Raw genomic sequence first — 72089 nt, forward strand, 5'->3', positions numbered from 1 at the left:
ATGAAACATGAGATCAGCCACAGAAAAACATCTGGAATACCTCCAAAAGCATGGAGGTTAAAGAACATCCTACTAAAGAATGAATGGGTCAACCAGGCAATTAGAGAAGAAATTAAAAAATATATGGAAACAAAATGAAAATACAACAATCCAAATGCTTTGGGATGCAGTGAAGGCAGTCCTGAGAGGAAAATACATTGCAATCCAGGCCTATCTCAAGAAACAAGAAAAATCCCAAATACAAAATGTAACAGCACACCTAAAGGAAATAGAAGCAGAACAGCAAAGACACCCCAAATCCAGCAGAAGAAGAGAAATAATAAAGATCAGAGCAGAAATAAACAATATAGAATCTAAAAAACTGTAGAGCAGATCAATGAAACCAAGAGTTGGTTTTTTGAAAAAATAAACAAAATTGATAAACCTCTAGCCAGCCTTCTCAAAAAGAAAAGGGAGATGACCCAAATAGATAAAATCATGAATGAAAGTGGAATTATTACAACCAATCCCTCAGAAATACAAGCAATTATCAGAGAATACTATGAAAAATTATATGCCAACAAACTGGATAACCTGGAAGAAATGGACAAATTCCTAAGTACCCACACACTTCTAAAACTCAAACTGGAAGAAATAGAAAACTTGAACAAACCAATAACCAGTGGAGAAATTGAATCAGTTATCAAAAATCTCCCAAGAAATAAGAGTCCAGGACCAGATGGCTTCCCTGGGGAATTCTACCAGGCATTTAAAGCAGAGATAATACCTATCCTTCTCAAGCTGTTCCAAGAAATAGAAAGGGAAGGAAAACTTCCAGACTCATTCTATGAAGCCAACATTACTTTGATTCCTAAACGAGACAGAGGCCCAGCAAGAAAAGAGAACTATGGGCAATATCCCTGATGAATATGGATGCAAAAATTCTCAATCAGATACTAGCAAATCGAATTCAACAGCATATAAAAAGAATTATTCACCATGATCAAGTGGGATTCATTCCTGGGCTGCAGGGCTGGTTCAACTTTCACAAATCAATCAATGTGATACATCACATTAATAAAAGAAAAGATAAGAACCATATGATCCTGTCAATCAATGCAGAAAAAGCATTTGACAAAATTTAGCATTCTTTCTTAATAAAAACCCTCAAGAAAGTTGGGATAGAAGGAACACATTTAAATATCATAAAAGCCATTTATGAAAAGCCCACAGCTAATATCATCCTCAATGGGGAAAAACTGAGAGCTTTCCCCCTGAGATCAGGAACATGACAGGGATGTCCACTCTCACCGCTGTTGTTTAACATAGTGCTGGAAGTTCTAGCATCAGCAATCAGACAACAAAAGGAAATCAAAGGCATCAAAATTGGCAAAGATGAAGTCAGGCTTTCACTTTCTGCAGATGACATGATATTATACATGGAAAACCCGATAGACTCCACCAAAAATCTGCTGGAACTGATATATGAATTCAGCAAAGTCGCAGGATACAAAATCAATGTACAAAAATCAGTTGCATTCTTATACACTAATAATGAAGCAACAGAAAGACAAAAAAGAAACTGATCCCATTCACAGTTGCACCAAGAATCATAGAATACCTAGGAATAAACCTAACCAAAGATGTAAAAGATCTGTATGCTGAAAACTATAGAAAGCTTATGAAGGAAATTGAAGAAGATATAAAGAAATGGAAAAACATTCCATGCTCATGGATTGGAAGAATAAATATTGTTAAAATGTCAATACTACCCAAAGCAAGCTACACATTCAATGCAATCCCAATCAAAATTGCACCAGCATTCTTCTTGAAGCTAGAACAAGCAATCCTAAAATTTGTATGGAACCACAAAAGACCCCGAATAGCCAAAGTTAATATTGAAGAGGAAGACCAAAGTGGGAGGCATCACAATCCCAGACTTTAGCCTCTACTACAAAGCTGTAGTCATCAAGACAACATGGTATTGGCACAAAAACAGACACATAGACCAATGGAATAGAGTAGAGACTCCAGAATTGGACCCACAAAAGTATGACCAACTAATCTTTGACAAAGCAGGAAAGAATATCCAATGGAAAAAAAGGCAGTCTCTTCAATTTAACAAATGGTGCTAGGAGAACTGGACAGCAACATGCAGAAGAATGAAACTAGACCACTTTCTTAAACCATTCACAAAAATAAACCCAAAATGGATGAAGGATCTGAATGTGAGACAGGAAACCATCAAAACCCTAGAGGAGAAAGCAGGAAAAGACCTCTCTGACCTCAGCTGCAGCAATTTCTTACTTGACACATCTCCAAAAGCAAGGGAATTAAAAACAAAAATGAGCTATTGGGACCTCGTCAAGATAAAAAGCTTCTGCACTGCAAAGGGAACAACAAAACTAAAAGGAAACCAATGGGATGGGAAAAGATATTTGTAAATGACATATTTGACAAAGGGCTAGTATCCAAAATCTATAAAGAACTCACCAAATTCCACACCCAAAAAATAATCCAGTGAAGAAATGGGCAGAAAACTTGAATAGACACTTCTCTAAAGAAGACATCCAGATGGCCAACAGGCACATGAAAAGATGCTCAACGTCACTCCTCATCAGGGAAATATAGATCAAAACCACACTGAGATACCACCTCATGTCAGTCAGAGTGGCTAAAATGAACAAATCAGGAGACTGTAGATGCCAGAGAGGATGTGGAGAAACGGGAACCCTCTTGCACTGTTGGTGGAAATGCAAACTGGTGCAGCCACTCTGGAAAACAGTGTGGAGTTTCCTCAAAAAATTAAAAACAGATCTACTCTATGACCCAGCAAAAGCACTGCTAGGAATTTACCCAAGGGATACAGGAGTACTGATGCATAGGGGCACTTGTACCCCAATGTTTATAGCAGTGCTTTCAGCAATAGCCAAATTATGGAAAGAGCCTAAATGTCCATCAACTGATGAATGGATAAAGAAATTGTGGTTTATATACACAATGGAGTACTACTTGGCAACGAGAAAGAATGAAATATGGCCTTTTGTAGCAATGTGGATGGAACTGGAGAGTGGTATGCTAAGTGAAATGAGTCATACAGAGAAAGACAGATACCATATGTTTTCACTCTTATTTGGATTCTGAGAAACTTAACAGAAGACCGTGTGGGGGGGGGGGGAGGAAAAAAAAAGTTAGAGAGGGAGGGAGCCAAAGCATAAGAGACTCTTAAAAACAGAATAAACCGAGGGTTGATGGGGGGTGGGAGGGAGGGGAGGGGAGGTGATGGGTATTGAAGAGGGCATCTTTTGGGATGAGCATTGGGTGTTGTATGGAAACCAATTTGACAATAAATTTCATATTAAAAAAAAAAAGAAAATCACGTCCCTTATATTTGTAGAGCCTCGTCCATTTAACCGCTCAACTGGATCATTTAAAAATGCAAAATCTGGGGCGCCTGGGTGGCTCAGTCGGTTAAGCGTCTGACTTCAGCTCAGGTCATGATCTCGCAGTCCGTGAGTTTGAGCCCCACGTCGGGCTCTGTGCTGACAGCTCAGAGCCTGGAGCCTGCTTCGGATTCTGTGTCTCCCTCTCTCTCTGCCCCTCCCCCGTTCATGCTCTCTCTCTCTCTCTCTCTCTCTCTCTGTCTCAAAAATAAATAAACTTAAAAAAAAATTTAAAAATGCAAAACCTGACCACGTCTCTCTCCCTACCTGGAACCATTTAACAGCCTCTCATTCCCATCATTTCTGGGTCCTTCATCTCCAATGTCATCTGCTTATTCTTTCTGTCAGGCCTGGAGCTCAAGACTCACTGACTTTCTTTCAGGTCCTTTTCTGTCCTGCCATAGAGAATTTGCTCCTGATAACCCCTCTTTTTATAATATTATTTCATTTCCTTCTCACCCAGCTAATGTTCATTTCTCCATCAGATCTCCACCCCATCATCATCTCCCCAGGGATGTCTTTCCCAGCCGCTCTCTGACCTGGCTAGATTCCCTTTTTTGTTCTTACGTTAATCATTCTTGATAGCCCTGCTTCCCAAGAGTTAGTACAGGCTTTATGACTTGCTAGATGGGTCCAGCACTCCATTTCTCCCTTTGGTATGTGTTTCTAGAAATTTCTTGGTAGACAGAACAATCAGCCACAAAAAGTTTCCTCACTGCTTCCTGGAACAGGTCTTCACCGCTCTTTTGTGTTTTGGTAGGCTCTGTTCTCTCCCATTTCAAACAGTGACTGTAAGGCCCATTCCAGCATCCTCAACCCCTTCTCAGTCTTTCTTTGTAAGCTTCTTCCTTTCATGTTCCTTCCATGTAGCTATTCCTCAGGCTTCTGTCCTTATTCCTGTTCTTTTCTTCCCATATAAACTTCCCGTAGGTTATCACATCTACCCTCATGACCTCTGCTGCTACTGAGGCCCTAGTGAGTCTCAGACCTTTTGTCACCTCTCTCTAGCATCCACCTATTATTAACTTGAGCTCAGTAGCACTTTTCTTTAAAATGACTGAATATTTAACGTTGAGGTGTTGAAGGTACCTTATAGTCTATATCTAATGTCAACCTCTACCTTTCTTCTCCCATTAGCACTGCTCCTTCTCCTGTATTCCCTAAGCTAGATAGGTATCTTGGAACTGGTTTTTACTCTTCCCTCTTTTTTAATTCTTTCCACCTTTACCTCTACACTCATCTGATCACCAAGTGCTGTGAAGGCCACCTGTTATATGTCTCTAGAATCAGGCTTTCTATTCTTACATTTCCCCAAGAGAATGTCTCCCTAGTCTCCCCCATTTAAGCCTTATGTCCAGTATACCCATCTATAGTTTATCCATAATATTGTCATCAGAGTTAGCTTTCCAAAACAAATACAAATTTGATCATTCAACAACTTTGGCTAAAAATCTTTGTTCATTATGCATTTTCTTCAGAATTAAAAAAATATTTTTATTTATTTATTTGAAAGAGAGAGAGAGAGAGAGAGAGAGAGAGAAGAGAACAAGTCGGGAAGGGGCAGAGAGAGAGGGAGAGGGAAATCCCAAGCAGGCTCTGTGCTGTCAGCGTAGAGCCCAATGCAGGGCTCACACTCACAAATTGTGAGATCATGACCTGAGCCAAAACCAAAAGTCGTATGCTTAACTGATTGGGCCAGGAGGCACCACTTCTTCAGGGTGTTTTTAAAGATCCTGGCATGACATTCAGTGTCCAGATCATCTCTTGTTACTTTGCCCATGAATCGTTCACACTGCTCATGCTGGTCTTGCCATTCTCTACATACTTGCTACCCTCTGTAGTTTTGTTCATGTTGCTTCCTGTACCATCAGTTCCTTCTCTGGGTAACTTCTTCAATCTTCAAGTGTCATCTTCCTTGTGAAATTTTCCTGGAACTCCCTAGTAAGAATTAGTCCCTTCTTACTGTCCCTTCCTTGGTATCACCACAATATTTACTGCATGCCTCTGTACCACTTATAATAAACACGTAATATTAAATGTGTGCATAGTTTGTTATTTTTACTTATGAGCACACTCCCCTCAGTAAATAGAAACATTGTAAAAATAGGGACAATATCTTAGCATGGTCTTCATCTTTATATCTCCAGAGCTTAGTACAATGTTTGGATCTAGACAGCATGGTAGGAATTTGAAACTTTTTGTCAAATTGAACTGAGCAAATGGTACTATGCACTGGTTGAACATTATTCTATTTAGAAAGTGGGCACAAATTGTTGGGAAAAGGATAAATATCAAGAAACAGACAATGGGCTTTTTTTTTTTTAGTCTGTGGTGAGTGAAATATTTGCTAAAATATTAAAAGGTGAAGATAGAGTTGGCACGTATTTGACTCAATGAGTACTGCAGGCATTAATAATAACCCTTTTAGAGAAGAATAACTAGAGCCTCAGAATGGTAAGACACCAAGAAATCAAGCCCTTTGTGTTTGTTTTCCTCTCATGTCGTCCAGAGGTAAGGAGATGCGGCAGACCTATGAATGCTGTGTTGTTAGGCTGAGGCAGAGACGAGTGCCATGGAGATTAAGGCAGGTGCATTGAGAAACATGCTGATTTTAGGGAAGACAAATTAATCCACAGTAAAGTCAGTAGTCATTTCAGAGGGTACTCTGCAGTTGGAAAAAAATGCATTTACTTATAATTTCAATTCATGGTATTTTCTGCTGGGTGGTGAAATTAGTATTCAGGGATAAATACATTTTTTGGGGGGGGGGGTAAACTTGGCCTGTGCTTGGCTCATTGGTAGTCTGATGAGAAATTTTACTGCACTCCATGTCAAGGGTTAGGCATAAAAGCATTCCATTCTGAAGTTAAAATCCATTTCAGTCGAGTAGATTGGAAATAATTATATTGTAGGACCAACTCACAATTTTCTAGTTTTAGAAAAGGGAAGGTTCTAAATGAAATTTAGGTTAGAATAGGAATTTAAAATAATGATATACATGGAATGTTACGGTTGAAAAAGACTTTACATGCATCTAATTTACCCAGAGAAAACTGGGGCTGTGAAAAGTTAAGTGATTTGTCTAAAGTCAAGTGAGTCAATGGCCAGGCTTTGGCTGAGCCTGAGTGAACTGACTCCTGGTCCCATTCTCTTTCCATCACCACAGCCCTGATTTCTCATAAGAATGAAAATACACTTCTAAAATTTTCTTGTGTTGGTAGTGTCTTTAATTTTTAGCTTCTTTGAAAGTTTTTGATAGCTTTTATTCAGTTAACACTCTTGGATTGAAGAGTATTTATGTATGTTAAGAATTATATCCTTAATATTCAAGCACCCTTATAAAATAATAAGTCACCTTGGTAAAATGTATTTATTTTCCAGAAAGTTTATAGGTATATGCCCCATCAGTTTAAGAAATACTTCATAATAAATAATTTTTTGACTTTTTAAAAAATTCCTAGAGCAAGATGGTCTTTGCAACCTGCCAGAGAAAAGGAGTTCCTTGTTTAAGCAGTTGAATTAGGATATTTAGGTTTGTTTTTTGTTCTTTCCAAAGTCATGTTTGATGTGGTAGGGTCAGGTCTACCTCTCCTGTTGTAGCCTGTAGGAATGCTGCTTTCTTGAATATTAGCCCAAGGCTTCAAAAGTTTTGTTTTGAAAGGAGATAGAAACTAGGAAGGAAAAGGAAGGGTATAGGTAGTAGGAGTGGGTAGCCAAACTTCCTTCAACTCCTCCTGCCTAATGTTTGCAGAGTGCTGAATTATTGACAAAGACTTTCACATATTTCAGCTATTTTATTTTTACAAGAGCCCTCAGTGGTATCATTGTGGACATCATTGTATAATGAAAGCTGAGGCTCAGAGATGCCAGATAATGTTTCCCATGTAATATACCAGCACATTGCAGAACTGGGATCTGGCCAAGGTCCGAAGACTCCTAGCCTATACTTCTTTCCTCTCTCCCAGTTGTCACATTTCCAGTATGGAGACCCTCCAAAATTAACAGCATTTTAACCTCTCATGGGGTTCCTCTGCACCATTTCATCAAACATTTGCTTGAGCCTTGGAACTGAAAAGTCAATAACTTAGTCTTTCAAAGATTTCACATAACCTTTTTGTTTGGTTATTACAGGATTCTAATAATCTTCCAATAGGAAAGTTTTAAAGATGTTTATGGAAATGAAAATCATAGCTTTTGCAGAAGCAGTGTGTCCTGTCTTTCCAAAAAGAATCCAAGTTTCTCAAGAGTATGGATTAAGCTGTTCTGTTTCTTTGAATTTATCTCATCCCCATCCCCACAATAGTTACTAGCATGATATTCTACCTAGAGAGAGTGAGCTTTTGGATGTTAATTCCTTAAGTGACACTAATTCCTAGTGATACTAGATTTTCATCTAGCTCCAAGACTTTAGAACTCTATGGATCTATACAATCAATTAAAAGAAATTGATAATATTGGGGTGCCTGTGTGGCTCAGTCAGTTAAGCATCTGACTTTGGCTCAGGTCATGATCTCACGGTTGGTGGGTTTGAGTCCCGCATCAGGCTCTGTGCTGACAGATCAGAGCCTGGAGCCTGCTTTAGATTCTGTGTCTCCCTCTCTCTCTGCCCCTTCCCCTGCTCACACTCTCTCTCTTTCTCTCTCTCTCTGTCAAAAATAAGTAAACATTAAAAAACATTTATAATATTATACATACTGTCTTCCCATTTCAGAAACTCAATTATATTTACATGCAATAATAGATACAATCATCTTTCCAAAATTCCCACATTTTTTTCTACATTAAATCCAATCTTCATGGTATGTTACATACATATACATGACAGGTGTGTGTGTATGTGTATGTGTATGTGTGTGATGTTTTGTGTGTGTACATATGTCCCAAATCTACATATCAACTCCTCACTGTATCACATCCATCCTTCTCAATATTCGCGATGCTGGGCTAGATCACTTGGTGAAGGCAGTGAGTACCAGAGTTTTCCACTATGGAAGCACATTACCCTTTGTAATCTATGAGTAGTGTTTTGAGGTCATGTGCATATCTAAATAACTTTTTTATCCATCTCTGGAAAAAATGGGCCCATGCTGTCTTTCTCCTTGATCTGTCTTCTATTAACTCCACTGCAAGCAGTATCTTTTTGTTAACTCTACCCCATGCAATATTCTTTTCAAAGTTACTGTGCTGGGGGTCCCCAACTTTCAGTTTTGATGCTTCAGTGGGGCTCACAGAACTTAGAAAAGCTGTTTTACTCATGGTTATGTTTTGTTAAAGGAAAAGAACACAGGTTAAAATCATCAAATGGAACAGGTACAGAGGGCAGAGTCTAGGAGAAGTCAAGAGTAAGCTTTTGGTGGAATCACATTAATAGTTCTTACTTCTCCCATCAAACAAGCATGACAACATATATGATGTATTACCCACCAGGCAAGCCCACCTGAGCCTTGGTGTTTAGGCTTTTCACTGGGTGTCAATCCTGTAGCCATGGAGCACAGTTTCTATCTATCTTCTCCCCACCCAGTAGGTCAAGCTAATATAGCATGGCCTAGGAGACCAGGAAAACAAAAACGGTCATTCACCGTAAATCTCATTGTTGGCATCAACTATCTGGTATGGTCCAACGTCTCAGGTAGGACATTCCAAAGGCTTAGAGGTGACTCCTGGAAACCAGTTAAGGGCCAGTCCTTTTTTTGGAATGTGCAGGGTTTGAGCACCCCAAGCCCACTGAGTTACCCTTTATTGCACATTTACACAGATATCTTCATTCTTCTTTTAACAGTTTCTTAAGAAAAATTTATTGTCTTGCTTCTTTGGCCTTCCCTTCTCTATTGTACTTATGAGTTCTCAAAATGTCACTAATTATGACTGAAAAGCTGTGCATAATATCAGTGGTACATGTATTTCTTAGAAAAGGGATGCCATAATTTTTTGAAGAAAAATTAGACATAAAAATGAATTAGTATTATGACTTCCAGTGTTCCTTTGAGAAGCTCAATAACAATTATGAGTTTTCTTCATCTAATGAAACTCATCTGTCCCCTCAAGAACCAGCATTCATGTGGAATTACATTCTTCTTATTTAATTTGTTTCTATTTTGTATAATCACTAGTTTCATAACGTGACAGTTTTTTATTTCTTTTTTATGGCAATTTTGTGATATTTCTGCTGCAGTAAAGCTTATGTAATGTTTTTGACATGATTTAGGAACTCATTCACTATTTAGAACACTGATGTTCTATACAAATATAATCAAGGTCACAACTACTCCCCTGAAAATTAATTTAGGAATATAATTTGCTCATAATTTTAAGATTGCTTGTATTTTCTTGGCATCTGAGGCAAAGTCTCTCTCTTTTGTCTGATTTAGAAACATTTTTACATAGCTATGTAAACCACTTGTTAAAAAGAAGGCTTAATTCTTAACCCACTGTTAATTTTCAGAGTGATAGTGAACTATTTCACCCAGTGATTGGTTTCTGTTTAATGCTAGAATATTTCAGAGATTTATAAGATGTTAGTCGTCAGAGTTCTTATATACATATAACAGAATCCACTGTGGGTTCTTTAGTTAGATGAGTATTTATTCAGAGAAATAAATAAAGAACTCACAGGTTCATTGAGAAGCCTGCACAAACTGTCTCTGACTGCACTCCTACAGAGCCCCAGCGTAGGACCAGGCTGCCGTGGGAAGGGGATTGGAGCTGTTACAGGCAGCTACAGTAGTGACTGACACCAAGCACTCACCTGCTCTGCCAGCCTCACCACCAGGAAGATAGGTGTACCGAATCTTGCTTTGCTTGCTCTGTGTAAATCCACCCCAGGTCCTGAAAGTCTGACGTGCATGCTATCCTCTCTAAGTGACTCGGTTTTGAATCAAGGTCTCGCAAAGGGATATCTGATTGCTGGCAGTTGAATAACATGTAGAATGCTAGCTACAGAGAGTTTGGGAAATATAATTTTCTAGCCTACTTGCTTTGGCATGCTTCCATAGCAGGGGGTTGGAACAGGTACTGAACCAGTGAACCTACCATCCGTCATAAGAAGGACAGATTCCTCTCAGATTTACCATCTATCAAATTGGATGCTATGTTGAAAGGATAACCTATACTTGGCAGAGCACGTTTATGCCTAATAGCAAATGTTTTCTTTTTGTCCTATCAGTTAGGCCTGAACAGAGGGTAGTTATCCAAAATGTATCCAATTTCATGTAAACTGGTGTGGGATTTTCTGTTTTTTCTAAACAATAGTTGGAGCTCCGTAGGATCATCACTGATGAAGTTGCTTTAGACATGGAGGGGGAGGGGGAGGTATAAATGGTGGAGATTCTGAAATAAATACACTGGAAACTATGGAATGAGGTTTTAAAAAATTATCTCAGGAGTATGGAATGAGTTATCCTGAACCACACGCCTTTGGAATTAAGACCTTAGTTCTTGGGGAGCCTGGGTGGCTCAGCTGGTTGAGCATTGGTTTCAGCTCAGGTCATGATCTTGCGGTTCATGAGTTTGAGCCCTGAGTCAGGCTGCTGCTGTCAGCATGGATCCTGCTCGGATCCTCTGTCCTCCTTTCTCTCTGCCTCTCCCCTGCTTGTGCGTGTGCACTCTCTCTCTCTCTCTCTCTCTCTCTCTCTCTCTCTCTCTCTCAATGAATGAATGAATGAATGAATAAACATTAAAAAAAAAGACCTCAGTTCTCTCTGCCACAATTTTGCATTCTTACTTCATCCTTTAAATGGAGATAAATATTATTTGAATATTTTCCAGATGTTTATCCTAATATGTCTACCTCCCTATGTGTCAAGCCATCACGGTAGTCTGCCTAATTTATAGCTTGCTAACTCTTGAACTACACCCTTCCTCAAATGTGTGAAAACATTAGAAAAGAATTTCCTGTGTTTCCAAGTGTGTTTAAGTCTTGATCCCTTGAGAAAAGGCCTTACCATGTCTTATTTGTTGTCTTTAATATTGAAGAGTTTTGGCAACTTTTAAATTCCCTTGTTACCAATTTCTACTCAGTAGCAGCTGAAATGCCCTGGAAGTAAGTTGGTCATTGGGGGACAGTTCAGAGAAATGAGTATAATTTCTGCACTACCAAGAGGCCAATAGTAAATGTATGTATTAAACATTATAATGTCGTCAATAAAATATCCAGGAAATTTTCAGGCCTAAAATAACATATTTTTCTCAGATTCCACTTCTGGGTTTTAAAAGTTTTACATGACTAAAAATACAAATCACCACACCAGTTTTGGCAGATTTATCTCCAGCCGTTGTTTATGTAAGAAACACGTATCCAACTGAGTTTCACAAATAGACTTAAAGTAATTTAGTTTAGAGCACAACATTCCATTTAACCAAGAGGCTGCTGTGAAGGGAAGATGTTACCCGTTTCCAAGTGTTCTCCTGCTGACATTTACGGGCTTATAGCTGCAAGCCCAGTAATGCCTTCACAGCCCAGCTGCAGACATTAGAACTGACTTCCCAAATGAGCTTGATTATTCAAGTAGAATTATGTGTTCAGTTATAATTCCTTTCATTGTGTAATCTTTAGAAAAAATGTGGCACATAAATGAGCGGAGGGGCATATTATTTGAAAAAAATTTCACATTGGAAGGACTGAAAGAGTATGACATGTATATTACAGTAAGCCAGAACCTGTTTCAAGGTTTTCTTCTCAGATTATATCCTTCATACATTTCCATGTAAATGACACGATTAAAAGAAACTCAGACATGTTTGCATCTTTAGCCACTCATTCTGTGTGGTGTCCTTAGACAGTTTTTTTTAATAGAATTATTTTTGAGATGTCAATTATTTAAACATTTTCTCACCACCTGTTGAACTCATCACTTTATGAAAAGGTCAAATAAAGACTTTTCTCGCCTCCAAAGGCAGTACATTTCATCCTGGTTATGAGTTATTATTTGGAATGTCTCTCATGTAGGTGGCTGAGATGTCTCAAGGTAATCTGGCATTTGCTTTTTTCTTTCCATTATGTGGGTGGCTAAGGCATTCTCAGAATAGGAGCCCAGAGATGCACTAAAATCAATATCCAGTTATTCATAACTGATTATATGTTTAAGTTAAGTACAGTAAACCCTCAGTTTGCAAGCATAATTTGTTCTGGAAACATGCTTATAATCCAAAGCGAATTTGTACATCAAAGCAAATTTCCCCCTAAGAAATAATGGAAATTCAGATGATTTGTTCCACAACCCAAAAATATTCATATAAAAATGATTACAATACTGTAATCTAATACAAAATAATAAAGAAAATACAAAATATAAAGAAAAATAAACAAATTAACCTGCACTCACCTCTGAAAACCTTTGTGGCTGGTGTGAGGGAGACAAGAGAGAGGAGGGTTATCGTGTAGGGTGACTTTCACTATCACTAACGGAATTCCTGCTATCTATTGGCTCAATGGAATCTTTTTATTTTCACTCAACTTTAACAAGGAACCTATCCAATGACATTTGCTTTTGCCTCCTTTTGAGGATTTCGTGGAAATGTGACATTGCATTGTTGTTAAATAGATTGATCGCTCGCACTGCTACACCCTTATTTGGGTGGTGCTTTTCTACAAAATTTTGCACCATTTCCCACATTTTATACATTTCCCTAATCTCATTTGAAGTGAGGGATTCCTCCACCTTTTTCTTCTCCTCTGCTGTAGACGAGATGCAGATGTAGACTTCTTATAAAATCTTGCAATTTTGGCCACTCACGTACATCATTCATACTTCTCAGTGATTTCTTTCTTAACTTCCATTGTAATCATCTTCTTCTTACTACCTTTTTTTTCAACCCTTTTCTGCATGGGGGCCACTGTATATACTCTCATGGATGTTGACTACAGTACAGTATTAATAAACTCTTGTCATATACCGTATTTAATGTAACTGGCAATAAGGCAGCAGAGGAAAGGGTCTATATCTGCAGGCAGCCTGACCTAGAATGAAGCAAAGCATTCCTAAGCTTACTCTTGTATGGAAAAGCAAAGGCCTGTCCACAGGTTTTTTGAAGGAACAAAAACTATACTAGTGCCAGTTGTGGGCACCTTCCAGTGTTCTGAAAAAATCACTGACTTCTGCCAAACACCGTGGCCTGAGACAGAGCATTCAAACATGGGAGGTGATCACCCATAGTCCTGCAGCAAGAGAGGGAGGGAGACAGAGACAGAGAGAAGAACGATTGGCTGAGTTGTGATCATGTGACATTTGGTGTCATGTACTACTCATATTGCAAGACATTGCTCATTTATCAAGTTAAAATTTATTGGAAGTGTTTGCTCGTTTCGTGGAACACTGGCAGAACAAGTTACTCGCAATCCAGGGTTTTAGTGTAATTTGGTTCATCTTCCCCTGGCCCACCCTCAACAAAATCTTTAAGAGAGAGGGTGATGTGTTTATTGGTGAAGTGAATGTTATCCGAACATTTGTTCACTTTGAATTGCATTTAATGGAACTTGATGATGTCGAGGGATTTGCCCTAGCAGATATCAAGTTTTATTATAAAGCTTTGGTGATTAAAACATTGTGGCAGTGGGGCGCCTGGGTGGCTCAGTTGTTTAAGCGTCTGGTGGGGAGAAGATGGATTATTAAAAAATTGTGTAGGATAATCATCGATGTGGAAAATCAACTTTTATACCCATCCTGTACTACAACAAACATGTATCAGGTGGACTGAAATATGAAAGGAAATAAAATATTTAAAAAAATTTTTTTAATGTTTACTTATTTTTTAGAGAAAGAGAGAGACAGAGACGGAGTGCAAGCAGGGGAGGGGAGAGAGAGAGGGAGACACAGAATCCGAAGCAGGCTCCAGACTCTGAGCTGTCAGCACAGAGCCTGATGTGGGGCTCGAACTCACGAACTGTGAGATCATGACCTGAGCTGAAGTTGGACACATAACTGACTGAGCCACCCAGGGGCCCCAGTAATAAAATATTTAATAGAAAACATAGAATGCCTTTATGACCTTGGGATAAGAAAGGATTACATAAGAAAATACAAAAAATACAAACTATAAAGGAAACGAATGGATAAATTTAAGTCCATTAAAATGAAGAATTTCTCTTCATTTTAAGAGCATTATAAAGAAAGTAATATGAAAACATTTGAAAAGGAGAAAACATTTGAAAAGGAAAAAATTGAAAAGGATTTTGTATACACAAAATATATATTTTGATATATACAAAGTATCCCTCAAGTCAATCATAAAGGTTGCACAATAGAGAAATGAGCAAAAGATGTGAATAGGCATTTCATAAAAGAAGGCTTAAAAAGACCTATAAATACACGAAAGAATTCATAATCTCATCATTAATTAGGGAAATGCAAATTAAAAATATGTGATAAGCATTATATCCATCAAAGCTTTTAAAAATGAACATGGGGAAAGGAAGGAAAAATAAGAAAAACAGAGAAAGAGGCAAATCATAAGAGACTCTTAAATACAGAGAATAAACTGAAGGTTGCTGGAGGGGTGTTGGGTGGGGGGATGGGCTAAATGTGTGTTGGGAATTAAGGAGGGCACTTGTTGGGATGAGCACTGGGTGTTATATGTAAGTGATGAATCACTAAATTCTAGACCTGAAGCCATTATTGCACTGTATGTTAACTAACTTGTATTTAAATAAAATTAAAAAAAGAAAAAATGAATATGTCATTGGTATTGTGGACAATAGAGTAGAAATATATCAAAAAAACATTGTTAAATTTATAATAGCTTTTTTATATATTTCATAATGTTGAAAAATACAGTTATGATCATTCAAATAATTTAATTAGTTTATTTTTTTTACTCTAAAAAGTGTTTTTTATATTCAACAGGACTGGGAAACAATGCCTTAGACCAATTTCTAGTCCATCTTTTCTTAATGTAGATGAGGAAAGTATGATTGAATGAATAGGTTCAAGTTCCAGTGAATGCATAGGGACTTACCTTCTCCTAGCCTGGCTGATAGTTTTACTGCTGTATAACAGAACAAAGTCCTAACTCCTATATGTACTTGGAAGGACTACATAATCTCTCTCCAACTGGTGTTTCCAGTTTTAGCATCCATTAATTTAATATTCCATCTCTGGCTTTGGCACAACCAGCCTTTTCCTTTAGTTGTTTAATGCAACTTGCATATTTCTTCTCGGTTCTCTTGTATTTCTATTTAAATTCCATCCACCCTTTAGAATCCAAGTTTAACCCGTCCTTTCCTAGTATCACCTGCCTGAACCTCCCCAACTCAAAGTAGTTTTTCCCACATCTGAACTCTCATAGACATTTCTAATTCTTTCTAAAGACAGTTGTCATGTGACGTTGTTCATGGTGTATTACTTAACTTTCATTAATTTGGCAATTATTTATTGAGTCCTTATTATGTTTTTATGGATTGAGGAATCATTGGTACTCAAGAAACACATGGTCTCCTGTTTTGGAGATTTGACAGCCCAATACATTTTTTTTTCCCTGAGATTATCCTGTTTTCTCTAAGTTTTTGCAAACGCCTCATGGGGAGAGACTTTATCTCTATCCTAAAATAGTGTCTGGTGTTGCATAGGCTCAAGAAATATGTGTCAAATTTTATTTTCAAGCAAAGAAAGAGGCTGAATTAACTAATTAATTATTACCCAGTACGTACTCTATTTTTCCCTGAAGATTTCTTGACCTTATTGGACTAATATGGCTTCTATGAATGGAAACTTTTGCGTGATTCATCTGAAACTGTCACACGGATTTAGTACCTTGATGCTATTTTTAAAGTTTATTTTTTTTAGTAATCTACACTCAATGTGGGGCTCAAACTCAGGATCCTGAGATCAAGAGTTGCATGCTCTACCGAATGAGCCAATCCAGCACCCCAAAGCTAGTTTTAATTATACAAGAGTCCTAACCTTTGTCATTGCAAGGGAAGAGAGAGGAGAAAACATTAAAAAATGAGCGATGAATGGTGCTTTATATTAAACACAAAGTCTGATAGTAGGAAGAGGGAAGTGATGTGTCCTTGCCCTCCAATGACCCTAAAATTGAAACAAACTAGTAGGAGCAGAGTAATCTTAATAGAAGTATTTATTGGAATGGCTTTTTGAATCACATGCAATCATTTTAGTGACCACTGAATAATATGCTCAGTGGTATGTACAATCGTACTGGCGATGAAAATAATCAATAGTCTTAATTTTAAAAGTTGTGGTAATGTAGACAAAAGCTTTCTTTTGATTGCTGTATATTCTGAGGTTTCTTGTATCTTTTGTGGTGCAAACGTATTTAAAGTTTTTCCAGGGAGTGGTATTTGTTCATTTCTACCTCAAAAGTGCTGGAAAATACTTATTGCTAATAGTCTCTGGTACCTGATAATGGAATTATTGCAAGAATAGGAATGTGGTTTCTTCCTTTTTACCATGTTATAGTCAGAGGAAAGAAAGTTACTGACTTTGCATGCAGTCCAGTAAAAGTGACATTACCTTAGGTGGTACAAGGGCGGGTATCTGGACGATATCATTTCATGGAACATCAGAAAGCCTATTCGTCACTGCAAATTTCCCCCTCACTTTTTTGCTGACACCTGCAGGATTTATTTATTTATTTATTTACTAAATAGATTCAAGCCTGTCATTTAACATTTATGTAGGAAAGGCTTAAAGTATGGGTTCATTCAAAGAGGGCACCATATATTTAAAAATAGGAGAGACAATGAAACTTGACTTTACAGAATTTTGTCCTCTGTGTTAATCAGGGATCTTTTGAATGCAAAACACACACATTTCTCTAAATAGTTTTATAAATGAGAATATATCAGAAAGAAATGTCAGTCTCTTATAAAACTCAATACTGGGAAGTGAATTTAGTATTTACTTACTATGGCAGTTTCAGGAAGAACATTTATAATCGTGCAGAGGTAAGATAATGAGGTTGTTCTGGCCTTGGGGCCAGAAGTTCATCTCTAGCTCATGTATGGACTCAAGGAAGAACACATCCGCAGTTCGCCTGAGACAGAGCTGGATTTTGTCTTTTATCCTTTCATAGTTATGTAATGGTCCCTCCTTTTGACTCTCAAAGATGCCCTGGTGTGGTAGGTTCCCCCCAAAATGTCAGGTAGGTCCGGGGCACCCAGCTGGCTCAGTCAGAAGAGCATGCGACTCTCGGTCTCAGGGTTGTGGGTTTGAGCCCTACACTGGGTGTGAAAATTACTTAAATAAGTAAACTTGAAATATCTAGCTATCTAGCTAGCTAGCTAGCTAGCTAGCTAGCTATCTGTCCTGAAACTGCCATAGTAAGTAAAGCTATCTAGCTAGCTAGCTATCTGTCTATCTGTCTATCTCAGGTAGGTCCTAACCTGGAATCTGTAAACGTTGCCTTATAAGGAAAAGGGGTCTTTGCAGTTGGAATTATTCTAGAACTCAATATGGAGAGGCTATCCTGGATTATCTCAGTGGGCTCTAAATGCAATCACAAGTCTCCTTATAAAAGAGAGGTAGAGGGAGTCTTGGCATACAGAGATTGGGGTTGTGTGGCCACAGCCAAGGAATGCTGGCAGCCACTGGAAGCTGGGAGAGGCAAGGAACTGATTCTCCTCTAGAGCCTCCAGAAGGAATATGGTCCTGCTGCTGCCATGATTTTGGCTCAGTGATACTGATTTCAGACTTCTGACTTCCAGGACTGTGAGAAAATAAACTTCTGTTGTTTTAAACTTCAAGTATGTGGTAATTTGGCAGCCCAAAGAAACCAATACACCTGGCTTAGAAGACAAATTGTGTGGTTACTGTACTTACAAAGGAGTAGTCCCAGAACTTGGAAGGTTACCTGATCTGATGCAATACTGTTCCCATCTCTCCTTCCAGGCTGGCAGTTACCCCTTCTTGTATCTCTGCTTCACTCTTTTCTCTCTTGGCAGAACATACTTCACTTAATTTGCCAGACCTTTCTGACAAGGCTACCTGACTCCAAATACACATGAATCTGGAAAGTCCAGTGTCTCAAACTGACCCATTTTCTCAATGTACTAATTCTAATTCCCTAGGGAAGAAAATGAGATGGACTCAGATCTATCTCCAGACTAGTTCCTTATTTGTTAGCTGTTTCTTTATCTAATCAGCTGTGAAGAGTAAGTGGGAAGATCATATACTAGAAATACACTTGAGAGGCTGATTTCTGTAAAGACGTGTATGTTCAAGAGAAGGAATCCTGTACAAAGAAAACACCAAAAGTGTCCCATTTGTTAAAAAAAAATTAACCCAATAAATATTAGGCTTTCTAATGTTGATAAATATTTATTGCTACTTGTCCAGAAATTTTTAAGCCAAAAATAAAGATTTAAATTTGAAATTGCTTGGTGGTACTTTTCCTTATATATTTCATGTCTGAAGCTTTCTGCGTTGAAGTTTAGAAAATTCTAATTCCCGGGGCGCCTGGATGGCTCAGTTAAGTGTCCGACTTTGGCTCAGATCATGATTTCACAGTTCATGAGTTTGAACCCCGCATTGGGCTCTGTGCTGTCAGCACAGAGTCTACTTCACATCCTCTGTCCCCCTCTCTCTCTGCCCCTCACCCACTTGCTCTCTGTCTCAAAAACAAATAAACATTAAAAAAGAGAAAATAGTAATTCTCTTGATATCTTCTTTGAATATCAACTATATAATCTTCCTCTTACAAAATCAAAAAGTATTTCTTTGAGATTTTTATTGGTCTGGTTGCTTTCCATTATGTCATCATCATTAACTCACTGAATATTATAATCTATTGAGAAATATATTGGAAAGAACAGTGAACTTCGGAAGTTCCTGAACTGTATTTCCTTTGAGATGGTATAGATATTAACTTGTTTTATTAGTAAGTGTTCAATAAGTGAAACTTATTTCTGTTCAGATCTTCCTTGTACCCTTCAAGAGAAGTCCCATGTGGTGAGGTTTATCTATTTGTGTCTCTTCTTGTTTTGCTATGAAATATACAGCCAGCATGATAACGCATTGCATCCCTCAGTATCTTCCCTTGTCTTCCTTCTCTTTTCTCTTTACTCTCACCAGTTTGGGTTTATGGCTTCCAAATAAAATGTTAACATATTCGTTCTTGCCTCACAGGAAGTTTTAGAGGACCCAGGCCAGGAAAATACCCAATACCTTTCTCATAATTAAAGAGAATTCTGCTTTTGACTTTCAGTTGCAGTTTCATTTTTTTTTTCTTCCAAGATTTCATTTAAATTCAAGTTAGTTAACATATAGTATAGTACTGGTTTCAGGAGTAGAATTTAGTGATTCATCACATATAACACCCAGTGCTCATCTCAACAAATGCCCTCCTTAATGCCCATTTAGTCCATCATCCGCCCACCTCCCCTTCAGCAAACCTGTTTGTTCTCTATAGTTAAGAGTCACTTATGGTTTGCCTCCCTCTCTGTTTTTCTTATTTTGTTTTTCCTCCCATTCCTCTATGTTCATCTGTTTTGTTCCTTAAATTCCAATATGAGTGAAATTGTATGGTATTTATCTTTCTCTGACTGATTTAGGTTCCTCAGAAAGTTAAAGATAGTGCTACCCTATGACCCAGAAATTGCACTACTAGGTCTGTATCCAAAGGATATAAAAATACTGATTTGAAAGGGCACATGCACCCCAATGTTTATAGCGGCCCTATAAACAATAGCCAAATTATGGAAAGAGCCCAAATGTCCATTGCTTGATGAGTGGATAAAGAAGATGTGGTATATATACACACACAATGGAATATTACTCTTCATCAAAAAGAATGAAATCTTGCCATTTGCAATGACGTGGATGGAACTAGAGCGTATTATGCTAAGCAAAATCAGTTACAGTTTTGTTATGTATACCTTTCTGATATGCATAAGAATCCAATGGCAGATTTTCATGCTACGTATTCGTGATCAGAAAAATCAAAGACATAATCTAAATCACCTAGGTATTCCACTTAATTGGATTCTACACCATCTGCTAGCAGACCATAGACAAAAAAACAAAACAAAACAAAACAAAAACAAAAACAAAAACAGTGGGGAAGAAAGAAAATGACAATAATAAGAGCAAAAAATGCTAGCCTAGATTAGTAGAGGTTTGAATTTTAACGGATAAGAGGCTCATGAGCCAAGAATAAATACATGCCAAGAGGTACCTAGAGTTATTTATGAAAATAGGATAAGCTCATTATATTTCCATACAAAAAACCTTTGTAGGATTCTTAGAGCCATTTTGTTTGTTTGTTTGGAACCACATGTACTTTTGAGCTTATTTTGTAAAAATCTCTTAAGATATTTCAAAGTATAAGGCACATTTATAAGTAGAATAAAATTTTGGCTTTAAAGTAACAGGTGGTTAAACTAAATATAGAAGACTCACAATATTTTCAGAAAACAGCTCTGTCCTCAGAATTTGGAGATCTAAATTGTACTTTTGATTCTGCTTCTATCTGGCTGTGTGACCTTGAGCAAGTCACAGAATTCTCTCTGAGCCTCAGTTTCCTTGTCTGATGAATGAAGAAATGGTAATAGATTTTCTATTTTTAACATTCCTTGTTTCCTTTGGGCTATAATTAGTTCAGGGTTGATGCACTCCTGAATAACTAGCAACTCTACCATTTGAGGTTAAGGTGGAATGCTCCATCCAAGGGAGCTTTGTCAAAGCAGGAAAAGAAAAAAGCTAATGGAACAGAATAGAGCACTGAGAAATACACCACAGATATATGGCCAGTTGATTTCCAACAAAGCTTTTAAAGCAATCCAATGAGAAAGGAAGTCTTTTCAATAAATGTTTCTGGAACAATGGGACAGATGTCAATACTTGAAAAATTAATCTGAATTCTTAACTTACACTATATACAAAATTAAGTTGAGATGAATTATAGAAATGTACATCTAAAACTTTAGGACTTCTAAGAGAAATATTTCTGACTTTAGAGTAGTTTTTTTTTTTTTTAAACAGAATCCACAGTCACAAACCATTAAAAATTGTCAAATTCAAATTCATCAAAATTGAAAATTTCTGTAAGGGCCAGATAGCAAATATTTTAGGCTTTGTGAGCCATATGGTCTCTGCAGCTACTCAGCTTTGCCTTCATAATGCAATTGAAGCTATAGATATGTGATGAATGGGCATAGTTGTATTCCAATAAACCTTTATTTACAAAAACATGTAGTGGACAAGGTTTGACTCATGGTCAAGGTAGGCTGTCACTTGCTTAGTTTGACACAAACTCTATCTTGAGGCCCAATGAGACGAATGATTTCCCCAAAATAATAAAGTGACTTACTGACAGAAGCAGGACCAAATCCCAGTTTCTTCCCAGTTCACCATGTTATCCTTTTTATTAATAAATTTGAATACAAGATTCTTTTCAGCGTATAACTATGCAGTCATGCAACAGTAGGTACTCAAGAATTGATTCATAGAGTTCCCTTTTTCTTGTGTTTAATACTTTGATTAATGCCTTTTTCTTGTTAGAGGAATGAAGGAATTAAAGCTAAGTAATTTTGTGTTCATTTCCCTGTTGTATTATTTGAAAGCTTATCCTCACTGCAGTGTCATTCACAAGAAGATATGAAAAGTGATTTTATATTCATGTGACATTTTATTTAAATCTGTCAACAAACAGAATCATAGCAATTATCCATTCATATTTTGACATGATTACTGCTGAGAAAATCACCCATCTAAGTTATTACATGAAAGGGAACATGACAGGCATACATCACAGGATCTTTTCTCATCAAGTGAAGATTTCAAAGAGAAAAACAGAAATAGAGAACCAATATGCTTTCACTTTGTGTTGCTTTAAAAACTGCCATGTTCAAATGAAGCAGAAATTCTGGGATGAACCACTGCGCTATAGTTTTCGGAAGTGAAAAAATTTTAAAATTCTTAAAAATATACCACATACTATGCAAGGTATTTTACTTATACTTTCTCATTTTATCTGCAGAGCATTATTTACAGGTAAGGATAATTGTTGTCATTAACATGGATGGAGAAATTGATATTGCAGGAAGTTTAGTAACTTTATAGAGTTGGTTTCAAACCTAGGTCTGCTACACTGTGAAATCTGTGCTTTGAAGTTTGTGCATCTGGGAAAGAAAAAAAAAAAACAACTGGGAAAGTCTTAGATCCAATTAGTAAATATGGTCACAACATTAAGCAATGAATCTAGAATATGTAATTATACTGAGATGCTTGCAATTCCTTTTATTTCTTATTACAGAGAATTACAGAGAGGATATACTCTGAATTCTTTTATGTCTATATTCAAGGAAAGAGGAGAAAAAATAATTAAGATACTGAGTGTAATTCTAAGACATGTGCATTGAACCATTCTTTATTTAAATAAAACATAGACCCACACAATCATTAGGACCCTGCAAAGGTTGAGAGAAATGGTTTGAAGTAACCTGTGTCCCCTATTAGTTTTCCTTATTTTAACTTATAGTGGATAGCCTTGTAACCTTGTTAACAATTAAATTGTTCCACTGGAGTCATGTGGATTTCTAAGAGATTTTGGTGGCTTTTATTATTAAGTTAGAAAACCTCACGAGATCTCTGCTGGGGCTGAGAGAATGAAATTATGTGATTATTAGTGTGAGGCCGACCCTGACTTAAAGTCCCCATTGATGTCTCTGCAAAAAGCAGTTTGCTTTCTAGAGCTCAGCTTCTCTTTGGGACTATTATAAGATGGTATAACTCAAATTAAAAGAGAAAACTTTTACATTTTGTGAGTGTGGTGTGTAGGTTTGTAAATAAAGATGGTCTAGAAATGGAATTTTTAATTATGCTTCTGCAGGAAGTTTGTCAGTAAGGCTTTTTGCTGGGAAGTTTAGGGCAAAGGGAAGATGAAATCGATAATGCCTTGAACCCGTCAGTGGGTTTTCCCTGAAGAAATGATTCAAAGCCATCAAACGAATGAGTTTCTGAAGTCTGCACGGCCTACTGTAACCGAGTCTTGACAGGCAGAGCACCGCAGCGGCCACGTGGCACGGGAATTCCCACATTTCCACTCTAATTTCATTTCCTTTTTAGAAACGTTGGCAGCTGAAGCTGCAACAGCTGACCTCTCGCTGCCGCCCTGGACATGCACGGGCTCTGACTCACAGCAGGCAGTGTCACAGGCTCTTGGTGAAGAGGGGCTGCAAGTGGCATTGGAGGTCACAGGCTCCCCCATGTGGATGTGGAGAAGGTCCTGTGCCGGCTTCTACCAAGGTCCTTGGTGTATGTTTTCAAAGAAGCAGCCTGATGTAGATGGAAGGACATCTGTGGCTCTGGGGGCTGTTTTTCCCGACAGCTGCGTGACTATGCTTTTCACCTTCTCCAAGCCTATTTCCTCCTCCGTCAAAAACCCCAACGTTTCGAGTTGTTGTGGAGATGAAGGCATATATATAAAATCTTCAGTACAGTGCTCAGCACAGATCGGGCCCCAGTAAAGACCCTAAGTACTTAACCAAAGGAAATTCTTCTCATGTTTTTTTATTTCCAGAAGATTAGTTTTCCCATTGTTTAACTAAGAGGCACCTGGCGTGCTGCTAGCACAGTGCTAGGAATTAGAAGACACAGAGGTGAATAAACCTCTCTGCATTCGATTCATGCACAGTCTAGTGGGGACAGAGACAGGTAGCTGGAACTCCAGCTAATGTAAAACAAATACGGGAATGAGGGGAGACTTTCGGTATTTGAGATGACTAAAGTCGACACGTAAACTTAGAGGAACAACATGTAAACTATTCCCATGTATTAGCTGGGCAGGAGTGTGTTCTCCCCCTCCTTGTTTGAACACCCTCTCATAGGTTTTGGTTCTTTTATATTCCTATCAACTAATGAATTTTGGTGCAGCCCTGTACATCCTGAATGCTGATGATCGGCAACTGAGCTTGACACATTGTTTCATTTTCCATTGACCTTAATTCAGTGCTGTTGTTTGGTTCTAATTGAGGATGCCTAGTAAGCAAATTTGTGAATATCGACCTATTAAACTTTCTTGGACAAGAACATTTTTTTTTATAAGAAAATCTTTATTAGGTGAGTACCATGAGCCAAGGAACCAGATGAGATGTTCTTGGATCCACCAGGTTATCATGGACATGTTCATTTAAAACATAGGGCTCTAGGCCTAGTCAATACTTCTTTGTGTTGAGCTGAAAAAATAAGGCATATGATTTTGACTTACCCTTTAATTAGAAGAGTTATATAGGACATTACTTTTTCTAAGTTTATTTTCACTTAGAGAACGTTAAGGTGTAATAATTCAGAAGCCATATGAATGAGTATCCCTGGTTTTTATCAGGACCCCCAGGGATCCAGACCCACAAATAGCAGAGAGCTATAGCAATGCATAGTTTGCCACTATTGGTTAGTACCAGTGGAAGCTAGCAGGTCTCACTAATATGAATCCTCTACAGTTTTTGTATATTAGGGGCAAATTTAATCGCATCTGTGACTTGATGGAGATTTTAGAGCCGAGCAGATCATATTCACTGCATGAATCCATTTCACCATGTTGGAGGGCAAGTGAGTACGTCAGTATAAACAAACTTTATATATTGTATAACTGCTCTGCTCATCTGGCAGCGGCAGCAACAGCATTTCCGGGTCACAGGGGCTTGGAGCGGCAGTGTGGTTGGAAGGGGGTGATGGTGCCTGCGAGCTGCCCGCAAGTGGCAGTTGCACAGCCTACACGGTGCTCTTACTTATATTGTGTGCGTGGAGACTGTGGACAGGGAGCGTGTGATCAAGCTCCTTTGCCACTCATCCTGCTATGGCACTGATCAGTGAGGGTACAGTTCTGGAGTGCTTTGCCCCAAGCGATAGCAAATGACCAATCTGTATTTCGTGAATTCCTGCCCACTGCCTCTGTGTCCCTACGTACACATAAAGCCATGGTGTTTGGAGACAGATTCAGGTTGAACTTTAGCTTTTCCGCTTAAATCCTCTAATGTTTTGTGAGTGAAACGAAATATTTTGGAGGCACCAGTCACTAGGCAGCAAGGAGGGGATGTGTGTGGACAGTGGTGTAGTAGGTCCACTGGATCCATAGAGCTTGTGCTTTCAGAGCAACCAAATTGTGTTAATGTCTCACTTCCCTCAATGACAATGAAATAAAGGAATAGTGATTGTCTTACAGGGTTCTTCTGGAGATGAGGTGAAATAATATTTGCAAAATAACATGTACAGAACATAGCCTGTAGTGGATTTTCAGTGAATGTTAATTGTGGGCCCATCAGGATGGCAGGAATTCAGAGAAAGGTGAGATTCATGTGGCCCAGAAAGGCCAAGGAAGGCTTAAAGGTGGGCTAGGACTTGTGTGGGCGTTGAGAATAGCTTCTGATGCTTAGAGTGGAGGGGACCAGCACAGAGAGAGGCCAGATGCTGGGGTGAGGTGGAAAGTGTCTGCAGGACAAAGAGGTGCCATCCCAGGGGTGAGGAAGGTGTGTTGGAGCCACTGGTGGGCTGGGCACGGTTAGGCTGGATTTGGGAGGTTCCTGAGTGCTGGGCCGAGGAATCCAGACTTGTTTCACGGATGTGCAAAAGCTATTACGGTTATCTGAGCAAAGGGCTAGCATGATGAAAGTAGCCTTATAAAAATTGGTTCAACAGCAGTGAACTCAACAGATTAGTTTCAGGGAGACTCTGAAGTCAGGGAGGCCAGTTCAGATGCCGAAGGACACAGCTGAGGATCCTGAATTTAAAGAGCTATTTAGGACATCAAGTTTGATATTTTTTTCTTAATTTAATCTTCATTTTGAACCATAAATCTAGCACTAATAAAGAGAATCGAACATTTTTGCTCTCTCCGGGGCATTATATGGAATCCCAGCAAATGGAATTTAATTTCTACCTAACCTGCTGCCTAATACCTTTTGAGACTCCCAAGTCATATTTCTGCTCCTCTCCACTTGATCTGACACAGTGACAACAACATTTTTTAAAGCTCCTTCAGCCGCCCAGGGAAGAGTGTAATTGACCTGGCTCTCAAATGCTCTCCAGTTTGACAGACTGGGGAGGACAAAGGTCGCCTGAATGTCCATCCTGGTAAACACAAAGAAAGAGTCTTCATCATTTAAATATTCACTTCTCTGTCAGGGTGTAGGACTCTATGATTATCAAAACTGACTTGGATTATAAATTTGGAGAGTTTCCTTGAACTTTACAGACTCACAGAATTTGTAAGCTTATAGCTTTGATTTTTCTTTTTTTCTTGTTGAAAGTTAAGCTGATGCTGCCAATCTAAGTGCCAGATCATAGACCCACAGAGAGTGTTTGATCCTCAGGATACTTTGGGTTAGGAAATTATAAGGCCAGTTATAAATGTCCACTAGACCTGGCTGGGGCCTGACCTGGGCCTGTGCCTTCACTGCTGCTGGTCTAAAAGTGGTTCTCTTGATCTGGTTCTGTGATTAGGGGTTTGGGAAGGGTAGGACTATAGTGGCTCCTACCAGTAAAGGAAAGCAGCTGAATATTTTTTTTTGTTTCAGTAGGGAAATAGCGAGCAGAGAAAGGCTATGTTATATCGATCCACAGAGGAGAAGCTGGGATGTCTGTGTGGCAGGCACGGGTTCACAGTGTGTCTGTGAAGTAAGAATGGCTGTATGTGGGGCTTGGGGTGGGTGCTTGAAGCACTGAAGTCTGAAAACTTCCCTCTTTGCTTCAGCCTTCTCTTCATCCCCAACAACTTAGTGCGTTTTCTGGAAAATCTTCTCTGGGTTCACTAACAAGCTAACCATCACTAGTAACCAGGAGAACAGCAGGATTCCTGAACCTTAGCTCCCTAGGTGCAAATGGAGCAACCCACCTTTTAGTGACCCATATCTACCATGTTAACGAGCCCTTTACGAAGCTTTTTAACTGTTTAACTTTCTGATTATAAAATAATATAATTTTCAGTAGGAAAAATTCAGAGAATATGGAAAGGATATAAAGAAGATAATAAAATTCGTTATAACCCTTACATCCATATATAACTACTGCTGTATTGGAAAATTTTCAACATATTGTGTATTAGGAATTATGCTATGTAAGTTCTATGCCTTGTTTTTTTACTACAGTTTTTATTGTGAGTGTTGTTGCATATCATTCCAACTTCTTTAAAAACATGACATTAGTGGCTGTAAACTATTTTTTTGGAATACCAGAAATTTATGTAACTATCACTAGGCTTTAATCAATTATTTAATCTTTTTTTTTTTTTTTTTAATAGAGTCAGGACTTTTTCACTGTGACTTAAATGTAAGTTGAATGTATCTGTAAGAACATATGACCATAGTATCCAGTTAGGATTACTGAGACTCCGTTATTTGATGGTGAAGACATTTTGGCATTCTGTTTCATTGCAAAACATAACAGACAAGGGATTACCGAAAGGGCTTCCTATTGAAGGTATGAGAACTGCCACGGGCCAGATCTACCACATGGAATACTTTGTTTCTTCTGCTTAGAGCCTCTCTCTCCTTTTTCTGATTTTACCCCCACTTCTGTGGTTATCTATTTTAGACTATGTGACTTTATCCCTCAGCTGTAGTCCTTATTTCCAGATTTGGGTATTTGATTAAAACTGGGCCAATTATGGGGTGCCTGGGTGGCTCAGTCGGTTAAGCGTCTGACTTTGGCTCAGGTCATGATCTCCTGGTTGGTGGGTTCGAGCCCCACATCAGGCTCTGTGCAGACAGCTTGGAGTCTGGAGCCTTCCTCTCTCTCTGGGTCTCCCTCTCTCTCTGTCCCTCCCCCCACTCATGTTCTGTCTCTCTGTATCTCAAAAGCAAATAAAAATGTTTTTAAAAAAAAACTGGGCCAATTAGCATCTTGTTCTATGACATTGGAGTAAAATTGAGAAACATCTTCAATGACTTGTCTGCTAACTGAAGCTCTAAGATGTGCTGCTTCAGAGCTGCTGGGGGCCAGGTTTACTGCCGTACAGATAACAGAAACAAAGAAGGCGGTTGAAAGAGAATGTGAAAGTCAGGGGAGTGAAAAAACAGTGGGGGAGAGAAAAATGAAACCGATATGCAGAGGGTAGCAGCAATGAGTGGTGAGAAGTGGAGAGAGAAATACTGGCATGTAAGGAACTGATGTGAGCTGCTCCACAGACCTTGCATCACATGAGAATACTAAGAATTCTTATTATAAAAAGTTCCCCCCTTCTCCCTTTATTTAGTTCTCACTGGTTTCCTGTCACTTGAGATCAAAGTCATTCTCTTACCCGGATTGTGATTTAAAAACTCTGTCCAGGCCCAAGACACTCTTTTTGCCTGCCCCTTTCCTTGGAAAAAATTCTCATCTAGGACCTTCTGGTATTCTTTGGTCTGATTTTAAAAACCTCTTTTTAAGTTTTTTGTTCTAGAGAAGCAGTTCAAGAAATAAAATAGGAATGTAGGAGAAATAAAACATATCCTTAGAGGGAGAATGTGAGATCTGTGAAATTTTAAAATAAAAGTGTTGACCATGAACCTGCCTGCCTATTACATACCTAGAGAATGTGATGTTTGCCATTTTAGCCCAGAAAATTCCCCCAGAGCCCCTGAAGCATACTGGGGACTCACAATTAAACACCTCCTTGTGAGATGGGAATCATATTTTAATGAAGTCCTTTAAGTATACTGCTTAGAATCTAAAAAACAACCGGACTCTTAACAAATTCTGCTTAAAGAATATTCTGAAGCTGTGAGCACCTACAATGTTTAAATCACTGTCCTAGGTGAGCTTAAGGATACAAAGGAATTTCTAGCGAAAACCTCTTGTGCCCAGGTGGGGTATGTTCTGCTCTTAATATAGAACAACAGTGTGTGCACATGTGTGCATACCTGCTTGTGTTATGGGGAACTACTACTCAGGGTACTTTATATTTATTTCTTACTTTTTCCTTACAGCAACACTATTATATGTAGAAACTGGTATTCATCTAGGTTAAGAAATATGCACACTTGCGAGGTTGGGATTTGAACTCAGCTCTGTGCATCTTCAAAGCCCTTGCTTTTCACACCGTGGTGTGCTTTCACTGCATCAGGCTGACCCCTGTATCCATTTAGGAAACGAAACATATGTACCTGAAAACATAGCCAATATAAGAAGGCAGGGACCACATGCTCAGAACCAAGGTGAGAGCTGCAGAAAACAAATATCCCAGAGGCCTCTGAAATGGGGCAGTTTTGGACCCCTTCATGTGTGAGGTGGGGTTTTGAACTGGTCCATAAAGACTTAGATACTAGAGAAAAGTGAGAAGGGTTACTCTTAGGTAACAGAGGTTGCTAGAAATGTTGTGATGAGATAGTGGCTCCTAGGAATTATGTCAATCTCAAGTTGATTACTTATTGGTTTGGCCAGGGCAGGGCCACTTGTCCCTTTTGTGGGACCAACGAAACCAACCACTCATGGATTTATTTAATGATCTGTTTGAGTAGCCTGGGAGATTAGGGTAGGCTGGTGAAACCCATGCAAACCTTTCTTTAGTTCTTATCTGCAAAGCTAATTAGGCTCTTCATAGTGAATTAAGTTTTCCATTTCCCTATACTTTCTGTTTCATTTTGGAGAAATGAAAGTAGTTAAATGATTGCAATTTCAGTATTGTGGAGTACTTCAGGACTACAGCTCACTGCATGTTTCCATTCTTTGCTTTGTTCCCAAGAACAATGTAAAGATTCAATTTAGTAAGACTTTAGTCAACACAGATACTTGACTTTGACTAAAGAGTAGATTTGCATTGAAGATGACAGAAGAGAATAACATAGAGAAGGTTTGCTGTTTTGATTGTAGATCTTGATGGCTATATGTAGCATAAACTTCGGTGATTACTGTTCTAGGCTGAACTGTTACATAGGTAGGTAGTTTAAGGTGGAACTAGGCAGAAGAACTGGGCCTTGAAAGGGTTCTTTTTAACCACCTGACACATAGCAAATTTTAAGAGAATATTTTTGATAAAATCTTCAGTGTATTAATGAGCAACGATATAAATTTTAGGCCCCTGGCAATCCACACACAAATGGAATTTATTTTATGAAGTAAGTCATTGAGGCTCTGCATAAAATAGGTGGTAATCAAACATTAAACCCACTGGTGTAAAACCCACAGCATAAAAGCATGAACATTCAGTCTTCACTCTGGATTGCACAAAGGCTGGAATCTAGCAGGGACCCATCAAATGTCAGATTATCCTCAACTACCTAAGCTTAATAGTGTATTAAGGTACAACTATTGTTTGTACCGCTCACTTGCTAGTTAATAATTGGCTGCCTTGTGCCCTTGTTTATACTGTTGTCTGGTGTTGTATTAATTCAATTAGCACAGTAGTTAATATATGCCTGCCTAAAGTCCTGACTTTGACTTTTATGTGTGTGAGATTTACATACCCTTAAAAAATTTTTTTTAAGTTCCTTTATTTATTTTGAGAGAGAGAGAGAGAACACACATTTACAAGCCAGGGAGGGGCAGAGAGAGAGGGAGAAAGAGAATCCCAAGCAGGCCCTGCGCTGTCAGCGTGGTACTTCATGCAGGGCTTTATCCTATGAACTGTGAGATCATGACCTGAGCCGAAATCAAGAGCAAGATGCTTAACCAACTGAGCCACCCAAGGGGTCCCTTTACATACTCTTTTTACACCCTATTTGTCTTCTTTATTTTTTTTTAGCCTTATTGAGATATTACTGACATATAACTAAGCTTAAGATATACAGTGTGATGATTTGATATACATGTATGTTGTGAAGTGATGATCACAATAAAGTTAGTTAACATTTCCATCTCTGTAACATAATTATTTATTTTTGGTGTAGTGATAACACTTAAGATTTACTCTCTTAACAACTTTTAAGTATTTAGTATAGTATTGTTAACTATAATCACCATGCTGTATATTAATTAGATCCCCAGAACTTATTCATCTTGTAGTTGGAAGTTTGTCCTGTTGACCACCTTCACCCCTCTCCCCCCAGCCATGACAGCACCATTCTACTTTTTATTTCTCTGAGTTTGGCTTTTTAAAATTCCACATATAAGTGAGAATATACAGTATTTATATTTCTCTGTGCCACTTACTTCGCTTATCATAATGCCCTCAAGGTCCATGTATGCAATTTCAAAAGGCACAGTTTCCTTCTTTTTTATAGATGAATAATATTCTGTGTGTGTGTGTGTGTGTGTGTGTGTGTGTGTGTGTGTGTGTGTGTTCTTTATCCATTCATCTGTCAAGGAGCACTTAGGTTGTTTTCATGTCTTGGCTATTGTGAATAATGCTGTAATGCAATGAACATGGGGGTGCGGCTGGCTCTTCAATATCCTGATTTAATTTTCTTTGGACATATACCCAGAAGTGGGGTTGTTGCATCACATGGTAGTTCTGTTTTTAATTTTATGAGGAACCTCCATGCTGTTTTCCATAGTGGCTGCACCAATTTACATTCCCACCAAGAGTGCACAGTTGTTCCCTTTCTCACCATCCTTGCCAATGCTTGTTATCTTTTGTCTTTTTGATAATAATCATTTTAACAGATGAGAGGTGATATCTCATTATGGTTTTAATTTGTATTTCCTTAATGATTAATTATGTTGAGCCTTTTTTCATGTACCTGTTGTCCATTTGTATGTGTTCTTTGGAAAAATATCTATTCAAATCCTCTGCCCATTTTTTAATTGGATTTTTTATTTTCTTTTTTAATATTGAGTTGGATGAGTTATTTATATATTTTTGATATTAACCCCTTGTCAGATAGATGGTTTGCAGATATTTTCTACCATTCCATAGGTTGCCTTGTAATTTTTCCAGTTGTTTCTTTTGCTGTGCAGAAGCTTTTTAATTTGATGTAGTCCCACTTGTTTATTTTTGTGATTGTTGCCTGTGCTTTGGTGTCATATAAAAAAATCATTGCCAAGACCAATGTCAAGGAGCTTCCCCCTTTTTTTCTGTAAACCTAGTTTCTGTAAACTGTAAACCTACAGTTTCAGATCTTACATTTAAGTCTTTCATTCATTTTGAGTTAGTTTTTGTGTATAGTGTTAAGATAAGGGTCCAATTTCATTCTTTTGCATGTGGATACCCAGTTTTCCCAGAACCATTTATTGAAGACTTCGTGGAGTTTCAGCTGAAGTTTCATTGAGTGCTCCTGGCTTCCTTGTCAAATATTTTTTGACTGTACATGATGGGTTTATTCTATTGATTAGGTTCCATTGGTCTATATATCTGTTTTTATGCCAGTACCATACTGTTTTGATTACTATAGCTTTATAATAAAGTTTAAAATCAGGAAGTGTATGTCTCTGGCTTTGTTCTTCTTTCTCAGGGTTCCTTTTTCTATTTGGGATCTCCTGTGGTTTTGCATGAATTTTAGGATTGTTTTTTTATTTCTGTGTAAAATGTGATTAGAGCTTTGATAGGGGTTATATGGAATCTGTAGATGGCATTGGGCAGTATGGACATTTTAACTACATTAATTTTTCTAATTCATGAGCACACAATGTCTTTCCATTTATTTATTTCTTCAGTTTCTTTCATCAATATCTTATAATTTTTATTGTACAGATCTTTCAGGGACTTTCCTCTTGTACTGTCTTTCTTGTGAATTGACAGTTATCTATAGTGGTATGTTTTGATTCCATCTCTTTATTTTTATGTATCTATTGCATATTTTTGCTTTGTGGTTACCATGAAGCTTACATAAAATATCTGGGGTGCCTGGGTGGCTCAGTCAGTTAAGCATCTGACTTTGGCTCAGATCATGATCTCACCATTCGTGAGTTCAAGCTCTGTGTCAGGCCCTGTGCTGACAGCTCGAAGCCTGAAGCCTGCTTTGGATTCTGTGTCTTCCTCTTTCTCAGGTCCCTCCCCTGCTCTCTCTCTCTCTCTCTCTCTCTCTCTCAAAAATAAATAAACATTAAAAAAAATTTAAAACATCTTATAAAATAACAATGTATTTTAAGCTTTACTTTTCTTATTTATAAAATGGATTTAATAATGGCACGTACCATATAAGGTCATTGTGTCAATTAAATAACTCAGTACGTTTAAATGTCTTGCAAAAGTGGCTTACACATAGTGAAGAATCAGTAAATGTTAACTATTATTTTTATTAATACTTCATATGGAAAAGTGATCCTACAGTCTCATCTCTTAACCAGTTTTACATTTCCTGAGTATGGGAATTGTGCCTTATTTAACTTAGCATCTTTTACAGATTCTGTCATAATAATCAGAACACATTTATTTTGAGAGCATTTATATATATACAGGTATATACATAATATGTATATGTATATTGTATATTTTAAATTGTGCGTAGTAAATTGAACATATATATTTGGAGATTTTTCATTTGCATTAGAAATTTATCACTGAATATGAGCCCCTGTGTGAGGGGAATGCAATAGGTCTATTTCATACCTGTGAATTTAGTGAGACTTCATAGTAAGTTGGTACCCCAGTCTGAAGCTAATATAATAATGTTAGATTCTAGGGTTCTTTTATATCTATATTAGTGCTTTTGGAGAATAAAATAATTGGAATAAAAGAATGAATGCCTGTATGGTTTGTACATGGTTCAGTAATGGTGTTCACAAATAGCATAAACATTTTAGAAGTGTTAAACAAAGATGTATTTTATGGTCTTTTCTGAGCAATTGAGAATTTTCTAAGGAGAAGATATCAGTATGTAATGATATGCCATTTTGGTGAGTAAAATGGGAATTGCAGGTAACAGAGGTCAACTTTTATGTGCTTAAGGCCAAGTGTAGTTGGGGTTAATGATCCAGATAAAGCAAAACCAAAAGGAAATAATGCAGGTTTGATAAAAATTATTGCACATATTTCTCAGGAATATTATGTAGCATGACACAACTTTCTGATTCCAGTCTTCCTTTGAGGTAAAACATCCACTTTGACAAGAAATGCCTAGATTCCTCTCTATTCCACTTATCACATTTTGTCAATGCGAGTTGGGTGAAAAGGCATTGGATTTGGGTCTTAGTAGGATCAAGAATACATCATGGTTAAGAAGGTATAGAAAACTGCATGTTATAATTGAAATATTTATATAGGAAATAGAAGAAAATTGTTTTACCCTCCCCCATTTCACACTCCCCAACCCCTTTTTCCTTGTGCCCTTTCTCCTCTTCCTCTCCTAGACTTTTAGAAAATGTTTATTTACTTTTGGGGGGGAATACAAGCGGGGGAGGGGCAGACACACACACACACACACACACACACACACACACACAGACACACACACACACAGAATCTGGAGCTGTCAGAACACAGTCTGACACGGGGCTTGAATTCACAAACTGTGAGATCATGACCTGAGCTGAAGTTGGATGCTTAACCAACTGAGCCACCCAGGTGCCCCTCTCCTAGAGTATTAAAAAAATTTTTTTCACTCTTTTTATTTGTACTGGGATTCTATTAAACTTCCATAGCTGGAAGGGAACATGGAAATCATTCAGTTAATTTTCCTCAGATCAACAAGGAAACAGATTCTGAAAAGCAGAACCACTTGTTCCTGATCTTGCATTTAGCTTGTCTTAGAATACAGCTGAGATGTTTCATCTTTCATCTCCAGTTTTTATTTTTATCTCTTAACTCACTCCCCAAGTGGTTCAGAGAATCAACTAGACATTGAATCAACTTTTTAAAAATGTTTATTTTAGAGAGAGAAAGGGAGAGCACACATGCGAGCAGGGGAAGGGCAGAGGGAGAGAGAATCCCAAGCAGTCTCCATGCTCAGTGTGGAGCCTGATGTGCGGCTCCATCCCACGATCCTGAAATCATGACCTGAGCTGAAACCAAGAGTCAGACACTCAACCGACTGAGCCACAGGTGTCCTTGAACTGCAGGTGCCCCTGAACCAACTTTCAAAGAATGTTCTCAACTGATTTGCCTGGTGTATGTTTTCTTCTTGTTTCTGATCTTATGACTGATACCACTGAGGATCATGTGAGTCTGTGTGCTGGCATTTTCCTAGTTTATTCCTAGCTCTGTCTCTGACATCTGCTGTGGCCTTTGCAGATAACCCTCTTTGTCTGCTGGGCCTGTTTCAGGTGTCGGTCAGGTGGTAAAAACTCCCATGGTTGCAGGAATGTGACAGTCTCTTAGTTACGTATGGTGCAGTTGAGAGGAAGCAAATAATGACAGTTGAGGTGAAAGCATTAAAGTTTATCTTCAGATGTTCACTTGATTGTTGGTGCTACAACTTTAAGTTTAAGTCCTCTGACTCTAAATACTATTTCTGACACTCCTGCTTTATTGTGTAAACACCAAAAATGGTGATTTCACAGTAGCTTCAAGTCAACATGTGGGTAATAGTGCTTTAGAAATAGCAACATTAAATCGACAGATTATTTATCTGCCATATAATTGTACAAATCTGACCCCTGTAAATTCAAATGCTTTATTACAGTCTTAAAGGATACTCAGAATATTGGAATTTTATCAGTGTTCCTCCAAATCCACTCTCCTTCATGAAACTTCCCTGAACAAACTACCTCAAAATTATTTCTCCCCTTTGTGAACCTATCTTTCGAGCTCTTGGATTCTCTTTGTAAATAATCTCAGGCTGACAGAATCACTTTATGTGATCACATTCTTTCCTGAACTAGACTCAATTAAAGATGAGGTCTGATGCAGAATTGCATCCTCCAAGCACCCAGCACAGCGCTTTGCACATAATAGGTGCTTGAAATATGTATAAAGGGCATGGATTTTAAAGGCCACTTACTCAAGTGTATCACAATACCCTCTTTTAAGATTTTTGTATGATGAAGTTAATTTCTGTGTCAAAAGCTATTTGGCCTAATGGTAGAGATTCAGTCTTATACAACTCAAATTAATGTCAGTCACTTCTGGGCTTTCTCAGTCAACTCTGTTTCTTACACTAATCCTCTCCTGAGAAGATGGAGACTTGAGGGAACAACTTATATAGTGCTACTCTTTTGCTGGGAAATGGTGGCATCCGGTTTTCATTTGTCATCACCTGTCCTTGCTGGCATCTGTTTTGGATGTATAGCACTTGGTTATGTTTATGTTAATCCTGACTGGTAGCCCCTGAAGACCTGGGGACCCAGCTGGGATCAAGCTCACATGGTCCATATCACATCAACTCTCATGGTACCTTACAGAGACAACAAAACCTTTACGGAACCCCCATGTTTAAAGCATACACACAACTTTTGCAATATGGGAACATATTAGTCCCTTTTTAGGGACGTTTGAGGTTCCCTGTGAAGCCATTACAGCCCCACCTATCGCAAAGCTCTGTCTAGCCATCTGTACTCTTCTGTGCTGTCCATGGGTAACTAAATAGAACATGGTGTCTTTTTGGAGCTTCAGATCTCTTATTCTGTACCATTCATGGTGCTGTGAGGAATTCTGTAGAGCTTGGGGTCCTCTGAGAGTTCCAGATTTTGTATCCTGAACCATGGTATTATGAGGAAACTCTGTGGGGCTTGAGGCCCTTTAAGAGTTTCAGATCCATCAGGCTGAGCTACCATATTTACTATACTCCTGTCTTACCATGTAAGTGATGGATGTTCTTTTGGAGGCTTTCTACTCCCATATATCAGAACTGAGTGTATTTTTAAAATCTACTAGTTGAACTCTTTTTCTATCCTAAACTAACTCACCACATCTACCCAGTTCAACATTTCCCTCAATAGTGGACATTTGGGTGATGAAGGGTAGGAGTGTGTTAGGGGATTGACTCCCTTCTCAGAGGGCTGTAGATGTCTAGATCTATTTGTAGAGGGTAAGCATAAGTTGATTGCAGAGACAACTCTGTCTCTATACATACTGATTATACATTGTATTATGTATTACATATTATCCTCCCACCATACATATTGATTGAGTTCATTCAGTAAATTAGCATGTAACCTTTTGGAAAAAGAAATTTACTGAGCATCTCTTATGTGCTAAATTCTAGGAACAAGGAAGGTAAAAATAAAATAGCCCTTGTTTATGCCCTCTAGAACTCATAGTCTGGAGAGATAGCAGTTACATTATAATGGAGTAAGTACTATAATAGATTATACCATGGAAACACAAGGGAGGAGGGGACTAATTGATGATGTCATTTAACTTTGAGGAAGACTTTATCTTCACAGAGAAAGTGATATGTCCCAGAGTCTTACAATACATAAATGCTATTTAAAGGGGGTCTAAAGGATTTCAGGACTGATCAGGGAAAAAGATATGACCACAAGGTGGCAGTAGCACAGACAAGCTTTATGTAGGCAATGCTTTGACAGGTTTGCACAGTGTGTCACCCACAGGAGTCCATCCAGAAGCTATGGCACAGGAGTGGTAGGGCAGTGGAGGTGGGGATTGAGTTAGAGGTGGAGTGGGGTGGTGGAAGCCATTCAGAAGTGGAGGACAAGGAGACCCTTGGGGAAGAAGGGTCCTGGAGAGGGGACTTACGTGTCTAGGTTCTTTTGCTCAGCTGAATGGCGAGGATCCTCTGGATCTGAGAGCTCCAAAGGGCCGTGGCAGCTTGGGGTCTTTATAAATGCAGGATTTATCTTATCTGGGGCTCACTGATGTTGGGCACAGTTTTGTAGGGTGTGCAAAGCAGCAGGCTCTAAATGGCTAAAACTTTGCTTTTTGAACAATTTAAAACAATTGGATGTATAAAAATGTGAGGTTGGCAAAGCATATTTTTGAGTCAGTGGGTCTCAGTCTGCTGTGAATAAACCATATAGAGGCCACTATACAGAGGCCATCATTGGGCCAGTTACAGAACAATATTTCAATTGGCAGAGAGGGACAGTCTATGCAGAGGAACTTCACACTCAGAGACCTTGAGGTGTGAGAGTGTATGGCATGACTGAGACAGTTTCACGTCCTTTAGTCCGGTTGGTATGTAATCTGTATGGAGCAGGTGGGGATGGTAATATGGAAGGCTGGGATAGTAATGAACACTTAAAAGTGAGAGGGTCTTTTGAGCCACACTAAGAAGTTTCAGCTTAGTGTATTGAACCAAACTCCTGTTGGCCATGCAAAGGAGGTATACCCAAACACACATGCATGGACTCCTCCTGTGCATATATTGTACATATATAATGTATGCATAAAATAGTGTAAAGTATGATTTTGTTGCATGGGAAATTATCTTGACTACTTGAGGCAAAGATAGCCTCCAAGTACATTATGAGGCAAGATATCCCAGAAGTCACAGAACAACAGAGAAGCTCAAAGACAAAATTTAGGTGCTTGAATCATGGTGTATTGGCTTATTAAATAAAAGTAAAATGAATGGCAAGAGGCAAGGGAAAATTTGGATAAGTTAATACACATGGGATAAGGTGAAAATGGGGTAGAAGGACTATCCTACCTGTATTCTGGGGTATGCAATAATCATGTTTTTCTCTGTTTCTCTCTTTCTGTTTGTCTTTCTCTACCTTAACAGCTTTTTCTACTGATGATATGGTTATTAAGGCAAGTTGATGCTAATAAAGGGGACTCAATCAGATAGAAAGTACATTTGGCCAATATACACGTTTGCCATACTGGAAAGATGTAGAGGCAAGTCAGCCTGGCCAATAACTGTACGTTGTCCATTATTAGCCTCATGAGCAACTGTGGATTTTATTTGAATGTCTGAGCAGAGAAAATTTGGGACCAGAATGGAGATCATTAATGGGAGGTGGATTTAGGACCTTGGGATTATCTAGTGTCTGGGATGCCTTGCATCTATTTATTTGTATCATGGTTATTAGCTACTTCTTGGCCACTTTCAGTGAACACTGCTGTACCTACTACAGTAGAATATGCTTCATATTATTTATCTATGATTAACACATCTTATGAACTTCATTCATTCTTTCTGTGTTCTTTTCTGTAGTCAAATTGAATATTATTAAATAATACTGTAAATGCACTTTACAGTTTAAGGGGAAAAAAACTTCCAGGCAGATATGTGGCAGAGCACATCCAATACCCAGATTCCTACTCTCAGATCTCATGACTCAGGGTGTTTGCATCTACTGTTTAACTTGTTTGCTTTCTTTCTAAAATTTTTTCCGCCCCAGACTCCAAGATCCCATAGAGGAGAATGTGAAGGCAGGCTAGGTAGATCAAAAGCTGCATAGATAGGGCTCTAGTAAAAAGGGACTCCTCCCCGATAATGCTTCAAATACTTACAGAGAGGGAGGGCAGGGGACAACCTTGTGGCTATGTAACAGTGGAGCTTCCTGCTGGAGAAAATTCCTTTGGTAGAAAGAGAGGTCTCTGAAGCTCAGTTTCCCAAGTCAATCTGTTCTTTCATTGAACTACCCTGCAGAGCCAGTTTCTTGCTAAGATCTCAAAGCCAAGTGAGAGGGAGCAAGGGGGTGACGGTGGAGGATATGAGCTTCTGGGGCTGCCTGTATTTCTTTCCTCTCTTTAGTGAGTCCATGGAGGGTAAATTGGTGGGCACTCACTGAATCTTAGGGAGACCAAGAGCGAGAGTTTCCATTCTATTCTTTTGGGTGATTCAGTTTCTCTTTATTTTGATCAGTTTCAAACAGTGACAGCAAACATTTGTTCCTACCACATGCCAGCTTTGTTTAAATTTTCCCAGAACATTCCTCATGCCTTAACATCCTTTCTCTTAATCTTACTACCATCCTCTTCTTCTCTCCTTTAGCTGTTCTTCTTTTATCTCAAAATTTTGGTCAGCAGTGACAAGTAAGGATAAGTAATCAGAGCTGGCAGGTGTTGTCTTAGCTTCCTTCCTCAGTCATTTCTGCCCTCCCTCTGCCTCTACTCATATTCACCCTAAAACACTGCAAGAAGCCTGAGCCCTTGAAGTACTGAAATCTTACATTTGGCGAGTATTCTGCAGACGTAGAAAGGGAGCATGCTAAATTACTATATAGTAATTCTGCCCTATTGTCACCCAATGTAATTGTCTAATATTTTTCCCAGCAGCACAATGATGAAAATCAATGAATGTATTTTTCAGAAAGAAATAAGAATTCTCAATAGTCATTCAGCAATGTCAGATTATAAATTATAGCCAGAATTCACTGAGACATAAAATTGAGCCACCAAATTATACATTTTACCTTAAAGTATATTTATTAAAAATCATAAGTAGGTTTATGTTTTCAGTTGTTGCCTGGTTTTGGCTATTCCTTTCATCTGTGTGGGCTGCATCTATTTCAGTCCTACTCTAGCCCATCCACAATCCCAGGTCCTCTCCCCCTTCGACAAGGAATACAGCTACATAAAACATAAATGTATTTTGGGAAGTTTATTGAGGCTTTTTGTGGTTAAGATCTTGGGTAAAATTCACAGTTCACATCATTTTATTCCCCTTACCACATCTGTAGATGGGCTGGGACCAACAGGACGTGACTTCAAATTGCTGATTAGGGCAAGGTCAGCTCCATGTGGTTTTCATTTTCCTTGGCCAGATAGGCAGGACAGGACAGGTTCTTCCATGTTGATGGCAGAAGTGCAGGAGGGGCAAATAGAAACATGGGGGTGGCTCTTAAACCTGGTTTCAGAACAGGCACACTGGCACTTCTGCCCACATTCCACTGGACAAAGCATCATTTGGCCAAACCCAACAACAGTGGGCCAGGAAAATATACTGTCTCTAGTGGAGGAATTGCAAAGTCATCTTGTGAAAGGAGATGATAGAAAAAAGAGTGAAAATTCTGAAAAAACAAAAGAAAACAAAACTCAAAACCCCAAAAACTGTGCGATCTACCAGAGAAGAATTAACCAGGTTAAGTCTAAAGCAAAGGTTTTTTAAGAAGGCTCTAATCAGAATTCATATCCAATTTTTGCATCTGCTATTTATGATGTTCTTTATTGATATTTACTTTACATTGCTAAATCACAGTTTACTATTTCAAATTCAAATTATGATAATTAGGTGATATTTGGTAGCTAGTGGATGTGAGTTTTAAAAACTTGCCCTTGGTCATCTACAGACTGATTTGTCTTGTGTTGCTTAAATAGTCCCCATTTGTTGGCTCTTAATTGCTACCTGCTCTGAATTTCCTTCTGCTACAGAAATTTATAACATTTTTTTTAAAAAACTAAAACTTCCTGCACTCCTTTCTGTTTGCTTAAGGAAAACACTGAACCCATGAAACAGCCTATCAGACTGAGTAGAGATTCTGTTTTATCTTCTTCTTTGACTTGTGGCCCAAAAGAGTAAGGAAGAATTCTGATGTTATTGAACACTGATCTTAATATCAAATAACATTTTGTTTTGCTTATAAAACCAATAAGCCCCTGAGACCCTACAAATTATGAAATGTCTTTCATTTATTTGTATTTGACGTAGCATTTAAATATATATACGCGTGCACACACACACATACACACACACACATCTTATTGTACAATACAGGTATTGTGCGATACAGTTCTCTGTGTTGAGTTGTGTGTAGTTTGAGTTTTTCTATATTTTAAAGATTAGATTGGGGTGCCTTGGTGGCTCAGTTGGTTGGGGATCTCATGGTTGGGGAGTTCAAGCCCCAAATTGGGCTCTGTGCTGACAGCTCAGAGCCTGGAGCCTGTTTCAGGTTCTGTGTCTCTCTCTCTCTCTGCCCCTCCCTGACTCATGCTCTGTCTCTCCCTCTCTCTCTCTCTCTCAAAAATAAATATTAAAAAAATTAGATTGAGGAAGCAAAGATTTTTTTTGGCAGTAGTGTCATCAGCTTTGTCTCCATCCAGAAAAATGACTGATATTCAAGGAACTCAAGGTTAATAATACTAGAAATCATGCAATAATTCCCATTATAAAGGTATCACAGTCATCTTCAAAGGTGTTCAAGGACCATTCCATGTTTGGGTCCAGAGTCCAACCTAAGAAGGTAAGAGGCTCCAGGTCTTGGAAATTTGGTCCCAAATGCATATAGCTTTATTTATTCCTTAAATTTTTGCAACATATACTTATTGACCACCTCCTGTTTTTCCAAACAAAGGGATGCACTGGGTGTTACAGAATTGAACAAAACATCTTAAGGATCAGAAATGAAGAAATATGTACTGTGTGACTATTGTGAGCTAGGTATCATTCCATTCTTGAGATACCTGAGTGAACAAAACAAAAATATCTGCCTCCATAGAATTTACATACTTGTGGGAAAAGACCATGAGCAATGAATGTAATAAATAAGTACATGAGGAAGTATTTTGCAAGGTATTCCTCAAGGAGCTACCCATTCTATGCCTTTTTGGGAGTAGATCATTTTTTTTTTAATTTTAATTTTAATTTTGACTTTAATTTTTTTTTTGAGAGAGAGAGAGAGAGAGAATGAGGAGAGCGAGCGTAAGCGGGGGAGAGGGGCCTCGGGAGAGAGAGAGAGAATCCCAAGCAGGCTCCACACTTGGCACAGAGCCTGATGTGGGATTTGATCCCATGACCCTGGGATCATGACCTGAGCTGAAATCAAGAGTTAGAAGCCCAACTGATGGAGCCACCCAGATGCCCCAGGATTATATAATTTCTTATGGGACCACAGAATAGTTGGGATTTCTTTCTTTTTTTAATATTTCCTATGCTGTACCTTTTATTCCTGTGACTTATTCATTCCATAACTGGAAGCCTGTATCTCCTATTCTCCTCGCCCATTTTGGAATTACTTTCAGTTGTCTAGTTTCTTTAATTTTTTTTTTTTCAACGTTTTTTATTTATTTTTGGGACAGAGAGAGACAGAGCATGAACGGGGGAGGGGCAGAGAGAGAGGGAGACACAGAATCAGAAACAGGCTCCAGGCTCCGAGCCATCAGCCCAGAGCCCGACGCGGGGCTCGAACTCACGGACCGCGAGATCGTGACCTGGCTGAAGTCGGACGCTCAACCGACTGCGCCACCCAGGCACCCCTCAGTTGTCTAGTTTCTGTTAGACTGCACTTTTTTTTGAATCAACAGGACATGGAGAATGAACACTGTGGTGCTCCAGTTATATTCAGATTTCACATTTTATAATGCTTACTTGTTTACACATGTCTGTCCCCCAACTCTATTATAAACTCCTTGATGGCAGACACAGTTTTTATATCCCTGGAACCCTTCACGATGGATGCTGAGTAAAAGATTGGTGATATTTACAAGGATTCTTGAAGGATGAGCAGGCATATAGGTGCAAAAAGCACAGGTGGACTAGGATGTGAAAGGGTGGGAAGAAAAGAGAGTATGTAAGTACTTGAAAGACAGCAAGAAATTTAGTGCAAGTGGAACTCTACTTTGAAAACATCATGATGTTCCTGTGATGTGGAAAAAAAAAACAAGTGAAGTAACTATTTTATAAATAGGAGAAATCACGAATGAATGAAATAGGAAGCTGTCTTGACCCCGATGATGCATTGTTTATCCTTCTCTCTGTGAAGAGGCCAGCCATATTAGTTTTTCCATCGCTGTACAGAATTAATCGAGTATAACCCATCTGTATGCTTTGGAGTTTACTTAGAAGTTATGTCTTACAGGACAGGATTTATGTGAAGGAAACTGTGCCTGTGAAGGTCATTGGGTTTGGTAAAGTCCGTTTTGGGGGAGCTACTCTTACTGTCATGGTCCTAAGGATTTGACCAAATAAATTCTCACTTCTGGCTCTTCAGTTTTTAAACTTTGCAAATGGTTACTTAGCATTAGGAATGTTTAACTAATTTCAGGGAGGAGGAAAACAATTCCTGTTTTTCTGGAGCTCTCTGGAGTCCTAAAGAATGGAGAGGCTGTAGGAAGGGAATAGGACATTATTATTGTAATGAATGAGGGTGTGGAGGGATACAAGTGGGATTGTATAGCGTTATGATGAAAAGATAATTAGTGAAACATCTGTAGCCCTGGCAATTCATCTAGTGATGATTACACACAGGCTGGATGGAAGGCAACATGGTGTATTGTACAGGGTCCTGGAGGGCCGCTAAATGGAGGCCACACCACTTCCGTGAGAGAAGGAAGTGAGATAACTTGTTCTGCAAGACAGATAGTGAAAGGAGCCGAAGCAAATTGCATACCAAAAACATTGCTCTTCTTTTGAATGGAAGTATTAAAAATGCAAAAAGCTGGGAGTGCTCATTTCCCTACACTGTAGCTTCAGTTTGAATACATTTGGGACTTTTCCCCAAACACCTGCTCCTTCCTGCCTTTCCCACTGCCCTCCCCACGGGGGAAGAGAAGGCCCAAACAAAACGTGGAGCACAATGATTGGAAACAATTCCAACAATCAGATCGGAATAAATGAAGGAATCGCAGAGTGAAGTCATCTATAAACATGTAACTGAACAAAAGTGGTAATTTGGAAACAGCAGGAATGATTGAGTTTGTGAGTAGAATAAAGAGAAAGTGGAATTCATAAGGCGAGTACACAGAGCTTATTTAAATGTAAATGTTTTCTTGGTGAAATGATTTTGGGAGATGCATCAGAGATAACCCAGACATTCCCAACATCTCCTGCCTTTGTGAGACAGGGGTGGAGGATGGCTAAGTATCCGGTTGCATTTCCCTTAAGAACCAGTTAATATCACAGAACCATTATTGTGCCTGGTCACAGGAAGTCTGGTCTTGCCTTGAAAATCACTGAAAATCATTGGGGAGCACTGGATGTTCTACCTACCTTGGATGTTGTTTCTCTTTCCAGGTGCTGTTCTGGGCTTCTTCACTGACCACTCTGGCCTACTCTCTGTTGCTATGGTTCTGTCCTTCCATTTTGTGTGCCAAGAAGACCACATTCTACCCTGTGTTTAATAATGTTTTACTGAAGACACAAGGATTACAGTGCCACAGTGTTAGGTATCACTTTTCTTTTCCATTTAGCAATTCTCCTTCACAAGAGGTCCCCTTGTTGGGATTCAGTCTTTTTGGAAAGGAACTCAACACCATCCTGTCCCCCACTTTCCTGATATGAACTGGTTTCTCCTCTCCAGCCCATGTAGACAGAGCAAAACTCAATAATATCATAGTATCTTTTGAGCAATGCCCTTTGCCCACAGCAAAGCCAAATATTTTCCTTATTAAATAGAATATTTAACATCTCATGATGAATCGCTTACATTTGGAATAAATTCACTAGTTCAAGCACTCCATGAAGCTATAGGTAGATTGTTGCCTTTTGTTGGTTGACCACCAAAGCTCATCAATGTCATTAAGCTTTTTAGAAAAATGTGTATTTCATCATCCACCCTAGAATGCAAAAAGCTTTTTTCTCTCACTCTGACATTTCCAGCTCTAAAATTGGTGAGATCCAGATACTACTTCCTTGAGATGGAAGGAATGGCTGTATTTTAAAAGCTAGTTTATCCAGGGGTGCTGGGTCAGTTAAGCATCTGACTTTGGCTCAGGTCGTGATCTCACAGTTTGTGAGTACAAGCCCCGTGTACAACTTTGTGCTGACAGCTCAGAGTCTTAAGCCAGTTTCGGATTCTGTGTCTCCTGCTCTCTGCCCCTCCCCCGCTCATGCTCTGTCTCTCTCTCCTGCAAAATAAATAAATATTAAAAAAATAAAAAAGAATACATAAAAGCTGGTTTATCCAAACTACAGCTTTAATAATTGTGTTCTTCAGGATTGTGGTTGTGTGGTGATAGTCACCAGGACTTAAAATGCTACCAAACAGGCCACCCCTATTTCCATCATATTCCACTGCCATGGACTCTAAAGGTATGAAACCCAAAGACACTAACTCTTTTATTTCTGAAGCAAGACTCTGCCATCTATTAGCTATATGACTATGGGTAGCTCTCAGAATCTTACTTGTGTGACTGCGCTGTGATAGCTATGTGACTATGAATGTGTCTTTGACTGTTAGGGTTCAAGACTTTTATAATTATACACACTTTATGACTATATTTTAATATAATACTTCATTTGTCCTGTTCATTTGGCAATTGCTTCACAGGTGAAAACCACAGGTTATGTGTAATAAGGTTCCTGTGTTCTGCTGTCTTAAGCGATTTTGTCATCAGGGAAACTTGCAAAATTTGTGAGACACGTCAAAAGCTGACAGGTGATTAATTCCTGGCTTTCCAATGAAGTTAAATACATTTTGATGGGATATATCAATGGAACGCCATGAGAGATATCATAACTGTGAACGTATCTTTAGACCCCCAGAATCATTTTGGGTAGTGTAAAAATAATTTTGATTATTGTCTGAAAAGTATAGCGAACTACCTCACTATAATGCACATTACTGCATAATATACATTGTGAATTTGCATTTGACTGACATCTGTTACAGAATTAACCATGTCAATTAACCATGTCACAAAGAAGATATTCCTTGTCCAGTAAAATATAATGTTGCATGAGAGAGTTGGTCTTCTTAAATAAAATAGGCAAATAGAGAACAGATATATATAAAATATATAAGCTGGTTTTACTTTTATCTGCTAAGATTAACAAAAATAATAAAATAATTAAAAGAATGGCATTTCCATTTCTGAACAAGTACCAAGTACTTGGCAGAGTGCAAAGTAATTCATAATTTCTTATTTAATCCCAACAATGAATTTTGGAGGTGTGGGAGGGGATTGTGACAATCTGCTTCTCATGGGAGCACTCCCTGCTTTTCTCTGTCAGCCTTCTCATGCTTTCTGAACCTGTTGCTGTGGCTAACACACACTAATAATCTGATGAATGCTTAGCATGTATTCGATAAATAAATGGAAGAATGAGGCCCGATTATTCCAATGTGAATGAAGGGGCAGTGTTATTGAGACAAATTTTACTTGAAATTTATATTTGGCCTAAGTTTTAGGCCTTCTGGCAGCCAAAACTGTAAGAGAGGGACAGTGGTGGTGGAATTTTATCAACATCTCTCATTTTTTGAGCAGTCAGTATATGGTAAGCCCTTTATTCATGAATGTTATATGTTGATTACTTAGTAGGGACTAACATTTTTGTAAGTGTGTTACATATAAGGTAGACAGATAAAATGCAAAAGGTCCTGTTAAATTTGAATTTCAGATGAAACTCAGTAATTTTTGTATAATTATAAGACTAGATATTATGATTATTTTTTTCTCCTGGAATTCAAATTTAATTGAACATCTTATAATTTTATTTTCTAAATCTGGCAGCTGTAGTTACACACATTATAGTCTTAGTCTGTTTGTATAACAAAATATCCATGACTGGATGGCTTATAAATAATAGAAATTTATTTCTTATAGTTCTGAAGTCTGGGAAATTCAAGATTAAGGCACCAGCAGATGCATTGTCTAGTGAGGGCCTGCTTCCTGGTTCTTGCTGTGTCCTCCTACAGTGGAAGGGGTGAAGGAACTCTCTGGTGTCTCTCGGGTCTCTTTTCCATTAATGGGCTCATGATCTAATCACCTCCCAAAGCCCCATTTTCTCATACAGTCACATTGGGGGGTTAAGTTTTCAACATATGAATGGAGGGGGAGGCATAAATATTCATTCCATAGCAATTATCTTACTTAATAATGCAACTGTCCTAAGAGGCTCATTTTGAAATGGCAGCATTGAGGCAGCATATAGGCATATGTAACAACATCCATGGTTCCACGGCTAGTAGGTGGTGAACCCGGCTTTAAAACCAGATAAACTGTCCTTTAACCACAGTACTGTGTCCCAGTACCACTCTGAGGCAGGTATAACTATTCCCATTTTATACATCAGATGCCAGAGTTAATAAATTCAAGGAAGCAGTACTATATGGTAAGCTAATAAAAAAAAAGCAGATTTGAACCCAGGAATGCCTGTCTCCAGAGTCAACGTCTCTAATCTCTAAATTTGAGATAAAATCATATAACTGGATTTTTCAAGGTGAAGGACCAATGAGGCTTTTGAGTTGTTAATATTTTCTTCCAGGGTAATACGAGACACAGGATAATGAAAAAGAAATGCCTAGGGAAGGCCTAATGCCATTTAGCATCAACAAATTATATATAGTGTCACCAAGATTCCTTTTAGAGTAAAGATTTATTTCACTATTTCTAATAGCTTAAGGTTTGGCATTAGAATATTTCTGTAGCTAGAGGGTCTGATCTTCTAGAGAAGCTGATTCATCTTTCAGCATCTTACTTTATGCCCATGTCAGCTCAGAGGATTTATTAAACATCCATAGCATAGAGACCTTCAACATGATTGCAGTGAAAGTATTTCCTAAATATTGCTCTTATCTACTTTATTTGGTCCTTAGAATTAACAACGGCATGTTTCAATCCTAAAGAAATATTTGCAAGGTAATCCTTTAAATTTACTTGTTCTCACTGTGTCTAGCCTGATTCTACTCCAACACAGTATCTCATGACAAATCTAAAACACAATGCAAATATGGGCTTGCCAGTAAAGAAAATTTCTTAAATAAGCAAATCAGACCATTTTAACTTTTTAAAATGTGTTCATTTGAATCAAACAAAAATAGGTCAGATGGGTACATTTCCAATGACAGGCATAGAAATTGTGCTCTCAGAATTAAATTTGCCTCATCTCCCTGTTATTTGAGACAACTGGCCATTTGTGTGAAAATCAAGTAATTATATGCTCAAATGCCTTTTGAAAGAAAGAATGCAGAGAGAGAAAAACACAAGTGTGGGCCACCTGTGGATAACAACACAACTCTACTCTGATCATTCAGAATGAACTGAAAATGTTACCATCACACACCTTATGGGTGACTGGGTGACCTTTGAATATTCTTTGAGTTCCTTATTATAAGCTTGAGAATGATTCACTTCTACAGGATGGAAAAGGTCTGTTTAAATACTTTTGAAAGGTCTCCACGTAAGACCTTTCTTCGGAGGCTCATGATGGTCTTTAGTTAAACAGAACATAAGTGGATGGTCATCGCTATACCATGGCTCATTTGATATAATAACTGCAATCCTTTACATGTTTTCACATGCTATAGACTAATGGGATGTTTACATTTATTAACTCATTTTGTTCTCACAAATGAGATACGTAAAGCAGGCTGCATCATACCTGTATATAGTTGCTGATCCTGGAACTATTTTAAAATCACAGAGTCAGTATGTGTTGAAACTAGGACCAAAATGCAGCTCTTTGATGCCTTTCCTATTATATAATGATGTTGTTGTATCATTTTGCCAGGTATGATCTGTTGTAGGATTAGCCCAATTTGGTTTTGGGGCCTTCACAGTTAAGTGTGGCATATGATAACGTTCTGGAAAGTCCTGCTTGCCACTCAGTAGGCTTGACCTGAAGCCACATTTGAGGTGGATAGTGTGTCATCAGACACCCTGTTTTACTTGCCTTTTTCAGTTTCTCTTCTTCTTAATGTCAAATGCTCTCATTATGTTTCCTCTTTTGTATTCAAAGACACTGCAAAAGTCATCCAGAGCTGGTTTTCTGAGTGAATGCTCATGTTCCAAAATGATCCTTCTTCCAGCAAAACTCAGAGCCCTCTCATCCAAGTGACCTAGGCAGAAACAAACAAACCAATTAACTCTACGTTATCCATAAGTGACTGAATATAGTCCTTCTCAGTGGTATATGCATTTGAAAAGAAGGTACTTGGAGGCTAAAAGTACAATAAAGAGAAATTGAACTTTTTCACCTTTTGTTTTCACTACAATCTGTCCTGGGGTGAATTCGTTTTAATTCAGTCCACTTAGGTTTGTGGTCTTTCCTGTATTTGAGAGTTTATGTCTTTCAATAATTCTAAGAAACTCTTGAGTTATTATCTCTTTAAATATCACCCTTTCCCAATTCTCCATATTCCCTTCTAGAACTCCTATCAGATATTTGTTGGATCATCTCAAGATATTAGCAGACAGTTGTACATGGGAATTGCTAGATTGTTGGTAGCAGTGATACTGATGACAACAATGGTGATTAAATTAGAAGTGACTATGTGGCATAGGTAAAAGACCAAGCCCATTGGACTTACATTGGCCTGGGTTCAAATATATTAGCTTTGTGATGTTGACTGTGTTATTTGGCATCTTTTAACTGCTATTTCCTTATTTGCAAAATAATACTTAACTCCTAGAGTTTTAAATAACCTGACATTTAATAGTTCTCAACAAACTTTTATTTCCCTTTCTTTACTAAAATTGCTCTTAAAATATCAAATCCTGCTGATTCTTAGGAGAGAGAAATAACCATGGTTTAGTCATGTGAGGCTGCATGGAGGACACGAGTGAGGCTGCTTAAGAAGATGCAGGATCCGGTTGGGAGGATTTTAAGTACGGGCTGCTGCGCAGCAGGTAGAAACAAAGACTTTGAGTAGGGAAATATAATGAATGAGCAGAACCACTTGCCTGAAGGGATAGGTTTTGCAGATGCATAATGGGGACTATGATTTGAAAAGCAGCATGAGGCCAGATTAAGGAACACTTGCCTGTTTGGCCTAGAGGATGGGCTTTATACTGTAAATGCATTAACATTTTTTGAGAAGAGAGAACAACATGATCAAGTTCAAGAAAATCAACCTAATGACAGTTGTGCAATGTGTTACGGAACAGAAAGAAAAGGTTGTATAGCCATAGCCTAGGAAAATGGTACAGAGGGTTTGGACTAATATATTGGCAATGGGATTAGAAAGGAGGAGATTAAAGCCAAAGAGTGGTGTGGAAGTTGGAAGAGATAGGATCTGGGGATTGAATGGGAAGGTGAAAGGAGAAATGAGAAGAAAAGGGCATTGAGCCTGAATGTAAATTAAAAAAGATTAGAAGGTATGGGGTTCAGGAGGGACGCTACATTTAAATATGTGAACGAAGTGATGGCAGCAGAGCTGGTTGGCTCCATGTAGCTTTGTTGGTTACCTGGAAATATTTGTAGTTTCCCACACACCATACTCTCTCTTTTCTCTCTGTGCCATTGCCGGTGTCCTTTCCACCCCTGTTTGCTAGCCAATTTCTGCTTGTCTTTCAAGACTCAGTTTGAGAGCCGTGAGAACATCTTTAATGTTTCTCCTTCCCAGCCAAGGCTGGGTGTGCCTCCCGTGGGAACCAGTAAAGTCCTAATTAATCCTGCACCAGAATACTCATCACCTGACATTAGAACTACCTGTGACCCTTTTCCTTCAGGGACTGGGAACTGCCTACTACCAAGCAGAGTATATAGCACACAGAAGGCAATTAATAAATTAGCTATTGAATGATGAATGATGGAACTCAAGTAGAAATATCCAGCAAAATATCCACACTGTCAAATCTGTGGCAGTACGGGGGATATTTTCCCCTTTCCTTCTGAATTTACAGCAGTAAAAATATAGGTCTTAGCATTTGAATATTTGGTCTTAAGTGTCAATTTATCTGACTGCTTCTGTGACCTAACACTAGGCCTACAATTTTGGCAGCCCTTCTGGAAAGATTGCGCACTTAATCAAGCTCTTTTTGAACAATTCTCTGGATGGCGGGCATTTTAATTCTCATCCATTCCTGTCTACCTCCAGGAATCAATGCAGCAGCAAGAGAGCAGATTTTCCTGCATTCTCACTGCTCCTTCAGGTACAAACCAATTTTCTAGCTTCAACATGTCCTAGCAAATAATTGTTTGGTTCTGAAATAAAACTCTTTATTACAACAATAGTGATAGGATACCAGTAGGATAATAAAAAACAAAGTTTTAATGCATCTGATGTGAGTACATTAGACTGGCAGGATTCCTGGAGGTGGTGAACGGAACCTGGGCAGAAATGCCTGAAGGTCCAAGTGCAATCATAAATGATTTCCATAAATAGTGTGACAGAGACTTTACTGTCTGGTGGGCTGTGTTGAAAAAAAAAAGGTGGGGGGGAAGAGGCTGCTATTTCTGGAGTGAAATGGACTTCTTTTTATGTTGCTAACAAAGAGGATCCCACTGGCAGTGCACACTATGGCATTTGCTTTGGGTTTTAAGAACACACAGCTCTGCCTGCCTGGAAAAATTGAAATTCTATATGGCAGCTGCCTGTGACACATGTAAGGCAAGTTATCAATCCTAGCTCATTAATGATGTGACTAAGGAAAAAAAAAACCTCCTCAACCACCACCTTGGCAAGACAATATATGGGCCAAAGGACAATGCCACAAAAGGAATAAACGGATTGGGGAGCAGGAGATTGAGATAAAATAGAGTGTGGACTTGAGAGGTAGGTTTGGATTATGTCATTCTGTGTTCTGTTTTTCTTACTTTGCAATGGGGACAATACAGCTTTTTCCACGGGGTCATGATGATTAAACCAGAAAATATGCCCAATAGAGAATTTATTTCTGGCAAAACAGGGCACATTTCTAAACTTTTTTTTTAATGTTTTACTTATTTTTGAGACAGAGTGCGAGCAGTGGAGGGGCAGAGAGAGAGGGAAGCAGTCTCCAGGCTCTGAGCTGTCAGCACAGAGCCCGATGTGAGGCTCAAACTCACAAACCGTGAGATCATGACCTGAGCTGAAGTCGGACGCTTAACCGACTGAGCCACCCAGGCGTCCCAAAACAGGGCACATTTCTTAATGTGGTTCTATTAAATCAGGTCCTTATGGGAATACTGACTGAAGCTGTTAAAAACAATTAGAGATTTAGGATAAGCCTCTTTGTTTTAATGGAAATATGTAGAGTAATCCATGCACCCATTCACAAGGGGCCTATGAAAGACATGGCGGATTGAAAATGGATATTTTCATGACCTGTGCCTTGCAAGTAGGAAAACAGTTTTGAAAACTGCAGCCATGGGAGCCTGAAGTTTTCCTACCCTGGCTATCCCCACCCCAGACGTGTGTGAGTGAGTGTGTGTGTGTGTGTGTGTGTGAATATGTTGTGCATTTCTATCCAGCAAATTTTATTGGAGGGAAACAAGGAATGATAGTTGAGAGTTTGGAGACCCTGTCAACCTAAGAGTGTTAGGAAATCAGCAAGTTTCTCTATTACTTGTGTCTACAGCCTTCTCATCCAGATTTTAGGGAAGATTTTGAAAGAAATGAAGATAGAATTTGATAGCCACAAAAAATACCTAAACATTAGTAGAAGGCTTTGAGGAGAGCTATAATTTTCAATCAGCTTTTAAATTTTAGGTCTAATTGACTTCAAGAATTTGATTTAAATTATTAGTCAATTTAATGAGTTTTGTTGAGTATGTAAATCTAAACTCAGTGTTAAGAAGTAAGATCAATAGGCTGTCTTTAGACACCTGGGGATCAGGTGTCCATTAGAGTCCTCCTGGATATTATAGAAATAACCGAGATATGGGTGGGAGATCCAGGCAGCAGGTGGTATTAAGAATTATACAAAGTATTGGAATTTGGAAATGGCAACGGACAGTGTGGGGAGGGAATCTGATAGGAGACAAGGGGCACTGAGATACCGGGACCAAAAGTTTACCTTTATGACCATTGAAAGATGGTAAGACCAACAGGATGCAAATGGAACCCTGCCAACAGTGCAGAGAGGGATGACAAGAGGACTTTTCAGATACAGATGTAGGGAATTAGGAAAAGAAGAAATTTTGTAAGGGAGAGGCCTCTCACTAGTGAGAAGACATCAGTTCTTAGGAAACTAACAGATCTCGGTCCAAATGCAGTTTCTACTATAAATTAGTAGCTGATAATTTATTTATCATATTTAAGGTTTATTTTCCTCATTTATGAATGGCAAATATTAGCACCTACTTTGCAGGGCTTTTGTAAAGATAAAATAAAAAAAAGTATCTGTTCTTTATGGCACATAAGAATTCTAATAACACTAATAATATAGGGCTTAAAATGGTAACCATTATTATTATATTTTACTAATGAAAAATAATTTAAAATTCTGGAATAAAGATGGTCGGCACCTTGTATTTAATTCTTACTTGAATTTGAAGTAACATTCCCTAGAAAAGCTCCTTTGAACCGACAGGGTTAAAATTTCATAGCGTATCCCTTGAAAGGAGGCTTTGCTGAGTGAGGCAGGGTGAACGAACGCCCCTCTGAAGCGGCCTTCTATTCTCTGAGATGAAAGAAGCATTGAATTCAGATAACGCAGTCCGACATGTCTGTTTTTGATTGTTGATAAATATTTCATTTTACATTTTAAATTCATATGGGCCACAAAATCATTGAAGATGAAAAAGAATTCAATACTAGGCCATCCCTTTGCAGGATTGTTTCTCAGAACACACTTGTTCCTGTTTTGTTCAATTGAGATTGAAGCACCTTGGCAGCTGGCCACTGACGGTTCCTTCACAGCTGCCGAGGGCACTACGTGGATGAGTTTCTTTTTCCCTGTTGGTGAGTCTAAAATATCCCCCTTCCATGATGAACTAAAAAGCAATCACTACCTACCTAGCTACAGGCTTGATATTTTCATCTCAAAAATAGCATTTTTGGGTTCCCGATGCTACATGTCTACGTGTGTTATAATGGAGACATGTGTAGCTGGTTTTTTAAAATTTTTTTTATTTTTTACATTTTGTGGCAAAGAGCTGAAATATCTTGGAGCTAATTACAGGGCAGGATTTTAATATATTCATGAAAATGACATCCAATTAGGAAAATTCTAAGAACAACTGAAAATGGCTGAGAGCACAAATGTTTACATGATTGTATTACTGTCCCGATGCAGTGAGCTTCTGGAGGGCTGAGCCTCTCTCTTTCCAAATTTCAATTATATTATTAGCAGTAGGCCATCTTCATGGTAATTGGTACACTCACTTTATCTAATGGAGTATTTTTCATCTAATTGACTGCAAATTTATCATACAAATGTCAAAGCCAAATTTTCCTATAATAACCTATTATCTCTGCATTTCTAGCTCAATGCACCCACAAGAAATGGTATAATGATCGTCTTTGGGAGTGTGAAGGACAGCAACTTAATTTTCCTACCTCTGATGAAAATGACAGCTACTTCTTAAAAAGAAGACACTTTGAATATGTTCACTTAATTTTGCCACATTTCTCATTCACAAGATTTGACTTCACCCTACTCTGAACATGGGAGTGAATTCCCTGTTGCAGAAGAACATTGCAGAGGCAGTAGGGTAGATCTGAACAAAGAACAGGAGCAGGAGGTCTGGATGCTGCTTTTACAAAGGATGATTTGGGGTAAATCACTTCACCCCTCTGGTTCTTATATAGCAGGTGAGAAGCTGCTCTAGAACAGCTGTTCCTCAAACTTTGGTCATTTATGTACCCTACTTAAGGCCTTTACACATTTACAGATCCAACTGTCTGCTTTTGTACCTACCATATTTCATGGTCTCACTTGACTTGTACAAAATATGTATTTGAAAAAGAAATTTAAAATAAATAACAAACATAGAAGTACCATGACTTGCAATAAATGTAATCCTAAAAACAAATAAATAAATACCAGTTCAAAGGAAGTACACTTATGGTCCACAAGTGAAAATCACACTAGGAACAACGTTTCCATGATTATGCCATTTCTGTCACTTATGCAGTCTTCAATTTGTATCACTAACAGAATGCGTATCACACTTAGCATTGGACTGGATGATTTGGGGATCTTATCCTGGTCTAAAAAGTCCATGATTAAGTTATTTAAGAGAAAGCTTTTCTGGTTTACATTTCAGGAGAGCCATCTGCCTCAGAAATCCTTCTGACTCATTACTGTTAAAAATGGGATGCTCGCAGTCAGAGGGCGAGATGTGACCTGCTATCATGTTCTCCAGAGAAACTCATGAAAACATGGAGACTCATGGGAATGTCTAAGTGAGAGATTAAATGCAAAAATCCTGTTTTCCCCCACTAGGGAACATTAAATGGATGAAACTTAATGTGACCCTAATTAAGACAACAATGTAAAGTATTGTTTAGGGTATGCTTTTAAAATTGACCATGCCTCTGTCTTACTTCTGTGTACCAAGTCATATAGCTATGCATATACATGGAGCACACTTTTGTGCATGGTCTAAAATGATCTGTATGGCGACTTTTTTCTCATCTAAGAAAACATGAGAACTTGGAATAGGGTCATAATTATTACTGGCTTCTTTGAACTGAATATGTTTCTCGTCTTATCTTAGAAGTGCCTCTTCTAGGAAACAGAGATGAACTATAACAAGCAAAGATTTATAAAGATGTTTACTGCTGTGATATTTGCAATGGTGGAAAAAACCACAAATACACAACATTCAATTTATCCTTAAATCATAATATGTAAATTTGATGGAGTGTATAGTCATTAAAATAGTATTTATGAGGAATTTTTAATGAAGTGAGGCTGGTATATGAAATAATGTAATATTAGGTGAAATTCTGTGATCAAAATTATCTGAACATATTAGTGTGGTTTGCATATGCACTCAGGCTCTCATCTTGGCCTCTTTCTTGTCCTGTCAGTGATTCTTCTGCTGTACTGAAATGCTGGTTTTTCTCTAAATATAGCAAGTTCTCTCACAATCCCCTGCTATTGAACATGCTAGCTTTGTTTTTGTTTTTGCAAAAATAATTCTTTTCTTAAAAGATAGATAAATGTTGAGTGAGAAGAAGGGGTAAAGAGAGTTGGTAAAGAAAGGAAAACCAATTTTTTCATTGGAAGTGGGAGACTAGAACTTCATTCAAAATGGCTGGGTGACCTTGGTACAATTTCTTTGTCATTTCTCCCCCTTGTCAGTTTGGTTGTAAGTAGAATTACACTGCAGTTAGTACTTTGGTTAGGTGCTGAGCTTCTGGCTATTATTCTAATATTGTTCATAAAATGGAGAGAGAGAGAGAGAGAGAGAGAGAGAGAGAGAGAGAAGGGGGGGAGAGGAGAATACCCAGTAAAATCTATTAGTCTTCACCACTGGAAATAAAGAAACTGGCGATGAAAAAAAGAACAGAAAGTTGTCTTAGGGCCAAATGAGGAATTCTCCCTTCTTCTTCTTCTGACTTCACTACAAACCCAATGACTCTTTCCTATTCCAACCCTTTGAATATAGAAATTATTTGGTATATGTCCTGCTAAAAGAAAAAAGGGAACAGATTTTTTCCCACACGATAATCAATGAATTTTAAAACAATATCTAGAGGATACACTGTTTCTGGCCTTATAAAGTTCCTAATGATTGAAACATCAAATGTGAAAGGAATTCCTTAGGAATTTGCTGCTACCCAGCAAAACTTGAAGAAGAATAGACCTGATTGGTACATTCCAGAGTATAGATGAAATAGCGCAGACCCTAGATTCAGGTCTGATCGTGATCCCTCACAAAATTGCTCTGAGGAAAAAATTAGATCATATGTGCAGAACTCTGAAAACTGTAATACACTTCATACATGTTAGTTTCATATCCTGAGTCAAGGTGGAAGGAAAGAGCCTTCTAAATCTCTTACTTGATTATCACGGGCATGTGATTTATACTTATTAGAAAATATTTCCTTGAGAAATCAACAGTAAGATTAAAGTAAACTTTGTTCTGCTCATTTTGGAAATGAAACTATCTTCCAGAATAATTAATAGGAAAATGTTTAATAGCTAGTTAAATACTGAGACAGTCAACCAAATTTTCACTGCCAGGGGTGGAGGAACATAGGCATGAATCATGTTACAAAGAAATAAAATATGTGGTCACCTGGGACACCTGGGTGTCTCAGTTGGTTAAGCATCTGACTCTTGATTTTGGCTCAGGTCATGATCTCGCGGTTCTTCCATTCAAGCCCCACATTGGGCTCTGCGCTGACAGCGCCTAGCCTGATTGGGATTCTTTCTCCCTCTGTCTCTTCCCCTTCCCCACTTGCTCTTTGTCTCTCTCTCAAAATAAATAAAAATAAACTTAAAAAATTATGTTGCCACCCATTCACCACGATTTCTGTATCATTAGAAAGGTTGCCTGGTTCAGAAAATCTCTCTCTTATTGGCTTCTAGGTGCAGTAGTTCTCAAACAGGGGACAAAACCTTTCATTCTGCAATTAAACAGAGATGAATAACTTGATCTCTGCACTTGCAGAATCTTCCTTTTTACTTGTTGTGTTATTTGTGTCATTACCTATTCTTGCCCTTTCTAGACTTTTAACTCTTCAAGATAGGAAAACTGTTGTTTCCATCTTTTGTCTCTAATGTAGTAATGCTTGTTATAATAGATGCTTAAAAAGAATTGTTGAAAGAATGAATAAATGAATGATTAAAATGCAGTTAATCCCTGTAGATAGAACAGTTGATTTATACTTAGATTATGTCAGTCTAAGTATAGATTGACATAATCATGACATAATCATAGTATATCAATCTATACTTAGATTATGACACACATGAGCTTTTAAAACTGAAGTATTATTGACATACAATGTTATATTAGTTTCAGGTATACAGTATAGTTATTGGCAAGTCTGTGTATTATGCTATACTCACCTTGATGAGTATAGTTACAGTGCATCACCATATAATGTTATTACAATATTATTGACTATATGCCTTAGGATATATTTTTCAACCTTCTGCCTTATTTTATAACTGGAAGTTTCTACCTCTTAATTCCCTTCACTATTTCACCCATCCCCCCCAACTTCCTGCCCTTTTGGCAGCCACCAGTTTGTTCTCTGTATTTATGATTCCATTTTTGTTTTGTTTGTTTATCTTCTTTTTTAAATTCTACATGTAAGGGAAATCATATAGTATTATCTTTCTCTTTCTGAGTTATTTCACTTAGCATAACACCTTCTAGGTCCATTCATATTATTATAAATGGCAAAGGCTCATTCTTTTTTGCAGCTGAGTACTATGCCATCATATATTATATCCATTCATCTATCAATGAACACTTAGGTTGATTCCATATCTTGGCTATTGTTAATAATGCTGCAATAACTATAGGGTGTACATGTCTTTTCAAATTAGTGCTTTCATTTTCTTTGGGGAATTATCCAGCAATAGAATTATTGGATCATATGGTATTTCTATTTTTAATTTTTTGAGGAACCTCTATAGACTCTGTCTGTTTACCACAGTAGTTGTGCCAGTTTATCTTCCTGCCAACAATGCTCAAGGGTCTCTCTTTTTCCACACCCCCAGCAGCATTTGCCACTTCTTATATGACGCACATGATTGACATGTGATTATAAGGTGAGAAAAAGTTTTTGATTATTTTCAATTTTACTTTTTTGACAGAAAGTTTTTTAAGTGGGTGGGAATTGATTAAGTGGGGAGCCATAAGGTAAAGAGATTCTCAAAGGAGAAAATAGGTTCTTTACAGAGAAATAACAAAGACAGGAAAGAAAGGAATATAGGGAAAGTTGCCGATTCCCAGCTTTATCCACTGAAGTTCCTGGCCAGAGACTTTTTGAAAACTTACAGTGAAATTTACTCAGTAATAGCAAAGAGATGAATTTATTAATAATGTATTTTACAGAGAAAAAAGGGATTGAAAGTCTCCATTTATAAGAAATACATTCAGATTTTAAGAATTGAGGAAGAACTGGAGTATGTTCAGTTCAGCTATTTATAGTATTTGTTAGTGAACCCACGTACTTTGACACGAAAACACATACGTGCATGGTGCACCCAGTGTTTCATGCATGTTTATTTTGTTTATATCGCAGTATTTGAAGTTCCTTAGAGATAAAGATTGGACCTCTAGCTAGATTGCATTGTAAACTTATACTCTGAGGCTTCTCTCTGCTCCAAACACAATAACAGGTAAAAATTAAAAAAAAATAAATTAAAAAAACTAACATAACTACATCTGTCAAGATGGTCCAGGTTAGGCTGTAGTAGCAAACAACACCAAAATCTTAGTGGCTTAAAACAGAAAAGCTTCTTTCTTGTTCATGTTACATTTTCATTGTGTTGACTCATAGCTTTAGTGCATGATGTCCTCACCTTGACATCCAGGTGGATGGGTTTGGGGCCTTGCTAGTTGCTATGGCAGAGTGAAAAAGAGCATGATGAGTTATACACTAGCTTCTTATAGTGTCTGTCTAGAGGACACAGGTGCCACATCCACTTATATTTCATTTGCCAAATCAAATTCCAAGGCCATGTCCACAGTAGAGAAATAAAATCCTACTGTCTAGAAGGAAGAGTTGAAATATTTGGTAAATGGAACTAGTCATTATTATAATAGTCATATTGAAATCAATACCACCTTGGCCCCAGAATAGAAAAGAAATGAAGAGTTGTGTGCAGAGAATAGTTTCAGACTCCATAGCCAGAGGCAGGGAAAACTAGTCAGGTGTTCACTTCTTTTGGGGTAAAAATGTCCACGAAAGGTTATAAATTTGTGAGTTTAGAGAAGTGAAATACCTCTGAAACACCCTAGTAAACAGGATTTGAGATAAGCCACCTACTAGCACAGTATCCCTATCGGTGATATGTCTGTATCTTCTAGGTCAAGAGTCGTATGGGATCTAATTCAGGTCCCTTGAAGAACTGGTAACATGTAGCAAAACATTTAGTCAGACATATGTGAGCCTATATAGAGTGTCAGGAAAAATACCTCCATTCAAGATAAGTCTCCAAACCAAAAGTTTGAATCAATCAAAGAAAACTAATACTAAGATAGCCAAGAAAATCAACAATTAGTAGATGAATTCACTCCACTTGTTTAAAAAATTGGTATTGTTGGAAAAATTTTTATTTAGGAACTCCAAAGAGATTTTAAAAAGAATAACATCAAAAGAGAGTGAGAGAGGATATAAAATCAATGCACAGAAATCGGTTGCATTTCTATACACCAACAATGAAGCGACAGAAAGAGAAATCAAGGAATCGATCCCATTTACAGTTGCACCAAAAACCATAAAATACCTAGGAATAAATCTAACCAAAGAGGTGAAAAGTCTATACACTGAAAACTATAGAAAGCTTATGAAAGAAATTGAAGATGACACAAAAAAATGGAAAAAGATTCCATGCTCCTGGATAGGAAGAACAAATATTGTTAAAATGTCGATACTACCCAAAGCAATCTACATATTCAACACAATCCCTGTCAAAGTAACACCAGCATTCTTCACAGAGCTAGCACAAATCATCCTAAAATTTGTATGGAACCAGAAAAGACCCCGAATAGCCAAAGCAATCTTGAAAAAGAAAACCAAAGCAGGAGGCATCACAATCCCAGACTTCAAGCTATACTGCAAAGCTGTAATCATCAAGACAGTATGGTACTGGCACAAGAACAGACACTCAGATCAATGGAACAGACTAGAGAACCCAGAAATGGACCCACAAACGTACAGCCAACTAATCTTTGACAAAGCAGGAAAGAATATCCAATGCAATAAAGACAGTCTCTTCAGCAAGTGGTGCTGGGAAAACTGGCCAGCGACATGCACAGGAATGAACCTGCACCACTTTCTTACACCACACACAAAAATAAACTCTAAATGGATGAAAGACCTCAATGTAAGACAGGAAGCCATCAAAATCCTCGAGGAGAAAGCAGGCAAATACCTCTTTGATCTTGCCCTCAGCAACTTCTTACTCAACATGTCTCCAGAGGCAAGGGAAACAAAAGCAAAAATGAACTACTGGGACCTCTTCAAAATAAAAAGCTTCTGCACGGTGAAGGAAACAACCAGCAAAACTAAAAGGCAACCGACAGAATGGGAGAAGATATTTGCAAATGACATATCAGATAAAGGGTTAGTATCCAAAATCTATAAAGAACTTATCAAGCTCAACACCCAAAAACCAAATAATCCAGTGAAGAAATGGGCAAAAGACATGAATAGACACTTCTCCAAGGAAGACATCCAGATGGCCAACCAACATATGAAAAAATGCTCAACATCACTCATCATCAGGGAAATACAAACCAAAACCACAATGAGATACCACCTCACACCTATCAGAATGGCTAACATCAACAACTCAAGCAACAACAGATGTTGGCGAGGATACGGAGAAAGAGGATCTCTTTTGCGTTGTTGGTGGGAATGCAGACTGGTGCAGCCACTCTGGAAAACAGTATGGAGGTTCCTCAAAAACCTAAAACTAGAACTACCCTACAACCCAGCAATTGCACTACTAGGCATTTATCCACGGGATACAGGTGTGCTGTTTCGAAGGGACACATGCACCCCCATGTTTATAGCAGCACTAGCAACAATAGCCAAAGTATGGAAAGAGCCCAAATGTCCATCGATGGATGAATGGATAAAGAAGATGTGGTGTATATATATATATATACATACACACACACACACACACACACACACACAGTGGAGTATTTACTCAGCAATCAAAAAGAATGAAATCTTGCCATTTGCAACTACGTGGATGGAACTGGAGGGTATTATTCTAAGTGAAATTAGAGAAAGACAAATATATGACTTCACTCATATGAGGAATTTAAGAGACAAAACAGATGAGCATAAGGGAAGGGAAGCAAAAATAATATAAAAACAGGGAGGGGGACAAAACAGAGGAGACTCATAAATATGGAGAACAAACTGAGGGTTACTGGAGGGGTTGTGGGAGGGGGGATGGGCTAAATGGGTAAGGGGCACTAAGGAATCTACTCCTGAAATCATTGTTGCACTATATGCTAACTAATTTGGATGTAAATTTTAAAAAATAAAAAATAAAATTAAAAAAAAGAGAGTGAGAGAAACATATCTGGGCATAAGTGAAAGAAGACCATGTAGATACAGAGAAGAACCACTGTGAAATTTTGGAAATGAAAGAAATTAGTCACTAAAGTAAAAAAAAAAATCTTCATTTACTATAAACTCAAGACTGGATGAAGTTGAAAATATAATCATCCAATTAGCAGTTGGTATTGAGGAGTGCTCCCAGAACATAGCCTAGTGATATAGGGAAAAAAAGTCACAGAGCAGTTAAGGTATGTGGAAGCATGTGTGAGAAGCTCAGTACATGTTTAATAGGATTTCTAGAATAAATAGACTTTCAGAAGGAAGGGCAGAAAAAAATATGTCAAGAAAAGAGCTGAGAATTTACCAGGATTATAAAAAAAAGTCTAGATCCTCTGCTAAAAGTGCATCTTGAGAACAAAGTAGAATACATAAAAATAAAGCCATATCTAGGTGCATCATAATGAAACAGCAGGAGATATGGATAAATTGAAAATCTTAAGAGCTGCCTGTGGGAAAACCTGATTAGCTAAAAAAAAAAAAAAAAAAAAAAAAAAAAGAAAAAAGAAAGGAAAAAGAAAAAGAAAGGCTAATAAGCTACAACAACAATAGATGGCAAACACCCACAGGGTAATAATTTCCCACGGCTGAGGGAAAGGAATTCCATATGCATATTGTTCTCGATCCCATACCTAACTACACTATCATGCATAAGAGAGGGAGAAATAGAGATACTTGTAGATCTATAAAGACTAAGAGGTGTGTTTGCTCCTCATGGACCATTATTGAAAGAAACATAAGAAATGAACCTGAAAGGAAAGAGGCTAATGTTTAAAAAACAAACAAACAAACAAAAATAAAACAGGAAGGGGTCAGAGTACAGAAGCATGGTAAGGTCTTGGTCAGAAAGATGACCTGATTTTAAAACATAAGAGTAATAATGAAAAACCAGAAGTACAACTTAGAGCTTCTATATCAGTAGAGGGAAAAAGTAAAGAATAGAGAACAACTGTTCCTTATATTAGTTTTGATTTCTCTCTTCCCCTTCTCCCAAAACTTACCACAAGGACTGACAACATTAGATTGAATAGGGATTCTGAGAAGATAAATGGAGAAAAATTGTTTACAGTTGGAAAATTGAGCTAACTTTTATATTGTATCAGGACTGTCCTATAGTTTAAATCCCAAGATAAATTCAGAAAAGCCTCAATTATGTGAAACCATTAACTAACCCAGATTGGTTTTTTACTTAACCTTAGGGGAGAGAAGAAAACTATAAGAAAGTAATCAGTATGTATTTAAAGTGATAATTCAATTCAAGTCCATATAGATTTCATCTGGTCACCTACAACTTTTACATTTTCATCTACCTTCCTCTACTATGGTCACTCAGCTGCAAAATGCCAACTTTTCGGCAGGTCAGTCATCAACGAAAGTTCTGTCATTGTTAATGTATTTAATGTATAAGGATAGAAAACTGGGTTCCTATTTTGAGAAATGTTTTTAGAAATAAGATTCAGAAATGTCTAACATAACAGGAGAAAATTCTGATTATTGATTTAATAGAAACTTCCATTTACTCTAGGTAACAGAGGCAGGTATGGTATCTGGAGAGCATGCCAAATAGCTAAGCGTTCTGGTTCCAAGACTTTGCTCTGTAGCCAAGCAGCTGTGTGGTTACATAACTTATTTAACCTTTCTGAGCATCAGTATTCTTATGCATAATATAAGGGGCTCAATTAGAGGAACTCTAAGGTTTCTGACGCTTTTTAGGTGTGATTCTAGAACACGCCATCACCTGGTTAATTGGGGCTTTGGATTACATCAAAAATCCCTTTTCCTGGCAGGTGTTGAACCTCCTAGATCCTGCTTTATCAGAGAGCTGTAGGCAGTGCAATGCTGTCCTGTATGATGGGCCCTCCATCATGTGCTTTCTTATCCTAAAGGATGAAGTGCTGTAGATGGTGAGCACTGTGAAGGAGGAGTAGAATAACAGAGTAAATCCAAATAGTGAAGCACACAGGAAAGACATGTCAGTCAGCCAATTCACAACTGGCATATTTATACAGATATTGGGCAGAAAGTTTCCAAGTTTCAAAAAGACAAAACTCTGGTACCGTTGTCCAAGGAAAAATGTGAGCAATGAGAGGCTTTGATGGGCCAGAGCTGTTATAACGACTTTGGCACTGGACCATTTTTTCATCTGTGACATTTATCATGCAGCAATATGCAGGATCTTGATTGGAAGCTCATGCTGTGAAATACAATGAATGTAATATCTAGAAAACAAGGGAGAACAGATGTAGCTGGGTTGTATAATCCAGCGTGACACTCATTATCCTTATGAAAGGAATAACTATCAAGCTTGAAAGACAGAAAATAGATGCAGCCAAGATGGTCAGAATTCTGCCTGGTTCTAAAAGATGCCTGTAATTTCTGTACCTGGGAATAGTCATTATGAAGCAGGATGTCATTATGCCAGTTCTTGTACCACACAAGCATCCCTTATAATAGGCTGTGCAACCTGACTTTTTCCTCTGTGGAGATGTTTAATTTTGCTCAAATGATATTTCATGGGCAGCAAACAAAAGTTAGAGCAGGATGAGGGGGTCAGGAAATGGTTTTTCACAGACACAGACTCTAGTTTCATTATCTTACTTTAGAGACGATGACAGTGTGATATACAAGTTCTTACGAGTAGGGGAGAATGGAAGACCTGAAAAAGAATGGGTCTTTATTTTCAAGGTATTTACACTATTTAGAAACTGACCTTTTTTCTTTATTTCTTCTTTTGGGAGGATGCTGTCAGGCTTGAACAATTCAAATAAGCTGCTGAAATCATGTTGACATAACGGTTCCATTTCTAAGCTCTTATACTCTTTGGTGTTTGGGTTTATAAAACCTTTTGTGGCATTTTAATAATAAAAGAATAATTTTGTTTCTCTATGCAAAATATATTTATTATGAAAAATTATCAGTGTTTGGAGTTTCCTCTCTCGGCTATTGCTATAGGAGTCACGTTCCTGACAGAGAGATTCCAGTTACTGACTGAAGGGAAAGGAGTCCCCACATCACAAATCTGGTTAAAACACTAAATAACAGAAGAATCTCTAATGCTTTACTCTCTGAAACAAACCTGGAATCTTTTGTAGATATTCAGTGTCAAATTTTATTTGTCTTATGCTAGAATCCTGAGTGTCCTTCATTACAATGTTTATCTAATGCTTCAGATGTGTATTTTATCTTGTTTACAGTAATGCCTTGAGTTTCAGTGTACATATTTGAATCTCTTATCAAAAATATATTTAACCTCATTTATTGTCACTCTTACTATTTTCAAGCTAGGTAAATCAAATCAATTCTCAACTAAATGTTTTAGCTTTTCTGAAATTTATTTACTCTTGAGTGTAAGAGGCTCCCTCCCCTGTGGATCCAAAAACAGTTCTTGGAAAGCTATGGAAAGGAGTGAATTGTGGGATGGACTTTTATAGAAAATAAAACACACAGAGTGATGTCTTAAGGTTTGAGGTGAGACATTTTCCAGAAGTCTGGTGGTTGCTGCCCTCATTTCTTTCTGCATGCAGACTTTTAATAAAATGAAAAAGTCATTTTTGAAAATATTTCAGCCTTGTGGCTTTATTTCCGAAGTATATCAAACATCGCTCTTTTAGTACGGAGTCGCACTTCTGTCTTCAACTCTGGTCTACTTTTCTATCTGATGTTGGGCTAGACAGGCATTGCAAAATCCTATTTAGTCTTGTCCCTTAAACTCTAGAACTTATCTGGATTGGAAAATTATGACCTATAGACTAATTCTAGGTGCTTTCACTGTTAAAAAAATGGGGGTGTCTGGGTGGCTCAGTTGGTTGAGTGTCCGACTCTTGGTTTTGGCTCTCATGATCCCAGGGTTGTGGTGTTGAGCCCCACATCCATTGGGCTCCGTGCTGAGTATGGAGCTTACTTGAGATTCTCTCTCTCTCTCTCTCTCTCTCTCTCCCCCCCCCCCACTTGTGCTCTCTTTTTCTCTCCCCTGCTGTGCTCTTTCTCAAAAAATGTATATATACATATTTTAATACATTTATGGTTTTTGTTTTTGTTTTTTTACATTTATTTATTTTTGAGAGACAGAGAGACAGAGTGAGAGCAGGGGAGGGGCAGAGAGAGAGGGAGACCCAGAATCAGAAGCAGGCTCCAGGCTCCGAGCTGTCAGCACAGAGCCTGACGCGGGACTCGAACCCACGAACTGTGGGATCATGCCCTGAGGCGAAGTTGGACGCTTAACCAACTGAGTCACCCAGGTGCCCCACCTTTATGTTTTTTTATCTCATAAAGTTTTTATTTAAATTACAGTTAGTTACCATATAGCTAATATTAAATTTCAGGTGTACAAGATAGCGATTCAACACTTCCATACCACACTTGGTGTTCATCACAAGTGCACTCCATAATCCTTATCACCTATTTAACCCATCTTCCCAACCACCTCCCCTTTGTAACCATCAGTTTGTTCTCCGTAGATAAGATTCTGTTTCTTGGTTTGCCTCTCTTTTTTTCGCCTTTGCTCATTTTGTTGTTTCATAAATTCCACATATGAGTGAAATCACATGGCATTTCACTCAAATGTGGAATTTAAGAAACACTGCCAATAAACAAATGGACAGTCTCACTTTTCTTAGTCTCTGCCATGACTTCCTTCACATGACTGACTTCTCATGTGGCTTCCCTGCCTAGTCCCTGTCTTTCCAAGTACTGATCTGGTGACTTGTTTTTCTGCTTACAGCTCCAAATAATCTTTTGGTTTGTTTCTAATCATCTGTTGACATTTTTAGTGAGGAGACTACCTGAATCCATATAACTTGACCCTCAGGACTGATAACTAAGGCCACCTGCATTAGCAAGACTTATTGTTTGTTGTAGGAGATTCGTATTCAGGAAGATAAGACAGTAAACCAGTAAATAACCTCACTGTTTACTTCAGGTTTTTTTGTTTGTTTGTTTACCTCAGGACATTTTTGAAAACTAATTTGTTCAGGCAAATATTTTGCTCATCTGGGTAAACAGCCCTCCTTTCTCAGCAATAGATGACACACCTGAGCAACCAGCTTGCTTCTCAAGCAATAGCTTGCTTATCAAGATTCTCTTCAAGACACTTGCTTCAGTGTCTACCAATCATAAACTATTATGCCACAGATTTTCCCTATCTGTTTTATGCCTTGGAAACCTGCCTTAAATCATTTGAGCCCAGACCCCAAGATCTATAAATATCCTTCCCATACCACTTTTTTTGGAGACACTACTCAGGCTGTCAAGGTGGTATTACTAAAGCAGGTCTAATACGCTTAGTATTCTTTGCTCAACAGGTTTTCTGGTAGTCTTTCTGGGAGTCAATAGGTAAATACCACATATGATCCAGCTTAGCCATATTGATGTTACACATTGGGTTAGGTCTTATGTAGTTGTATTTGACTAAAAATAGGGATAATTCTTCCTCTGGTGTGCGAGGCTTAGAAAAAAGAGGATAGAATTGCTTTTATTCACAACACTTTATCTATAGGCTAGCAGTTCTTCAATGAGGCTGAGGTGTAAGGAGAGGGTAGTGTTGGTATTTGATTCACTTGTGGGGGGTTTCAAATTACACTTCCATGAAGATTGTAAGAGACCAATTTCCTCTCCCTTAAATCAGAAGTGAGAACCCCTAGTGTGGGTACTTGTTCAACCTAAAAAAGCAACTGACAGAATGGAGGCCATTATCTATCAATTTATGATTAAATACTAGTCTTTCAACGTATGAATTATTAAGGCAAAGATGTTTTGGATATATTATCCAGTATTTGCCTTCTTTTCCCACTCAGTTTAGTCAATATATTTTTTAAAAATAGTCCTTTCTCTTGACCTTCTATAGATTTATTTTTATACAGAGGGAACAAAGCATATTTGGCTCTCGCCCCAGAAGGGCACACAACTATGCCAGAGAAATTAACGAGTAAGACAGGATTTGTACAAATCAGTCCTTGGTTATTTTAGGAATGTTTTTCATAGAGGATTTGTTTTTGTTTTTGTTTTAAACATGGGGATTTGTTCTGCCTTATAAAATGCTCACTAGACTTTGTTCAAAAATGCTTTTTTATGTTTGTTGAGGAAGTTTTATTTTTCCTACTTGATGAAAAATACCATCCTCATAAATAAGTCTAGAAGGGCTTTATGTAGGAGGTAGGATTTTAGTTTTGACAAGTGGATAACCAGGGAGGGAGGACTGAGTGAGATATTCCCTTTTGGAGTGGGATGATGATGACAAGGTGGAGAAAATCTGTAACTGTGTGGGGTATTTCTTTCTAAGTGACCGTATGCATAGCAACTCAGCTCATCTTCTCCTCTCTCACTGGAATTTTTTGGTGATGATTTATAAACCTAATATAATCTCTGTAATCTCTACCTTCTCTGTCATGGTTTCATTACTATAATTGCTTTCTTCTCTAGGTTTTTGCTGTCAAAAGTTTCCATAGTTATTTAAAAATTTTTTTAAATGTTTATTTATTTTTGGGAGAGAGACACACACAGAATATGAGCAGAGGAGGGGCAGAGAGAGAAGAAGACACAGAATCCAAAGCGGTCTCCAGGTTTTGAGCTGTCAGCACAAAGCCTGATGCAGAGCTCAAACTCACCAACAGTGAGATCCTGATCTGAGCCAAAGTCAGACGCTTAACTGACTGAGCCACCCAGGGCGCCCCCCATAGTTCTTTTTTATTTTGCTTTTGGTGTTTAGTCCTTCCAAGATTCATGTTCATATCTATGTTTCATAAAATTTATAGATACCCACTTTTGACTTTTCTCCCCAGGATATTTAAATTTAAAAATTTTTAATGTTTATTTTAATATTTCCCTCAGTCTCTAGTCATACTGGTAGTGGAAGATCAAATTATATCATGGGAGAACTGTGTGCAGGATATAAAGAATTGTTGAGGAAAAAGGTTGATGCTATTCTTTGTATTAAGTAAGAGTGTTGGGAAGAAACTGTTAGCAATCAGGGCTTCTTTTGAAAGAAGGCTCTGCTACTATGGTGTATCCAATTCTGTCCTTGTCTTGTTTACACTGCTTCTTAAGACCTACCCCTTAAGTCCACAGATGAATCAGAAAGGCTTATTTTCAGACTCCATGTAATTATCACTTACCAAGGGTACAGTGTTTGAAGTTAGTAGATATGAAAAGTTGTATGCATGTCAATTGTTTTTTGTTTATTTTTTTTGTTTTGTTTTTTACATTAGAACCCAGTTTGAAATTATAACATGTAACCTACTCAGACAGAAATATAATGTGTTAAAAAAGAATTCTATATAAGACATGGGTATACTTTAAATTTTATTTTTACCTTCCTTGGGCATTAGTAGTTGTTACATAGGGTTCATCCCATTCTAGGTATTCTTATATAACAATACACAGAGGGGTTCTTCTAGTCTGTACTTCATCAAAAAGTGACACCAGAATATTCTTTGACTACTCTGTCCCACATACCAAATCCAATTCATCAACAAATTCTGTTGGCTCTCTTTGAAATGATACCCTCACTCTTTCCACCACCTCTGCTGTTCTCACTATTTCAAGCTGCTTCATTTTGACTATTGCAGCGGCCTCCTAAAGATTGGCCTGCCTCTGCCTTAGACTATTTTCCGTAGCAACCAGCAGAATCTTTCCACAGTGAAAGTAAGATTTGATCACTGCTCTATTCAAAACTTGCCAGTGGATTTCCCTTGTACAAAGATTAAAATTCAAAGCCTTTCCTACCATGACCCCAAAGTTCCCGTGATTTCATACCTGGCTCGTCCCTGGTGTTATTTCTTACAACTCTCCCCTTGCCAATCCTGCTCCAGCCCCACCACCCTTCTGGCTATTCTTTGAACACATAAGTTCTACTCCACCTTCTGGGTCTTTGCAGTTGCTGTTTTGCCCGGAATACTCTTTCCCCCAGACAACGGCCTGTTCTATCATTCCCTTCAGGTTTGTGCTTCAGTGTCACTTCATCAGAGAGGTCTTACCTGACTACTCTGTCTCAAGCTGTACCCCCTGTTCCTTTCTATCTCCATACTCCACATAGAAGTATGCACTTATTGCCATCTATACACATACCCTCCCCTACATTAGAATGTAAGCTCCATGAGAGCAGGGAGTACATCTGGTTTGTTCATTGCTCTGTCCCAAGACCTATAATAACTATAATGGTGTCTAGGCTGCAGCTAGGTACAGAATAAATATATATTTTCTATTTCATTTCATTCCATTTCATTTCATTTCATTTCATTTCATTTCATTTCATTTCATTTCATTTCATTCCATTCCATTCCATTCCATTGTTTTTCATCATTAGTGTCCTCTTTAATCCCCACTTCCTATTCCCCCTCCCCCTCCCACCTACCTCCCCTCTGGTCACCATCAGTTTGTTCTCTATAGTTAAGGGTCTGTTTCTTGGTTTGTCTTTCTTTCTTTCTTTTTTTTTCTTTGCTCGTTTGTTTTGTTTCTTAAATTCCACATATGAGTGAGATCATATGGTATTTGTCTTTCTCTGACTGACTTATTTCACTTAGCATAATACTCTCTAGTTCTATCCATGTTGTTGCAAATGGCAAGATTTCATTCTTTTATATGGCTGAATAATATTCCATTGTGTGTGTGTGTGTGTGTGTGTGTGTGTGTGTGTATATATATATATATATATATATATATATATATATATATAAATATACCACATCTTCTTTCTCCATTCATTTATTGTTGGACACTTGGACTACTTCCATAGTTTTGCTATTATAAATAATACTGCAATAAATATAGGGTGCATGTGTTCTTTTGAATTAGTGTTTTTGGTATTTTGGGGGTAAATACCCTGTAGTGTGATTACTGGATCATAGAGTAGTTCTATTTTTAAGCTCCATACTGTTTTCCACAATGGCTGCACCACTTTACATTCCTACCAGCAGTGCAAGAGGGTTCCTTTTTCTCCACATCTTCACCAACATTTATTGTTTCTTGTTTTTGTTTTTAGCCTTTTGACAGGTATGAGATGATATTGCATTGTAGTTTTGATTTGCATTTTCCTGATGTAAGTGATGTTGAGCATCTTTTTCATGTTTCTTGGCCATCTGTATGTCTTTTTTGGAAAAATGTCTATTCATGTCTTCTGCCCATTTTTAAAATCGGATTATTTGTTTTTGGGGTATTGAGTTGTATCAGTTCTTTTATATTTTGGATACTAACCTGTTTTCAGATATGTCATTTGCAAATGTTTTCTCCCATTCTATAGGTTGCCTTTTGGTTTTGTTGATTGTTTCCTTAGCTGTTTAGAAACTTTTTATTTTGA

This window comes from Panthera pardus, unplaced genomic scaffold (genome assembly GCF_024362965.1).
Source record: "Panthera pardus isolate Hobbes unplaced genomic scaffold, ASM2436296v1 HiC_scaffold_16, whole genome shotgun sequence".
Classification (NCBI taxonomy): domain Eukaryota; kingdom Metazoa; phylum Chordata; class Mammalia; order Carnivora; family Felidae; genus Panthera; species Panthera pardus.